Raw genomic sequence first — 72089 nt, forward strand, 5'->3', positions numbered from 1 at the left:
ACAGGTCTCCTACATCAGCTCTTGTTGATAAAACGCCTATGGAAGCATGGTCAGGTCACAAGCCTTCATTGAGACATCTTAGAGTTTTTGGTTGCGAGGCATATGCACATGTGCCAAAGGAGAAGCGAACAAAGTTGGAGAACAAGGCTGTGAAATGTATCTTCATCGGGTATAGTTATGGTGTGAAAGGATACAAGCTTTGGGACCCTGTTGCACAAAAGGTAATTCACAGTAGAAGTGTTATTTTTAGAGAAATTAAGTCTCCTTTTGTTACATTGCAGCCAGAACAGACTAAAAAAGAAGATGTGATTCAACTTCCTTCTACACCTGAAAGAGTTGAATCGAGACCCCTAGATAGGCAAGAATTTGAGGAGAGCTCATCTAGCTCTGAATCTTCAGAAGAGGAGGAAGAACCTCCAACTCAGCTTGTTCGAAGGTCTACAAGACATAGACAACCACCTGAAAGGTATTCACCTGATGATTGGAGATGTATTTTTGCTCTGAATACTAGTGTGGATGAACCGAAATCTGTAGAAGAGGCATTAGGTATGAATGATGCAGAATCCTGGAAGATTGCTATGGAGGAAGAAATGGCAGCTTTGGAAAAGAATGATACATGGGATCTTGTACCATTGCCTGAAGGACAAAAACCTGTTGGTTGTAAATGGGTGTTCAAGAAAAAGATTGGTTCAGATGGAAGCATTGAGAAGTATAAAGCAAGGTTGGTTGCAAAAGGCTACTCTCAGGTTGAGGGTGTTGATTACGGTGAGATATTTTCTCCTGTTGCAAAAATGACGTCCATTAGATTTTTGCTTTCTATTGCTACTGCTTATGATTTAGAGGTTGAGCAAATGGATGTGAAAACTGCTTTCCTTCATGGTGATTTGGAGGAAGATATTTATATGACACAGCCAAAGCACTATGTGGTGAAAGGCAAAATTAATTTGGTCTGTAAATTGAAGAAATCTTTATATGGCCTCAAACAAAGTCCTAGGATGTGGTACCAGAAATTTGATACATATGTGTTGAGTTTGGGATTTGAACGTTCTAAATCAGATCACTGTGTTTATTATAAATCTTATGGTGATCATTTCTTATTCATTGCATTGTATGTTGATGATATGTTACTCATTGGTAAAGGGAAAGGTATGATTTTAGAACTGAAGTCCCAGCTCGCTGCTAAATTTGAAATGAAAGATCTTGGTGCAGCAAAGCACATTCTTGGGATGGAAATTAGAAGAGATAGGGTGAACAGAAAGCTATGGCTAGGCCAGAGTAAGTATGTGAATTCAGTGTTACAGAGGTTCAACATGCAGAATTGTAGACCATTGAGTGTTCCTTTTACAGTTGGAATGAAACTATCTGTTTCAGATTGTCCTACATCCCCATTGGAGATGGAAGACATGAGTAGAGTGCCTTACCAGAGTGCAGTTGGAAGCTTGATGTATGCTATGGTCTGTACTAGACCAGACATTGCCCAAGCAGTGGGAGTACTTTCTAGATATATGTCTAATCCTGGTAGAGTTCATTGGGATGCAGTCAAAAGAGTCTTCAGATATTTGAAGGGTACTTCAGAGTATTCTTTGTGTTATCATGGTAATTCAGTTGGAGACATGACTTCCCTTGATATCCATGGTTATGTGGATTCAGATTGGGCAGGTGATATTGATAGCAGAAGATCCACCAGTGCTTATGTGTTTACTTTGTTTGGTGGTGCAATTAGTTGGATGAGTAAGCGACGGGTTGTGGTTGCTTTATCCACTACTGAAGCAGAGTATATGGCAGCTACTCATGCTTGTAAAGAGGCCATTTGGCTTAAGAGACTGTGTTCGGATATTGGAATAAAACAAGGTACAGTGACAGTTTACTGTGACAGTCAGAGTGCAATTAGCCTAGCTAAGAACCCGACATTTCATGCTCGGACCAAACATATTGATGTTCAGTATCATTTTGTTAGAGATATGGTCGAAGATGGTAGGGTGAAGCTGGTTAAGGTGGAAACTTTGATGAATGTTGCAGATGTTTTAACTAAGGCTGTGAGCACAGAGAAGTTTAGATGGTGTTCAGAGTCTATGGGCCTTATGGCCCCTAGCAATTGATTCATTGTGTTCACATTCCCTTCCGCTCTTGCAAGGTGTTCGACAAGTGGGAGATTTGTTGGGAAAAATGGTGTCTCAACCTTGCATTTATGCGAGGTTACTATTTATAGTAAGTTTTCATTTGAGCATGAAATGGTGCGAAACTCTCCCTAAAGCTTCTGGTTGGTTAGATAAGCATTCCGGTAAAGTTGCGTCGCAAGGTCACAGCTAGTTTTGAAGATATTAATGTTTTCGTCTTGGAAGGGTGCAATAAAATATTTAAACTTAATTTTGGGGACTTTAGAGGCTCCGAAATGCCCTAAAAAGTGGCCGTAACCGGTGAAGCGGGTTACGAGGTGATAGAGCACTTCGCGAGCTTTCCGGCGCTTCAAACGGTTCGTCAATCGGACACCCGGTTCTCAAGTTATGGCCTCCGAAAGTTTGTACTCCTGAAATAGGAAAAATAATTTGTATCGAATACATAAATGAGCTGTAAAAGGGAGCGACACGTGTTGATGTGTGCTTTAACATGTCATAGGGCATCTAGAAGGGAGATAAGGTCGGCTACACCTTATTGGGTGGTTTTAGCCCATGGTTTTGTAATACCATTTGACGGTTTCTTGTATTGTATCTCCTATTTATGAGGTGTGAGAGATAGAGGTTGTGTGTAAGAGTCCTATGGCTATTGAGTTGCCTCTGAATCTCTGATTAGTGCTACTCCTGCGAAGAGCTTGCTCTGCAAGTATGTTGTAATCTGTTTTTTGATTGCTGAATAAAATATTGAGCTGCTTTTGGAGGGTGGGGTTTTTCTCCCGAAAGGGTTTTCCCCACGTAAATCATTGTGTTGTGGTATGAATGTTATTATATCTATTTCTATTTTCTATAACTGTTGTAATGATCTGAAAAATTTTTGCATTACCCTCCTCTCAAGGTTAGTGTAGGAAGTTGTTTCCGCTACTTAACTTCCTTACACTCACAAACTTTACTTAACTCACTCAATTTCAGATCTGATAATTAACAATGAAAGCATAAATCAACACCACATCAATAACACACATAACACCAATATTTTTTATGTGGAAAACCCAATTAAGGGAAAACCCATGGTGGGAACCTACCCACAATGAGATGATACCCTATTAGGAGTATATGAAATATTACAATGGTGAATGCACATGCATTTAGACATACTGCCTAGAGCTCACTGCTCAAAACACAAAACAAGAAGGGCTACAACCCTGAGGAGGACTCACTGTCTTACAAGAACATTTGGATTACATCCAAAAGATCATGAACTAATAAAACAGCATCTCCTCATGCCTGGTTATAGTTTCGGTTAAGCACATATCACATACTATGCTCTTTTGCACTTCTTCACACTTCTTCACACTTCTCTGCTACCGAATAATTAATACATTATTTGCACACACACATACCTCTCTCACATGATTATTACATATATTTATATAGATCATCAACCTATCTTTCAAGGTCGGCTCAACACTCATCACAAATTACAAGAATATAACCACACGCTACAACATAACATGCAGACCAAAACAATATCGGCTAATACATAGTATGGACCTAAATCACCACCTCGAACATGAAACACCTTCAAGAATTATGCCTTGACCATCCGCAACACATTACAATCATCCAATCGGCCAAGAACACGACATAACACGAACATACCAAGGAAATCATCAATAACGTGCAGAACGATCAATGTGGACCATTGACATGGATAGAACACGATTTAGAAACATCCACAAGTATCATGAATTACCACATCAACAACCGTGACATCACCACTTACTAGAATCTTCATCATAATTGTACCAAACCTCAAGAACATCAAATATACTGACTGTCAAACTGAAAGATTCACTTGCAGAACTCCAAATCACGAACCATCTAAATTGAGGACACATATGAACATCCCAAACACTCTACCAAATCCGCAAACCAAGATATTCCAACGCAGAGCAAAATCTAGGACACTTATCAACACTAAAAAATTAACTGTAATACTGAATCTCATAACTCGACCAAATCACCATGTGAACCACTGAAACTTTAGCTGAATCAACTAGAGATACTTATCTCAAAACCCTTTAATCTGTAACAACTCATCTACAACACACTGACCAAACCAACTTATCCAATCTAACTGCAACACTGGAACACATAGGAATATGTTGACATCAATAACAACACATCATTCCAACAAACTTCTCAACAATATCCAATAGTTTGGACCTTGCAAGATCTTGAATAAATTTAGTTCTGAAAATGCATATGAAGTGGAGTTACCGGATACTTTGGGTATTTTACCTATATTCAACATTGCAGATCCACATCAATATCATGAGGCAAAATTCAGTGAAGACAATGCAACAGACTTGGAGAAGAAAATACCTCGGAGGGTACCAAACTAGATTGAAGACATTTTCGATAGTAGAGTTAGGCACAACACTTAAGGCAAACAATACAGAGAGTATCTTGTGAAGTGGAAGGGCAGACCAGTTGAAGACTCATCATGGATTTCTCAGGCAGAGGTCGGTCATCTTGGTTTTCCTCTTACCCCTACAAAGTGAGGGACTCACTTTTTCCATCAACCCCAGATGTCTGATGCAAGAGCATCATTGGATCTTGGAAATCTTGCATCAACCAAAAATATTTTGTTTTTGTTTTGCTTTATGTTTTGCAAATTCAGCTTTTATTTATGTGTTTCTTTGTATTTGTTCACTGAATCTTGTGGACCTAGATTTTTGTTTGCGGACATGTTAATCTACCCTATCCTAAGTCCGCAAGACGTTTGGATCTTTTTCCGGCAAGTTATAGCTTTTGGAATATGTGTCATTTTTGCTAACCAAAGCATCGGAGCCGCTTGGACCTATTCTGCTAATGATTGCAGATCATTTTTCATAGCTTGCAGAGCCTAATTCTGTTGCTTCCAACGTTCCTTGGCTTGCGGTCGACCTTCCTTTGGGGTCCCCACATCATTTTATGTTGTTTCTAGAGGGATTCCTTTGGTGAAGGCCGACCTTGTTGTTTTAAACGTTACATCTTCTCCATCGGTAATTGTTCCATCTTAGGCCAACGTGTATCATCTTAGAGCTATGAATATCATATAAATCAATGTAATCAAGCACATAGACACAATTTTTTGGTAAGAGAGAGAGATATAGAAGATCAATCTAAAGATTAGGAGATTCGGAGTTGGCTCGTATTCTTGCTTGAGCCTGAATACTGTGTTTGAGCATGTTTGTAATCAGGCCTGTGCGTCGAATATTGTAAGCCTGCATGTTGTTGGTTAGTTGTATTTGAATTCTTTGATAAATATAAGTTTGAATCTACATTGCCTCCATCGCTTTGAGTTGTTTGTGTTGTGTTTCATTTGCTGCACAGTCTGGATTATTCTCTTAGAGGATTTACTCTTGTCGTGACTGCACCACCAACCATCTCTTCTATCCTATCAGAACCATTCATTTCATTAAGCTAATTGTTCTCCCATCTCTCATCTAACATTCTTCCTCTTTCAAGAGATCATTCATGCTTTTATGCACAACCAGTCTCTCGAGGGGGCATTATACTCTACCATCATTGGGGCATAGATTTTTTCGTTTTGTTTGAAACAACGTTGTTACAACATTGTCTCAAAGAGGGACAAATATAAACACCTAAAATGTCTCATCACTGACACACTAATTATTCGACTTATTAATTAAATAATTATTTAATTGAGCTAATGTTTATTCTTCTAAACTAGTTTAATCATCACCTTTCATCATCACTAATTATTCAATTTTCAAATCTATCGTCATTATTTAATCATTTAACCTCCTCTTTATATTAATTAAATATTTATTATTTAATTAACTGTGATTTAATACCTTTAATTAAATCATCTTTATTATTTAATTAAATTCAATTTCTAAATAATTAAATAGTTTCTTTAAATTATTTAATTAGCTAATTAATTTTATTCTTCTAATTCAAAATTCAATTTCCAAATCTCCAAATTCTAATTTCATCTAAATTCAATATTCTTCTAATTCAAGTTCAAATTCAAATTCCAATTTCTCCAAATTCCAATTTCAATTAATTTCAAATGCATGTGCATTTCAATTTCACTTTTTGAAAATCTAAATGCAAATCAATTTGAATTTCTAAATCAAGTTCAATTTGCATCCAAATGGAATTGAATTTCAATTAAAAAATCCTACAACAAATGTTAAAATTATAACTGATTAATCAATTCAGTTAACTCTTCAATCTCTATTTCTAACTCCCAATCAGTTTTTTCCAGCATGCAATCAAATCAGTCATCTCCCTAATTAATTCAATTAACTTTGTTAACTAATCAATCTACTTGGTCATCTATTCAATCTATTCACTTAACAATTCAATCTATTGAGTTCCACCTCCCAATCAACAGTTCAACTATCAATCAGCTTTTGAGCTCACTTGAGTTCCACCTCTCCATCAATCTTCTCCAAAAATCTATAAATTCAACATCAATTCTCCATTTTCAACAATCACGAACTACGAATCTTTGTGCCATTTTGCAGGTTAGCAGTGCAATATTTGAGAGCCATCATTACTCAAGGAAGAGAAAAACAATGAGAATGATTTGCATCTACAACAAGGGGTTTTGATTGATTTATTTTATAACCTTGTTGTTTTGAATGCTTACTTTCATTGATATTTATTAAAATTTGTTAACTAGATAGGATTTGTGATTTCCTATTGTTCTAGTTAGCTATGGTGAATTTTACTAATAAATACACACCTTTTAGTGTCTTCCCTTTTATCCCTGCCTATGTGTCATCTATTCTAAATATAATTTTAGCCATTTTTCCTTATAGTTGAGTATTTAGTATCAATTAGATAACAATCAATATTTTCTCAACACAACAATGCATCCTTAAATTTTAGAGTATTCTCCTAGATCTACATTTATGTCATTCGATGATTTAATCTACCATTATGTTATCTTATTTGAAATTTCTAATGCAAATTTCTCCCAATGTAAGTGTTGAAACAATGTAGCTTCGGTAAGATAAATGATTGAATGAGAGATAAATGAAGTCTCTCATTCAATCATCTATCCTATCGATAAATATACATGCTAATGGTAGACAACATAATCATCTTTATAAGCATTTCTATCATTGATCGAGATATGATCATATTTGCTATGCAGTGATTTCATTTATATATTGTGATTGTAATCGGTTCTACATATCTAATCTAGTTGTCATATGACAACACTAATTATTGTGATCGTTTCTACATATCTATTCTAGTTGTGATTATAATTAGTTTTGTCATATGTTAACTACAATAGTTATCGTAATAACATATTTTTGGTCTTATACTGATCCATAATCGGGTTGCATTTACCATCGATTACCATGAAATATGCATTAAGAATAAATTGATTAGTGATCGGTTAATGATAACTAAAATTGCATTAGAAACTAACTGATTCATTATCGGTTACAATGATAATCAAACCGCATTAAATCACAAACCAATTGGCATCGATTATCATTTGTTATGTATTGGCATTTATATTAACCGATATTTATTGGTTTGCATTATGAAGAGGCACCACTCTTGATCAAGACATGTCTTGATCGGACATGTCATGAGACATGTCTGGTCAAGGCATGCCTTGATCTTACAAGGCAATGCCTGTGTGTGTGTGTGTGTGTGTGTGTGTGTGTGTGTGTGTGTGTGTGTGTGTGTGTGTGTGTGTGTGCGTGTGTGCTATGAATAATGCTGGAGAAATATTGAAATCAATAAATATTATCTATAGCCACCTGCAAACAAAGAAGTTTCAATTCAAATTCAGAAATAACTAGAGAGCATACATTAATAGCATTGAATATTGTCTAAGGAATTAAAAGAAAGACAAAATCCTTAACATTCCACTTTTGAACATAAATTTGAATACTTTTACATGGTATTAGAGCAAGGTTGATCGAACCTAATGCATTCAAATTTGAGAAATTCAAATTGAGGATATAGACATCACATTTCCATGGCTAACGCTATCAGATTTGAGGATAGACTTGAAGGAGGCGACAATTTCTCAGCATGGAAATTCAGAATTAAGATGATTCTAAAAGAGAATAAAGTTGAATCATTTGTAAGAGTTGAATCTAAAGAACCTGAGAATGAACCTGACAAATCGACATGGATCGAGGGAAATGAAAAAGCCATGAAGATCATAGTCGATGGAGTGAGAAATCACATTATGCCAATAATAACAAAATATGAGACTGCCTACCATATGCTCAAAGCACTCGAAAGTGCATTCGAGATAAACAACTCAAGTAGAACCCTGGCTCTAAAAAGAGAAATAAATCATATAAGCATGAACAAAGGACAATCAATCAGTGCATACTTTATGCGGATATCAGCCCTAAGGGATGAACTGGCAATGCTTGGATAAGAGATCCATAGCAAAGAGCTAACGCTCATTGCTCTAGATGGGTTGCCTAGTACATGGGAAACATTCGTCCAAGGCATTAGTGCAAGGGCTAAATATCCCAAATTTGATAGGCTAAGAGAAGATTGTGTTCAAGAGGAGTCAAGGTCAAATAAGAAGGGGATCAAGCAAAAGAACATAGATGAAGATCTCCATGTTCTAAATACCAACTCCAACAAGAAAAGCAACAAGAAACATTTCAAGAAGAGAAAGAACTGACATGAGAAAAGGTCATCTAAGAAAGACAACACTCACATTCAGTGCTTTAGGTGTGATCAATATGGACACTATGCGGCAAGATGTCCGGATAGAATCAAACAACAAGCTACATTTTCAAAAGTGAAAAGGGAAGAATATGACTCCGAGAAGCATGTATTCTACTCTGCCCTCTCTAGCCAAGTAACCAATAAATCTAACTCCTGGATCATTGACAGTGGGTCTTCAAGACACATCATTGGGTATAGAGAATTATTTGATTCCATGTTAGAAGAAACTGATGAAGAAGTAACCATTGGTGATGACTTTGCACATCCAGTAAAAGGCGTCGATACCTGCACCATTAAGTTGAAGACAGGCATGTGTCTCCAACTCACTAGAGTCCTATTCGTTCCTGGCATCAAGAGGAACTTAATCTCCTTATCTGCACTTGAAGATGATGGGTTCAGAATAACCTTCATGAATGGTAAAGTTTTAATATGGCCACAAAACTTTTCCATCAAGAAGGTTATAACCCTAGGACATAGAAAAGGCTATTTGTACGAGGTATGTACTGAATCTAACCTAGCCCTACTTCATGAGATTGCAGATTCTAATGAAATTTAGCATAGAAGATTAGGTCATTTAAACTTTCATGCTTTATGTTCAATGGAAAAATTAGTAATTGGTTTGCCTACGTTAAAACAATACCATTCTAGTACATGTAAGGGTTGTGCCCTAGGAAAAAATACTAAGAGTTCCTTTCAGAATAGTTCTAGGAAAACGAGCAATGTTTTGGAACTAGTTCATTCTGACCTATGTGGGCCAATGTCTATACCATCATTAGGAGGGTTCCTTTACTATTTAATATTCATTGATGACTTCTCTAGGAAGACTTGGATCTACTTCCTTAAACGTAAAGAATCTAAAGAGATTCTCAAGAGATTTAAGGAATTCAAATCCCTCTCTGAAAACTCTTCTGGAAAGAAAATAAAAGTCCTAAGAACTGATAATGGGAGGGAATATACCTCAGACATCTTTAGGGAATTTTGTAATGAAGCTGGGATTAAGAGGGAGTTCACTGTTCCTTACAACCCCCAACAAAATGGGGTTGCTGAAAGGAAAAATAGAACTTAGAAACTCACCTTTGGGCATAAGCCTCCAACACTGTTGTTTACATACAAAATAGATGTCCTCATTACCACATTGAAGACAAGACCCCTGAAGAAGTCTTCACCGGGATAAAGCCAGATATCACCCACTTTAGAATATTTGGCTGCCCTGTTTACTTTCACATACCTAAAGAGAAAGGGACAAAACTAGAACCCTCTGGAAGAAAAGGAATCTTTGTTGGATATAGTGAAACCTCTAAAGCTTACAGAATTTTTGTACCTGGACATAGCAATATTGAACTTAGTGGAGATGTTATATTTGAAGAAGACATAGCCTTCAAAAGGGCTAAATACTCCATTGAGTCTGAAATCTATGCTCCATCTTCAGACCTAGAAGAGGATCCCACTCCTGAGATTCAGAGGGAGTGTTTAGAAGAAAATGAAGTACAAATTCATCCCCAAGAAATCCCTAAGAAAAGACCTTTATGGGCTCACAAAACAATAGAGGATGCAAGGGACTTTGCAGCTCCTGTTGTCTTCAACATTTGATTCACTTCAACATCCTTATAATAATATGATAACTCTATGCAGAAGAGATATTAAAGGGAAGGAAACTTCCTTGACAACATATGACAAGGTTTGATTTAACCTTCTACACTTCGGACCTACTTTAAGTCCAGGCGGGTATACCCTTGTCAACTAAATTCACACCTTTTAAAAGATAAATCCACAGCAAACCAGTCCAGAAAACTAGTGGATCTAATCACCTTAAAACTTACTGAAACAAAGGAATGAAAATTGTACTCATATTCAGTATTTGACCTACAAAACATGTAATAAACAACCTTGATCTATACCAGTGCCTTATCCAAGGTCACAGAGTCATCTAAATTCAAATAACACTCCCCCAATCAAAATATCTCTACACATCCCATTAGCTTGGCTTCTGAAGATCCCTATATATGCCTAACACACATAAGAATTTATTCATACTTCATCAAACTATGTTCATCAAGATTCAAAGTATCCTATAGAGAATTTACTGGTAGAAATAATTCCTGCATATTATCTTCAAGAAAGTATTACAAAAACTTTCAAATATTCTCCATTAAAACTTGGAAAAGCTCAGATAAATTTCTACAGCGTTTTCTTACAATTCTTTGCAATCCTTTTTCTACTAGTCCTGGTATCCATTTATAACAATGTGGATGCACATAGCTTCGGACTTTCCTAGGAGAATTTGTTACAATTATTTCCTCTCAAGAAGAAGTTACAAAGATCTTTTACAAAAACGGTTACAAGTCCTTTTCAACCTCTGCAGCTTCTTCTACTTGTTGTCCCATTGCAACCTCTTCTAACTGTTTTGCATCCTGAATGGCATATTTTCTTGTCCACTCATTGTACACATCATCGGTTGGCCACGCGAAGTTAATTACTTTTGCCTTTGCCTTGGTTAACCTCTTCCAGGAATTTCTCATCTCGTTGACTTCTGAATTGAGAAAACCATAATGAGATTTGATTCTCTCTATCTCCTGAATTGTTACAACAAAAAAGGAAGCATCATCTAAGTCAACAATTCCTTTTATTCTAGCTGACAGTTTGGCCTCTAATTCCTTAAGCCACACTTGTTTGTCCTTTAATTGATTTGGGCTGACAAAAACTCTTGGAATCAATTCAAAAACCTGATCACTGTACTCCTTTTTGTACAAGTTGATCTTCCTGTCAGCATTGTCTATCCCTTCTGCTAATTTTATTAGATCCTTTGTGGTGTCACAAGTGGATTTGATGATAGGATCAGCCCCTGCTTCATCATAAGATACACAAATAAGCTCCAAATCCTGCTCTCTAGGCTTCCACTTGTCAAAAATAGGCATCAAAATGGCCTTATCTCCATTAAGCTCATTCCACATATCTAAAATCTTGCTTATGTTGTTATATAATAGTGAGGCCCCCATGGTGTCTGCAAAACTTGAAATGGTAGCCCTTACTCTTTCTTCATACTTCCTTGCATACAAGGCCTGAGCCTGTTTTAAATTCTCCAATTCTTGGGGAGTAATCTCAACCATTTGAGAACTAGAAGGTGTTAGAGATGGTGGGAACTCAATGATGGGGCTGGTAGGTGGAGGTCTTGCAAGAGAAAAGGAGATCATCAGTGTTGAAGACTCACCTTGATGGTAATGTCCTGTCAACTGGCTTTGCAGCTTAGTAATGATGCTATCTTTACCCCTTACCTCTTCCTTAGCACTGTTATAGGCTTTCAAAATTGTCTTCAGCTTAACTTGGAGGTCTGTCTTTTCCTTAGCCTCCTTTTCTGCTACTACAACACTAAACTTTGCAGTCTCTAGCACAGTGCTAGTAGCTTCCACCACCCCTGTGTTCTGCACTCTTTTCACTATCATTCCACCAAGGTATCTTGACCCTGGGGTGTCCTTATTTCTCTTATTCTCATCTCTCTTAAGAGACCACATGACTAGTGCAGCATTACCTTTGCTAAAAGTGATTCCCTCCATGGGTTTGGTTTCTTTTCTCACTGCCTCCAATACCAAGGCATCTGCTATGTCCCACTCAGGGAGAATGAGTACTCCATCTTGTGCCACCATATCTCTTCCTTGCTCAGGAGTGATGGTCTTAAACTCATCTATCATTTCTTGCTTTATTTCCTTCTCAACCACAGCTGGATCTTTAAGAGGTTGCTCACCTTTTCTCTTTTCACACCGTGCATTGTATTTGTCAATATTTTGCTTCCATACAAATTGTAGGAATGCTCCTGATGTAACAAAGTTGTTGTCAGCCAGGAAGTTCTCAGTAGCCTATTTGATCTCAGGATCCCACTCCTGGCCCTTAAACTCATTGGTAGTGATGTTCATCTCAGCAGCAAGGGGCTCTTCTGGCATTCCCTCTTCTACTTCATCATATGTGTAAGCTATTTCTCCCAGATTGCCTAACTGTATCAGTTGTTCAGCTGCTGCCTGTTCATCTCCTATGTGAATAGGGGATTGAAATGGAGAGTACAAGGGTGTATCAGATTGTATTTCTTTTCCTACTCTCTGCTTCTTTGGGCTATCTTAGATGTCAGTGGCATCTTGTATCTCCCTCTTTCCTTTAGAGGTAGAGGGCTCCCCTGTTGTAGGCATCAACACACTATAATTAGACTTCTTGTGCAACGTATAGTCACGAGGAGAGATTTCTCTAGTGGAGGCAGACCTACTTAGAACCATTCTTGCCTTTTTAGGGTTGTTTTTAATTACAACCTCCCTCTTTTCTTTCAAAATCTGCATTACATCCTCAAAACAAAGAATTAGGAACTTTATTTTTTCCTCAAAAGGGTGAAAGCTAGATAATGGGTCATAGCTGGTATCAAACTGATGTACAATGTCTAAGGCCTTTTTATAAGCCACCCAATTTTCCTTCCTCAGCTCCTGCTCATCTAGATCAAACTCATTTCTAATGAGGTCTTCAGGAAACTGGAATTGATGGGGTCTACCTCTGCATATTGCTCTCTTTCTAAACATGCCATTGAAGAAATCTTCAAGATCGGCACACCTGGATACTGCAGTTGACAAATGATAAGGTTTAAGAAAATCCTCAAAACAATTCCAACCTCCCTTGGTTATTACAAATTGGTGGGCTATAGTAACCGTAGGGAAAATAGTCCCTTTACCCCTGCCTGTTAGCTTTGCCTCTTGCACACTACCAATTTGTCTGAGGACTTTTGCAATTCCCACTTTGAGAGGGACCTGATAGGGCAATAAAAATGGAGTGCCTCTGAAACCAAATACTCTGAAAACTGTGGAGACAGGGTATAAGTAAATATCACCCCAATTATGGACAATTTTTATATTTTCTGCAAATTCTTTTGGTCTAATAAATTCCAAAAGAACCTTGGGGATTCTTGTATTTTTTGAACAGAGGAGAGTCATAATCTTTGATGCAAAACATTTATCAAATTTTAAGAAACTAGCATCATCTTTGTCCCATGACAGCACTGTACTCCATAACTACACCGGCATCTTTTCTCCATCTTTCTCTTTTATAAGATCCATTCCACTTGCAAAATAATCACCACCTTTGAATAAAAATAGATGCATGAGGAGGGAATACCATCCAAAAGGCCTATCAACCTTCCCATTCTTTATTCCTATCAACCCTTCATGGATAGCATCAGTAATAAAGGAAGCATAATCAAAAGTTATTGCAAGAGAGGGATTCAAAATCTGAGCAATCATTAGCATGTAATGATTGGGCATATTTGCCTCAGCATCCTCTCCTAAAATCTGGCAAAGTGACCAATACAATCCCTTAGCCCTAAGGGTGAATAGATTCAATGAGAAAGGATCTTCAGTGTTGGGTCCTACAATTGTCAACCCGCCTATCTTCACAAAGAATTCCTTAAGAGGCCCATTTCTAAGGTGATTCCTCTGTGCACTGTATACTTGAGCTAATGATTTGAAATTAATAGGTTCTAGAAAATTAGTAAACTCATTAAGCCCAAAAACACTTTTGAATTCCTCATTATTTATTTCAATGAGGGATTTCCCATTTATATCCCTAATGCTCCTTGTGACTGGATCATAATTATGTGCAATCTGAGTCAGGAGATCCATATCCATGAATACTCCTAGAACTACCAATTTTCCCACATCTAACTCTCAGATGCTATTCTGCGGGGCTGGGGAATTTCTCATGCCAAATCCAACTTTGAACAACCCCAACCTAGACAACCCGACCTGTGGGTCTCTCAACCAGTTACCCTTATCATATAACCCTTCTCCTATTTTCAAGTGAGGAGCTCTTGGCACTAGTTCTTTCACCTTTGATGTCTGATTAGTTGACAATGTCAATTGTTTGAGAAAATCATCACAAATGGCCCTTTCCTGGTAATTAACTTTCCCTGAGAATTCTCTCTTAGGTGCCATCTTAAAATATGGAAGCAATTTAACTATTACCCCCAATTGGTTCTGTGACAAATCAAGACCTCAATTTAAACACACTGCTAAGAAATTGCCAAACAAGAGTACAAGAAAACTTGTTTTTAGCTTGAAGGAATCCGCTTTGCAACTAAATGAATTTGCTCTGTATTTGAAGAACTTAGCTCTGCAACCGCTTCTCTACAACAATTCTTTAGAATGATACCTTCATCCGATTGATATGAGATCATATATGGTACTCAGGCTCTTAACTGCGACATTGATACCGCATGCTTCGGTCGTCCCTTCAGAATTGAATTCATGAGAGAATTCGAATTTTTCGCTCCAACGGGTCACAACACGCCTGCACATTTTCCTTTTCGCTCTTTCGTTGTTTCGCAGAGCATAACCTTTGAGCAATTTCATCAAATGAAATCACACCATCCGTCCGATCAAATGAAACTTGATCGGTCTTTACACTGACTTAACAGCTTTGCCTTAGCACCGGGCCCTACCTCCTTTTCACCATTTCGCGGGCTTTATCCTTCGAGCACTTTTCCTTCACGAAGTTGCGCCAGGCGTTAGATGGAACTTTAACTGCTCGGCGTTTAACTCTTACCGGGACCGTCAGCTTCTTCATTAACCGCGCCTTTATCTTGACGACTAACGGTCTTTCGCTATTTCGCATAGCTTAAACCGCTTTCAACTTAGGGCCACGAAACAACGCGAAGCGTTGGATCAAATCGGAGATGACCATCCTTTAAGGGAGACCTTTATGCGTGCTTCACTTACGCCATTCTTTCACTGGTTAATGAGTACCACGTGACATTCAACCATTAGCTTTGGAAAACTCTTCGAGTTTAGTTCAAAGTCAGCCATGTGTCTTTCCCTTATAACCACTGGTTACACCTTGGCGGGCCCTCAATTTCTTCTGAAACCATATTGTAGCATCCTAAAATTGCGACACTTGCAATTTCGACCGCATTTCGGTCTTCACGATGGCGACGCAACACGCAACCTGAATGGAGACCCCGAAACCTGATTATGACACTAAAAACTGCATTTTTCAAGCACCCTGGCCTGAACCTCCTTGCACCCTGATGTCCCGGGAGGTGGGACCAGAGCGCCCAGCGCCCTGGTCCTTCAGGACCAGGGCGCCCTGGTCCCTGGGCCTATTTTGGGCCCGGTCTCCTAAGGGGTCTCGGGTCTTTTTGTTTGCAATTTGGAAATTAACTTTCCCTGGTCGGCCTAAGGTCGGGAAAATCAGTCTATCAGCCCTAAATGACAAGTATATAAACTACATTTCTCTCTCTCATTTGCAATGAGGAGGATATGTGTACAAAACGTGGAAACTATATTCAAGCATTCAAGCATTCAAGCATTCCTTCTAAGTCTCCATTCAAGGCTAAGTGTTGCATTCAAGACAAGGATTCAACCATTGAAGAGGAGATCACATATTACATACTACTACAACATACAACATACAACATCTATACCTTCGCACATAAGGATACAAACATCCTTACAACAAGGTATTAGTACTTGTTTTACATTACAGACATTTACATTTACAGCATTGCTCATTTCTTGGTTAATTCCAAAACCGGGGTTTGACCTAAAGGCAAACCCCTAATCCCTAACCCCCCAATCGTCTTCGCTTTTCTGTGTGTAGGTTGCAGGTACGCGGCTGAAATTGAAGATCTGGAATCCTTGTGCAGAGACGAACAGATCCCCCTTCGTTTCGCGGATTTTTCGAAGGACCGTGGCGCTCGGGTGCCATCGTCCCGGCAACTTTCGCTCAAATTTGCAGGACAGCGCCGTATCGACATTTTACTGCTAATTCCAGGTCCGCAACTTCATACTATGTCCCTAACTCAATTTATAAGCGAATCTTTATCACTTTCTATGCATTCCTTAGCTTAATTCTTCTATGCACATTCTTTACAAAAGAGGGTAGCCTTGCTGTCATAACCCTTGAAACTCATTTAGCATCCAATCTTGCATTGCGTGGGATTGGATCTTGTGGGTTTCAACCCCTCTTTTGAATGTAAAGTCTCTCCCCTAAGTGAAAACCATCAACCCTAGTGAACCTCCCTTCTCTCTCCTTGGAGTTGGAAGAGGGGAGAGCAACTAGGGTTCGATCGCGATTTTCCGCTTTACACATATGTCAGTTGACACGTCACCATCTAGCATTACACCTGGACGAACCTTCTCTTCCTTTCGCTATTTCGCGAAGCATATCCCTCGGTTGGTTCGCAGCCACGAAACAACACGAGCTGTCAAATTGAATCGAAGTTGATCATCTTTTAACTTCATGCTTTTATCTGTCCTTGCGGCCCCAAAACCTTTTCGTTGTTTCGCTGGTTTTAAAACACGAGCACTTTACCATTGCGAACTCACATGGGCCGTTAGATTATACTTAACTTGCTTGATGCTTAACAACTTAACTAAATTCGGCAGACGTGGGCCCTCTAACTCAACTCCATCCACCTGGCATCTAGTCACTTCCGAACTGACATGTCAACCTTTCATTTGCTGAGAGAGAACATCGGATTCCACCTCATCCTTGCCACCTGTATCTACCAAGTCACTTCTTATCCCGCGAAATGACTCACCTCTGGGACCCACCTTTTAATCCTTAAATCCGACTTGCTGACTATTTTGACCTTCTGCCACATGCCATCATCTTACTCGTCGTCCTGACGAACTGGACTGCCTGCTTGGAGCACCATGTCATTTCACTACTTCGCGAAAGCTAACTGTCGAGCATCTTCCTCCTATGAAGCTGCGCTAACCGTCAAATCAAATGAGACTTGTGCATCTGTTATGCTCTTATTAAAACTCCCTTTTCGTAGGCCCAAAAACCTTTTCGCTATTTCGCAAGGCATAACCTTCGAGCATCTATCAACCACGAAACAGCACGAACCATCGATCTCTCTTGAACCTAATCACCTTTTAGCCATTTGAAAAGTCTTCGCTGCAGGGTCCCGCCAAACCTTTTCGCCATTTCGCGAAAGGTATTTCACTTGCAAGTTTCAGCTGCGAACTAACGCCAGTCATTGGATCTTGAACGAGATGGAGCCCTTTTAAACTGGACCAAATGCGCACCATTGAACATGCTTTTCCCTTTCGCCATTTTGCGAGTCTTAAACCACACGCAACTTCGCCTAACGAAATAGCGAAAACCATAGATCCATCTGAGAGTTGCGTACAACTTACTGGGCATAAATTTTTACGATTAATTCAACAACCACCTAGGCAAATGACATGGGGGACACCTCATACGACCCCAAGACCCACTACTTAAGTGGATAAAGTAACGCAAGAATAGAAACCAGAGGGTTTTTTATCAAACATTGAACGATTTAAAATTAAAACCCTAAACCCTTAAGACCTAACACAGACTTGAAGCAGTTGATAGTGTGTCTGACTCAAAATTTCAAAAACTTAGCCAATTATGGGAAAAGAAAACCCATTTCTTAAACAGTGATAACAGCTCCTTCAGGGACTTTTAGAGAAAGTAAGAGGCCTCGAAGATTTTCTAGCTATGTAGCCCTTATGAATGATCTCTCCAAATCAGAACCCTCTAGTGTACCAGAAGCTCTTAAACATCAAGTTTGGAAAGATGCAATGTCTGAAGAATATACATCCATACTTAACAATGATGTGTGGGAAATTCTTCCTAGGCCAAAAGAGAAATCTGTTGTTTCATCCAAGTGGTTGTTCAAAATCAAACATGTCGCAGATTCCCCATTGGTAGATCCCACTCTCTACAGATAGATGATTAGATCGTTAATGTACTTGGTCAATACTAGACCTGATATCTGTTATCCAGTAAATGCCTTGAGCCAGTTTATGTGTGAACCTAAGGAGATACATCTTATGGTTGTGAAACATATTATGAGATACCTTCAAGGTACTCTTAACTATGGACTCAAGTATGAGAAAGTTGATTTGGATCTTCATGGGTTCACTGATTCAGATTGGGCTGGAAGTGTGACTGATAGGAAAAGCACCTTAGGATGTTGCTTCAGTTTGGGTTCAGCCATGATATCTTGGATTAGCAGGAAAGAGTCTGCAATAGCTCAGAGCTCTACAGACGCCGAATATATCGCAGCTTCCATGGTTGCACGAGAAGTTGTATGGCTTAGAAAACTACTTGCGGGATTATTCGGTGAGCCACTGAAGCCTACTATAATTCATTGTGATAACCAGAGTTGTATAAAACTCTTAGTGAACCCTGTATTTCATGATAGATCCAAACACATAGAGATTCCTTACCACTATGTGAGAGATATGGTGGATAGGAATGTGATTCAGTTGCAGTATATCAGTACAGGAGACCAGACAGCAGACATACTGACCAAGCCTCTATCTAGAGTAAAAGTTGAACACTTCAGGAAAGGACTTGGTATGATTGAATTGTAATTTGCTTTATAAATTGTACTAATATATAAGATGTTTAATGTGTAAACTTCTTTTGTCATGTTATGACTTTATGGACTCCTTCCCTTGTGTCCATTTCTAAGAGGTGACGATTTTTTAGATAATGAACACTTGTACTTAACATTACAAGGTGACGATCTTGTAATGTTGATATCATGCTGACTTGATATCATCTTGACTCATGGATGTGCCATGATATGTTATGGCAGACATTATGTGACATAATGTCAGTGCACATACCATAACCTAGATATAAGAGAATTCAATATTCTCAAATTATTTTATATCCAAGGTATCGTGTGTTATGCAATACTGGTATCACGTGCTATGTGATATCTCTATATCACGAGATGATGTGATATATTTATGTATCACGTGTTATGTGATACATCATGTCACGAGCATATGTGACTTGATCTTTTGTATTACGAAATCATGTAGTACATTCTATTATGAGAAATGTGATGCTATATAATTAGATGATTATTTCAATGTTTACATAGATCTCCATTTATCTTCCCTAGCTAAGAGGGAGTGTTGAAACAATGTAGCTTCGGTAAGATAAATGATTGAATGAGAGATAAATGAAATCTCTCATTCAATCATCTATCCTATCAATAAATCTACATGCTAATGGTAGACATCATAATCATATTTATAAGCATTTATATCATCAATCGAGATATGATCGTATTTGCTATGCAGTGATTTCATTTATATGTTGTGATTGTAATAGGTTCTGCATATCTATTCTAGTTGTGATTGTAATTAGTGTTATCATATGATAACTACAATAGTTATCGTAATAACATATTTTTGCTCTTATACCGATCCATAATCGGGTTGCATTTACCATCGATTACCGTGAAATAGCATTAAGAATAAACCAATTAGTGATCAATTAATGATAACTAAAATTGTATGAGAAACTAACCGATTCATTATCGATTACAATGATAATCAAACTGCATTAAATCACAAACCGATTGGCATCGATTATCATTTGTTATGTATTGACATTTATATTAACCGATAGTTATCGGTTTGCATTATGAAGAGGCACCACCCTTGATCAAGACATGTCTTGATCGAACATGTCATGAGACATGTCCGGTCAAGGCATGCCTTGATCTTACAAGGCAATGCCTATATATATGTGTCGTGAAGAATGTTGGAGAAATATTGAAATCAATAAATATTATCTACAGCCACCTGCAAACAAAGAAGTTTCAATTCATAATCAGAAATAACTAGAGAGCATACATTAATAGCATTGAATATTGTCTAAGGAATTAAAAGAAAGACAAAATCCTTAACATTCCACTTTTGAACATAAATTTGAATACTTTTACAGTAAGCATAATTTAGAAGTTTTGATTGAGCATCTTGCCAAGTATTTACTTCTATAAATTATATTTAAAAAAGAAAAGAAAGCTTGGGACCAACTTTTGCCACTTTTGGTAGATCTTGTTCTACTCATATCTTCAAGTTGATCATTCTAAAAATAATTTAACTAACCTTTTTATGGGATGAGTTCCTCTTTTTCATCCTTCAAGCACATCCATGGTTGTGCACTCGTCTCTTCTACTTATTGACCATTTTCCTATAATCCTTGATCAATTTGTTTATTACCTTAAACTCTTATGGCAATAAGTTACCATTCTTAGGCCCAATCACATCCATTGGATCCCACTATGAAATGTCTCAATAGTTGCCTTGATTATATACATGAAGAAATCTAAGCAAGATTCAATAATCTTGAAAATGTTATATCTTAACTCTCAAAACAAATGAACAGGCTTCTCTCTAGTCCACAGAAAGGCCAACCTTTCTAATCCTATAGGAGGTTCACACCCCCCACAATTTGGGTGGCCCCCTATGCTCTCCTAAGCTAGACTTTCCAAAATTTGATCTTACAAACCTTTCTAGTTATTTGTACAAGGTTGATCAATATTTTACAATACATCAAATACCATAGGATCAAAAGATCTATATTGTCTATTTCCACTAGGAAAAGAAACAATTTAGTAGTTTCAATGGTTGGATAGGACTCTCCCATATCTCACTTGGTTAGAACTTTACAAGAATTCCTAATTTAGTTTGGCCCTAGTACCTATGAAAACTTTGTTGTTGCCCAATACTTTGTTATTGCCCTTACTAAATTATGCTTGGGATCATTTAGCCAAGGAATATTAAAGTGTTCTTGAGAAACTAACCAACTAAGCATATTGCTTGGAGTACTCATTTTGTGTTGTTTCATCCATGATATCAAAGAGGATCTATGAGTAGAGGTTATCATTTTCAAACTAGATTCCTATCGCGATGTTGTAGCCTTGGCATGGCTTGTGAAGAACAAATTTGTAGCCTAGCAAAAACTAGCCATCTCCTCTTTCAAAACTAGAAAGAAACATCAGATAGAGGAACTAAACCAACAACAATTCGTAGACTCGGTTAAGAAGAGAACACAAATAAAAAGGCCATGAGATTGTGTTATAATTAAGCTTAAATTTTAGAAAAGGGTCACAAATATAGTGAGTAATGCTTGTATCTCATTGACTCTTATGATAATGCCTAGTGAATCCAAGGAATTTTCAAATATAAAAGAAGAGTCGGTTCCCCTATATCAACAATTTACTCCTAATGCTCATATTTCTATTCATGTTTTTGTTGGATTCTATTCCCCACAAACACTTAAGGTCCTTCGATATATTGAAAGACAAAAGATAATGGTCTTGATAGATGGTGGTAGCATTCATGACTTTATCAATGGTAAATTAGCCCCCCAACTGTATTACTGCGTCCACGCCTGCAATAATAATTCAAGCCTATTGGTACCCTTTTGACAATATGAATGAAATTGAGAAGATGACAGAGCTCTAAGAGCTAGGTATCATCCACCCTATACTCATCCTTACTCCTATTTAATAGTTATAGTTCCTAAGAAAGATGGGGGATAGCATATTTGCTTTATGCTTCATTAACTCAATAAATTAACCATTAGAGATATATTTCTTATCCTTATTATTGATGATTTGTTGGATGAACTTTTACGGGCTAATTTTTTCCTAAGTTGATATTTTTTCATATTATCACCTCATCTTAGGCTTAAAAAGCTAAAATTCCTTAAATTGCCTTTGGGGACCATGAAGGCCATTATGAATTTGTATTCATGCCCTTTGGATTATCCAATGTCCCATGTACTTTTTAGAGCCTCATGAACACTATGTTTTGTTGATACTTACAAAAAGTCATCTTGGTTTTATTTAAAGGCATCATAATCTACATTCAAACATGGATTGATCATCTTTATCATGTGGAGATTACCCTTAAGATTATAAAAGAACATTCTCTTTTTGGCGAGCACTTTAAGTGTGCCTTGGATTCAATAGGTGGAGCACTTGAGCCATATTGTTTCACAAGCCAATGTCTATTTTGACCCTAAAATTATTACCACAATGCAAGAGTTGTCATGACCTCCGTCGAACAAAAGCTTGCAAGGAATCTTAGGCTTGATAGGGTACTTTTTTAAGTTTTTGTGTAATTATGCTAAAATTATTAGGCCCTTCCTAACTTTTCTTAAAAAGTAGTTCAATTCGAAAAAATCAATAGAGATGGCAAATGCACTAAAAACTACCATGTTTTCTACCCCAATGTTGACCTTACCCAATTTTAAAAAACCTTCATTCTAGAATGCAATCATGGGCATAGATACGGTGTTGCTGCAAGAAAGATGACTCTAGCCTTCACTAGTAAACAGATCATTAGATGCAATCTCACTAAATCAACATATAAAAAGAAATGTTGGCTATCCTCCATGTTGTCCAACAATGGCGAGATACTAGAAATTTTAGATAAAAAAGATCATCATAGCTTGAAATCATTTTTTGCAACGAAGGGTGTTCTTCCCTAAACAGCAAAAATGAATGACAAAAATTCAAGGATATGACAGATTATCTACAAGAAGAGTAAGGAAAATGTTGTAGCAAATGTCCTCTCCCAACAATAGGAATGGGAAGGCTACGTCTTTCATCTTTCTACTTTGGTTCCAAATTAGACTGATAACATTTAAAATTAATAGTCTACTAACCCTACAATACAAAGTATCATTTGATAGTTGGAATAGAATCCATAATCTACACCAAGATTTCATTGGATAAGCCAAGTTCTCATTTATCTAAGCTATGGACTTTTTTACTTCCCAACTTGCAACTCAAGTCTTAGTTATTAATGGAATTGTACTCCTCCCCTCCTTTATGTAACTTGGGTTTTTTAAAGACATGAAGACATGAACATCTGATGAAAGGTTTTCCTTGGGATGTCCTTAAGGAGGATGTTAAAACATGTCATTGAATGTGACGTGTTGAAGGAATAAGGAAGAAACTCTCAAAGCTTTAGGATTTTGTAGCCATTTCCTATTCTTGATCAAGCTTGGACTAACATTTCTATGGATTCGTTGTGGGGCTTTAACTCTTAGGTGGTAAACAAGTCATTTTGATAGTGGACCACTTGATCAAATATACCCATTTTGATGCACGACACCAACCTTACACCATTATTATGGTTGCTCAACACTTATTGGATTCTACCTTCAGACTCCATGGCATTCCCACTCTATTGTCAGTGATCATGGTCAAACTTTTACAAGAAAATTATGGCGAGTTATCAAAGTTGTAGGGCACTATCTTAAACATAAGTTTAGTTTATCTATCATCCTTAAACTGATGGTCCAATTAATATTGTCAACAAATGCCTTGAAACTTAAATGCATCATCTTGCGTTTAAGAAATAGCAACGGTGGGTTAAAAGGCTACCTCTAGCTAACTGGTGGTGCTTCCAGAATGACCACTTCTCATAGTCTCTATGGTACTCGCCTACCTGTATGTATATTTATGTTTCAGGTTCTTCTAAGGTCGAAACAATCGAAGGCACTTGCATAATTTTATATAAGAAGGCGATGACAATGTGAGGATATAAATAATTTCTCCACAACAAAGGCAAACATAACTCAATTATCAGAGCTTTCCCTTGCAAACAAAAGTGTAGGATCGTGTTCTTCATTTCAAACATCAATAAGCATATAATTTTAGGCGCCAAAATCATCTATAACCCCACAATGCTATCACCATTGGCATCATCATCAATGATCATCATAACAAAATGGTACCAATCGTCTTTTGAATCCAAATTGGCCAGGGTTCTATCACGTGATTATATATAAGTTGACATAGAATTAATCTCAGTTGAATAACAGGAATTTCAGTGAGCTTGAGATCTTAAATGTCTGGGTTCATTTATGTCGATCAAAAGTAAGAAAACAGGTTTTTTTATGTTCAGAAAACATTGTATATAGAATCTAGATGATTAATCCTCTATTATAAAGTAGTATCAAATAATTAGTGAAGAAAACGAAGATTTAAATATAATCAAATTTTCTTATGGCGTGTGTTTGGATATCTCTCTTAAAAAATAGAAGAGAACAATATTTAGTATGATCCATTTATGTGATAAGTTAAAAAAAAATACGCCTTCAGCAGCATTATTTAGTATGATCCAACAAAATTGAAAGCAAACCCAATTACCTTGTAATGCACTCGGAGTATTATCAAGGTTTTATAGAAAGGGAATAAGAACAAAGCACAAACACAAAGTTTCAGTGAAATTCAAGGTTGCTCCAGAAGATAAGACCACTTTCCAGGAAGATGCCATTGAATTTATGTTCAGAGTTCCACCAAACTTTCTATAAGATAACATTCAAACGGTGAAATTTCAGTAACCAGATTATGAAGATACTTCTTAATGCCACCACAGAAATTCCATTGCAATCATTGCAAAGGGGAATATTTTCAGTTCTAATGAATCCTTTAACAATAGTCACTGTAAAGAACCCAGCTGCAATAACTGGCCTGCATAATCAAGTTCTGACATGTAGCCATCCTCTTCCTTGCTCACCATATTTCAAGAGATGGAACAATGTTAAGTGTACCGAAACTTCACATATTAGTTTAACCTTGCCTGTTTTTCAATTTGTGAAACACTTTGCATAAAAAATTTAGCAGCAATAGGTCCTGAAACAATGACAAATTGCTTCACTTTACATAAGCCAATCCCACTAGCATACAATGTCCAAAAAGTTTTCTGCCATGCTTTTTCGCAATAATCCAATGGATTCCAACAAATGAATTTGGGACCTCTAGTTACAAAAATTGAAAAATGCAACGGGAAATTGCAACAGAAATTTCTATGCAATCCATTTCCCTCAAAATTCAACACCTACATAAATCATACAGAGGAAGGAAATGGATGTTCATGCAGGGTTACTAACAATTAGGTTCATGGGTAATCCTTGAACCAAACAAGCATATCTAACTATTAATGTGTGCCCTACACAGTCTGCAACAGCAGAGATTATAAATGATACATACCAATAATTCTACAAAAAAAAAAAAAAATAAGCCTTCTGCACAAACAACAGGGCTTGCAAAGTTCAACGCTTTGGTGCATCCTTTTCTTCTTAGCATAACCAGTAGTCTAACTAATCTCTGGCAAACAACCTTTTTGCAGCCCGCAACAATTAAAACTTTTGATTGGTGAGCACCCACACTTAGTTATTGCATGGGCAGTGCATAGGAAGATACAAGGGAAAGTCTAGTTTGATGATTGGAATTATGAAACTCACGACCGACAGGATGAAAGAGTTATACCACCACAAAACAATGCAATTATGATATAGAGGATCACAACAATCAAACAAGTCAATGAAGCCCTGGAAACAAGGAAAAACAAATCAATCAATGTAGGAAATAGATGCGGAGTTAGCCTCTGGGCAAGATCATGGAGCATTACAGGCAAGTATAAAGCTTAAAATAATAGTACTTACAGAAGCTTTGCATTCTTCATCCAAAGTGCTTGCCGAAGTCGTCTTGATTGCTTCTTGAAATGAAATGAGTTGTCCTGAATAGTTGCAGTTTTATCAACAAGAAGTTCAATTCTGTCCCCTCTCTCTAGAATTTTTTCTATGTTTTCAACCATAACAGTGCGTACCTGTATTTATCACATGAAACCAATTATCTCCCTTGAATATAAAACGGCTAAATTAAAATCATGACAATTTCAGTCCATCAATTATAATGAACTCTATATCCTCTTTAATCAGAGATTACCATTTATATATTGATAATAGGCAAAGCTAATGTTGTCTCTCCCATTATTATAGCATTTTTTAAGCTTTTGTTTTCATCAACCTATGTTCAAAAACAACTTGAAAGATATGTTCAAAAACTATGTTGCCAGGAGACACATCTGTGACCCCCTGGGATGCATCTCCAGTACTGGAGACCTTGCCTAAGACATCTCTTGTCACAAAAGACTTTCAGCCGCAGTCTCCAGAAGACTCACACCATCTCCCATGCAAAAGGCATTGTCTCCCACACAAATAAAACAAAAAACCTAAAACTTAAAATTTAAATGCATTGGGAAGCTGGAAAATAAACATGTCGTGGAAGGGTAAACACCAAACAGGAGCCGGTGCAGGGCAAGAGACAATATGAGCTGAGAAGATCACAAGTATTTGCCATTTGGCTATTTGCAATTCGATGCAAAACTCAAAAGATATTCATATTTTCTATATTCTTGCCGCTGTTCTTTTAATTCATTTATGCAAACTTTGCGGTATACACAATGGAGGTTAATTCTACTATATCCTTGGGAGTCAAGAATCTGGTTGTGATAATACATTTTCTCTCTTCATCTTGTGAATATGTTTATATTCATATTCTCATATATATAATCACACAGAATAGCAAAAGAAATTGCAGTGTGCAAAGATTCAACTTGTTGGTTTGGACCCTTGCCTTTAAATTTCTTAAAATTTCTTATACACTTGTCGAATTTGATTGCTTCCTATGATGCTTCACTTGCTTTTGATGGATGTTTTGATTCTAGATGAATTCTTTGCTCCTTTTTGTTGATGTATTATTAGCGGCAGGAGACTTAATTGTTTATGATCACCGACCAAGGATTATTTATGGCCCGAATTATTTAAGTCGCCTCCTTGAGAAGGAGGACGACTCATGTGGAGGGGCACAATACACATATAAAGGCATAAGGCAACCTCACTCTTGGACATCAAATATATTCACATTCAAATCGCTCTCCTTCAGCAGTTCATTCATCTTCAGCAGTTCGATACTTGTCTCAAGGAAGTCGATATATGATGTTAAGCGGTGCCATTATTATAGTTGCAGATCGGCCTTGTGAGTGGCCTCATAATTGGCTGTGTATTGACCTTATTGTATTCAATCACTTCAATATATATAAGAGATTTTTATATCTGGGTTTTTCTCCCTCATGTTGGAGTGTTTTCCCAAGGTATCTTGTTGTGTTCATTGTTCATTGTTCATTGTGTTGCCTTTTCTAATTGCTCTTAATCTGATCATAAAAACAACATGGTATCAGAGCGGGGTCAGAAAATCCGATCAGATTTGTTTAAGCAACATTGCAGGTTGAGAGGATAACAGTGATCCTCACAGTGGCAGCGATTCATATAATATTGATCCATGCGATTGTGATAGGAGCTGTGATGAGTTTATGAAGAACGATTCTGATTTTAAGATCTGCGACTTGTGTCCAGCCTGAGTTCCAATCTCACATAATCACAACGAATCAGAAGAGTGTGATTATTTGTTTGGGTTACACCAAGATTGCAAACCAACAGCGAATATAGCTTCCTTAACAGTGAGTCATCCCCTGAGATCTGCTATACAAAGTTCGTTTCTATATTGTTATATTTGCCATTGAACATCATAGCGAATCACCTTATGAAGGAATCGATCTGGGCCCAACAATATTGGCAGGTGTATTGATGCGAGTATCAAACTACATCAGATTAACAAAGTTCAGCAATTAATCAGTGGCATATTCATTCAAAGGACATCAGATTTCGTCAAAGGAATCACCATTTTTTGAGCATATGGAATGTGCAGGATCATGCCGCCAAAGTCGTGGAAGCTGCCATTCGCACTGGACATGCAGAAGATGGCCTCTCCAACAAAAATACAGGCGCTGCATCACCTGAGTCAGCAGCCCTCCACCTGCGATGCAGACAAAATAGAGACAGAACCCACAGAGCATGGGATAAGGTCCCATATACTCTACTTATTGTGGCTAATATTTCATACGGAGAGATTCGTTTCAGCGAATATAAGATAAGCTTCCTCAAGTGGAGATGTTAGTTGGATTGACAAAATAGCGATTGTATAAGTTCATCTACAGATTGTTATCATTTTGTTATGCAATTCAGAACAGCTTGGTGACAATCAGATTACCTTATCTTCATAGACTTCAGGTCAGAGGACATTGTACCCCTAGAGATTTTCCTCTCTTGTCAGCTGGAAAAGGAGTGCATCGATAAATTTGAATGGTCAAATACCACATTCAAATTTACCCAGCCATCACTTCAAATCTCAGTGTTGATGTATTCTGAGTCGCTCTTAATACTGGGACATGGGCCTGTGATCATGCCATGAACCTGTAGAAGGAAGGTTGTGGACTGATCTGAGCGCAAGAGCAGCAAGTTATATTCAGTGCAGTGATTGGTATTTATCAGGATCAATAAAGAGATAAGTATCTCATATTCATTCATACAATAACATTAGGATAGTGACTCATGTATGCTTCTGGCATTGGTATTTCTCTTCGAGATAATTTAGTTCTATGAACTATTATTAAACTCTCTAAAATGCTTTCAAGGCGGACCAAGGAGCATAAGGATGATAAGAGATTGCATTCAAGGGAGGAAGAGCTTGATGCATCCTGCGAGGGAGTCACGCAGGCTGAAGAATAGAGACACAACTTGCTGTCATGGGGCTGAGTTGAGACATCTCTCGAGGAAGAACTTATTGTCATTATGATCAGTTTCTTCGAAGAGAAGGAAATAACATTCAGAGGGAGTCTGACAAACCAATAGACGCAACCTTAGACAAGGAGGTTAGGAGGTTGATGAAAGAACTTGAAACTTCAGAGGGAGCCTCATCATCATGAGGATTTGTGTTAATGCATTCTTCTCTGTGAGAGAGAAGTTTGAGGTGCAATCCGTTGTTAACACATTCTTCTCTGTGAGAGAGAAGTTTGAGGTGCAAACCCTTGTTAATGCATTCTTCTCTGTGAGAGAGAAGTTTGAGGTGAAAGCCCTTGTTCCACCCTCTGGGAGTAGCCATGGTGGATGTCATGTTGAGAGACTCCATGACTTAGCACTTGTGTTTATTCACCCTCTAGGAATAGCCATGGTGAACATCATGATGAGACGATGACATCACATTGAGTGACTCCGTGATGAACACTTTTGTACATTTCCATAGCCATACATGGGAGTAGCCATGATGGATGTCATCGCATTGACACTCCGTGATGAACTCTCTATACTTGTGTTTTACCACATAGGAGTAGCCATAGTGGACATCATGTTGAGAGACTCCATGATGACATCACGTTGAGTGACTCCGTGATGGGCACTTGTACACAAGTTCTTTCCACATGGGAGCAGCCAAGATGGACATCATTGATATCACGTTGAGAGACTCCGTGATAAACTCTTCTCACTCATAGGTGTAGCCATTATGAGTGTCATGTTGAGAGACTCCATGACATCTGTATCTGAGAAAATGTCTCTCTAGCTAATGAGGGAGTGTTGATGTATTATTAACGGCAGGAGACTTAATTGTTTATGGTCGCCGACCAAGGATTATTTATGGCCCGACTTATTTAAGTTGCCACTCTTCTAATTGAAGGAGGACGACTCATGTGGAGGGGCACAATACAAATATAAAGGCATAAGGCAACTGTAAATGATGTTCAATTTACATTCAATATGCAAGTTATATTCTATTTAATATTATCTTGTTCTATATATTACTGAATTAAAATATGAATCTGACTATCTTCTTTTGTGTGGCAGGTGAGAGGAGCATTTGTTATTTTCTATGTCCTTTCTCACAAATGCCATTTGATATATATGTAGCAAGCGGGGTACGATCAAGCAATGCCTTGATCGGTCATGACCGATCAAGACATTACTTCATCGTGCCCCTTTGCTAATTATATAAATAACAAACAGTGCATATTAATAATCAATGCCAACCGGTATATGTTTTATCTTAACAACCGATAACTATCGGTGTATGCTTAAACTTAACAGCCCAAAGGTAATCAGGGCTTCTTTACCATGCCACCCGATATCAATCGGTGCACATATAACCCGATATCAATCGGTGTTAATTTATATTAACACCCGATACTGAGCGGTGTTTGGTTAATTTCGGTTTATCATTTGTTTACTATTAATTATGTTAACCGATATAAATCAGAATGCAATAGCATGATTTAGTAATCGGTGAACATAAATAATGATGTAGGATGATTATCGATATTAAGCATTTGATCGAACTGAATAGATTAATTATATGCAAATGAAGAATGGTTATCAAATGAATGATTAATTGCTTGAAGGTTTTCATCATAATTATCGATAGGATAAATGATTGAATGAGAGACTTCATTTATCTCTCATTCAATCATTTATCTTACCGAAGCTATCATGCATTAACACTCCCTCTTAGCTAGGTAAGATAAATGCAAACAATATATTCAAGCATTACAATTCAAATGATAGTTAGCATTCTTCACTCAATCTGACACTATAGAAGATCATATCACCTAATCACATGATATGAAGTATCACCTAAACACGTGATACAAATGTCCATCACATCAATCTTGTGATGACGGGATATCACTTAAGCATGTGATATCAGTATTGCCTAAACATGCAATACTTAAGGATAATCATATGAGAAGGATTAACTTCTCATCTTATCCAAGTTGTGATATGTGCACTAACACTTTATACAAGTGTTTTATCACAACACAATCATGGCACATCCATGACACACCAGAGATCCAACATGATAACTAGTCCAGACATCATAAGATCGTCACCTTATAATGTCTACATACAAGTGTTCATTATCTTGAGAGATTGTCACCTCTTAGATATGAACCCAGGGGATAAAATCCAAAATGTCCTATCATGACAAAGAAGTTTACACATTAAACATCTTATCGATATGCAAATACAAATTACAAAGCAAATTACCTTTCTATCATACCTAAACCTTTTCTGAAGTGATCAACCTTCACTCTGAAAAGAGGTTTGGTCAGAATATCTGCAGTTTGATCTCCTGTACAAACATATTCTAATTGGATCACATTCTTGTCTACCATATCTCGCACATAGTGGTATGGAATCTCAATATGCTTGGATCTGTCATGGAACACTGGATTTACTGAAAGTTTTATGTAGCTCTGATTGTCACAATGTATAACAGTGGGTTTCATAGGCTCTTCAAACAACCCCACAAGCAGCTTCCTAAGCCATACTGCCTCTCGGGCAGCCATAGAAGCTGCAATGTATTCTACCTCGGTGGAGCTTTGAGCTACAAAAGACTGCTTCCTACTGATCCAAGATATCATGGTTGAACCTAGACTGAAGCAGCACCCTGAAGTGCTTTTTCTGTCAGTTACACTTCCAGCCCAATCTGAATTTGTAAATCCATGAAGGTTTATGTCAACTTTCTCATATTTGAGACCAAGGTTTAGAATACCTTGTAGGTGTCTCATGATGTGCTTTACTGCAACCAAGTGTATCTCCTTAGGTTCACACATGAACTGACTTAAGGCATAAACTGCATAACAGATATCTGACCTTGTATTCACAAGGTACATCAAAGACCCAATTATCTATCTGTATTGAGTAGAGTCAGTGGGTTGTGACTCTACTGCTGCTTCTTTAAGTTTATGTAAATTGGCTTCCATAGGAGAGGTCATGGGCCTACAGTTCAGCATTCTGAATCTCCTCAATATATCCAAGGTATACTTTCCTTGGTTTAGTATAATGCTGTCAGAATTCTGCCATACTTCCAATCCTAGGAAGTAATGAAGGAGTCCCAAGTCCTTCACGTCAAATTCTTTGGATAGATCTTTCTTGCATTGATCTATAAGATGATCATTTCCTGTGATTAATAAGTCATCAACATATAAAATCAACATTAGCATATCACCTTTATTTCTTTTGTAGTAGAGATTAGGATCTGCATCATTCTTAGAGAAACCTAGTCCTGAGAGATAGGTGTCAATTCTTTCATACCAGGCCCTAGGAACCTGTTTAAGCCCATAGAGAGCTTTCTTGAGTCTGCACACATGAGGCTCTACATCATAGATTTCAAACCCTTCAGGTTGCTCTACGTAGACTTCTTTTGAGATCTCACCATTTAGAAATGTTGTCTTAACATCCATCTGGTGTACCTTCCACCCCTTAGTTGTTGCAATGGCTAATACAGCTCTTACTGATGTATATCTGGCAACTGGTGCAAAAGTTTCTTCATAATCTATCCCTTCCCTTTGAGAGAAACCTCTAATTACAAATCTAGCCTTGTGTTTTTCAATACTACCGTCTGCAGCATGTTTAATCTTAAAAAGCCATTTAGATGAAACAACAGATTTCTTAGTTGGCCTAGGAACAATCTCCCAAACATCATTTTTAATAATAGACTGATACTCTTTAGACATGGCATCCTTCCATACTTGATGTTCAAGAGCCTCTGATACATTGTTTGGTTCGGCTTTAGAGAGATTATTCATAAGGGCAACATAGCTAGTGAATCTGTTAGGCCTTTTGCTTTCCCTGAAGGTCTCTGAAGAAGCAACAAACTTCTGAGCTTCTGCTACAGTTTTGGTGGCCCATAGTGGTCTTTTCTTGAGGTTTTCTCTAGGTGGACTTTGAGTTTCACTTATAGTTTCCTCAGGATTCTCCCTCTGAACCTCAGGAGTGGGATCTCTATCTATGCTAGTGGTGGGGATATAAATTTCAGGGTCTAGAGAGCTTTGGGCTCTTTTGAAAGCTAAGTCTTCTTCAAAGATCACATCCTTGCTTAGTTCAATATTCTTTTGACCAGGTATATAGATCCTGTAAGCCTTGGAGGTTCACTATATCCTACAAAGATTCTCCTTTTTCCAGAAGGTTCTAATTTTAATCTCTTCTCTTTAGGTACATGAATATAGACAGGGCATCCAAAAATCCTAAGATGGCTAATATCTGGTTTTGATTTAGTAAAGACTTCCTCAAGGGTCTTATCTTCAAGATGAGAGTGAGGACATCTGTTTTGAATATATACAGCAATGCTAGTTGCTTCTGCCCAAAGATTGATATTTAGATTCTGATCAAGAATCATAGCTTTGGCAGCTTCAACGATTGTCCTATTTTTTTCCTTTCTGCTATCCCATTTTGTTGAGGGTTATAAGGTATTGTTAACTCCCTCTTAATCCCTGAATTTTTACAAAACTCTTTAAATAATTCTAATGTGTATTCCCCCCCATTATCAGTTCTTAGGGTTTTAATTTTATTTCCTAAGTAGTTCTCTATTAGTGATTTGAATTCTTTAAACCTATTAAGGATCTCTTCTGATTCTTTACATTTCAGAAAGTAGATCCAAGTTTTCCTAAAGTAGTCATCAACAAATATTACATAATACAGAAATCCCCCCAATGAAGGTACAAACATAGGTCCACATACATCAGAATGAACTAACTATAAAATTTTACTTGTTTTCCTAGTACTATTCTGAAAAGCACCCTTAGTATTTTTACTTAGGGCACATCCTGTGCATGCCCCTGAATGATATTGCTTTAACTTAGGTAGACCTATGACAAGGTCTCCCATTGATAATAAAGCTCTAAAATTTGGTGGCCTAGTCTTCTATGCCAGATTTCATTGGCATCTGTAATCTCATGAATTAGGGCTAAGTTGGGCTCTGTACATAGCTCATACAAATAGCCTTGTCGTTGACCAATTGTTTTGGCTTTCTTGAAGGAAGAGTTCTTTGGCCAGGCCAATACTTTGTTGTCCATGAAGGTTACTATGTATCCATTGTCCTCCAGTGCTGATATTGAGACTAGATTTCTCTTGATGCCTGGAACATATAGTACTCCTCTAAGTTGTAATGATACACCCGACTTTAGTTTGATTGTGCAGGTTCCAACTCCTTTGACAAGGTGTGTAGAATCATCTCCGATAGTTACTTCCTCATCATTCTCCTCTTTCATGGAGTATAGTACTTCTCTGAATCCCGTGATGTGTCTGGATGAGCCACTATTCATCACCCATGAGTTCACTTTGTTTGACGCTTGGTTTGTGAGTGTTGAATAGAGTACATACTTCTCAGAGTCCTCTTCCCTTTTTCATTTTCATGTTTTGGCAAATGTGGCTTGTTTAGCTCTTTCTAGACATTTTGCAACATAGTGCCCAAATTTGTCACATTTGTAACACTGAATCTGAGAGAGGTCCTTCTTGAAGGAGTTCTTGCCGAGACGACCTTTTCTCTTCCTAAACTGCTTCTGCTTGCCTTTCTTGTTTGAGTTCGTATTTAGAACTTGAAAATCTTCATCTATATTCTTTTGTTTGATTCCTTTCTTATTTTGCCTTGATTCCTCTTGGAGACAGTCAGCCTTTAGCCTATTGAATTTTGGGAAGTTGTCCCTTGCACTGATGCCTTGAACGAATGTTTCCCATATGCTAGGCAACCCATCTAGAGCAATGAGGGTTAATTCTTTGCTTTGGATCTCATATCCAAGGGTTGCCAGTTCATCCCTTACGACAGATATTCGCATGAAGTAGGCATTGATCGATTCTCCTTTTATCATGGCTATGTGGTTTATTTCTCTTTTTAGAGCCAAGGTTCTACTGGCATTAGATATCTCAAAAGCATCTTCAAGTGCTTTGAACATGTTGAAGGTTGTTTCATGTTTCCTTATAATGGGCATAATATTGTTCCTTACCCCATCAACTATGATTTTAATAGCCTTATCGTTTCCTTCTTTCCAAATTCCTTTGTCAAGTTCAATCTCAGGTTCTGTAGTTTCAGTCTTTACAAATGACTCGACTTTATTTTCTTTTAAAATCATTTGAATTCTAAATTTTCATGCGGAGAATCTGTCTTCAAATCTGATAGCACTAGCCATTGAGAGAATTGTGATGTTGAATATATGCTTGATTTGAATTTTTCGTAAAATTGAACAGCCTTAGGTTCGATTTAACTATAGCTCTGATGCCATGTAAATGATGTTCAATTTACATTCAATATGCAAGTTATATTCTATTTAATATTATCTTGTTCTATATATTACTGAATTAAAATATGAATATGACTATCTTCTTTTGTGTGGCAGGTGAGAGGAGCATTTGTTATTTTCTATGTCCTTTCTCACAAATGCCATTCAATATATATATAGCAAGCGGGTTACGATCAAGCAATGCCTTGACATTACTTGATCATGCCCCTTTGCTAATTATATAAATAACAAACGGTGCATATTAATAATCAATGCCAACAGGTATATGTTTTATCTTAACAACCGATAACTATCGGTGTATGCTTAACCTTAACAGCCCCAAGGTAATCGGGGCTTCTTTACCATGCCACCCGATATTAATCGGTGCACATATAACCCGATATCAATTGGTGTTAATTTATATTAACACCCGATACTAATTGGTGTTTGGTTAATTTCGGTTTATCATTTGTTTACTATTAATTATGTTAACCGATATAAATCGGAATGCATTAGCATGATTTAGTAATCAGTGAACATAAATAATGATGTAGGATGATTATCGATCTTAAGCATTTGATCGAACTGAATAGATTAATTATATGCAAATGAAGAATGGTTATCAAATGAATGATTAATTGCTTGAAGGTTTTCATCATAATTATCAATCGGATAAATGATTGAATGAGAGACTTCATTTATCTCTCATTCAATCATTTATCTTACCGAAGCTATCATGCATTAACAGCAACCTCACTCTTGGACATCGAATATACTCACATTCAGATCGCTCTACTTCAGCAGTTTGATACTTGTCTCAAGGAAGTCGATATATGATGTTAAGTGGTGCCGTTATTATAGTTGCAGATCGGCCTTGTGAGTGGCCTCATAATTGGCTGTGTGTTGGCCTTATTGTATTCAATTACTTCAATATATATAAGAGATTTTATAGCTGGGTTTTTCTCCCTAATGTTGGAGGGTTTTCCCAAGGTATCTTCTTGTGTTCATTGTTCATTGTTCATTGTGTTGCCTTTTCTTATTGCTCTTAATCTGATTATAAAAACAACACTTTTATCCCATAGATCTTGATTGTTGTAGAGTGTTTGATACTTGCTTTTTCTCCCGAATGTTTTCCATTGCCTATTTATTATTTGGGCATACCCTTGCCAAAGGATTTGTAGTGTTGAAAGTTCAATGTCGTGATATTTTCAATAAATTATCAAATTATATGAAGTAAAAAATGGCATCTCCAAGAATCCCCATCTCCTATTTTCAAAAATAGATGTACCAGTACCAATACTGGTCTCCTGGCAACATAGAAGAAAAAGTACATAAGTTGGCATTGGGAATTGCTCTTTGGGCTCTCAAAGGAAAATGTAAATTTATAAAATTGATTGTGCTTTCTGCTATGGAATTGCATCTCTTTTTGCGCTAAGCCATGAGCACATACTTTACCATTAATTTTTTTTGGCTATTATCTAATAGAAACTTCAAATGGCTTCCTACATCATCATATTGAATAACTCTTATTAGTAGTATTCAGTTGTATGCCAAAGCCTAGCACCAAATAACAAGGATACAAGGCCTTTAATGTGATGTCCAGACTCCATACAAACAAAACACTTCTTTAATCTCTTAATTTCTTTTGTCAATTAAATGCAGGATCTGCTGTGCATTGACTTATTATCATTTTCAATGTTTCAGTTCCACTTTCAAAACTAAAGCTTCAAGCAAAAATGTTAACCAAAAACAAGAACACTTCGTAAAGGCAAATTTCACACTTACAGAAAACTCCAATCAATTTCTGGCAAGTATGCATGTCAAAGCCTATACAACAAATGCCTTCAAAATTGCATCCATACACACATCACACTTCTGGTATCGCTTGAATCTTATTGTCAGCTGAATGTTGGATCCACTGATCTGTTAAATGATCACAATATTTCATAGTGAAGAGTAAGAAAGTTCACAGGACACATTTGCAGGATGCAGGCACACCAACACACCTAATCATCTTTTCATTGTTTGTGCTATAAAAAGTAATTCTAGGTTCATTGTGTATTGAATTGTCATTTCAATATTTCAAGAACCACCTTCATGAAAGAATTATTATGTGCAAAAACAAAGAATCTTATTGATACTGAATATATGATAATTCAATATTAAACGCTCAAAAGTCAAATACGATCATAGGTAGCCCTTGCATATACAGATATTAAATGCTTGAGGTATCCACATCACTTGTCAATTTTAAAAACAGCTTTGGGATTCAATGCATTGAGCGAGGATTTCTTATCTCTGAAGTCCAGCATCAGGACCCATCCTCAAGAAATAGTGATCATGCACAAAAGAGGAATACGCTGATATTCAAAACATACTATTCTGAACATTAACCTCTCAAAGAGGAATCTTTCATTAAAGGATATCCTTCAATGAGGGATATCACTAAATGCTTGATGTTTCAACAATGTTTATCAATTAAAATAAAGTTTTATGGGTTTGTTGTGCATTCAGTTATCATTTGTGACATTAAGCTTCAAAACCCATCTTCAGAAAAGAGTAATTATGTCCCAAAGAAAGCATCCTACTGATATTCAGTATAAAGTAATTTGAATACTGAACTTTCAAAGAGGCAAATTTCATCATAGTTTTCCCTTCAAAAGCAAAAGTAGTTGAGATTCGAATACTTCACAAATGTTAACGTGTACTGTTTACTAGTCCAGCAGACAAGTTGAATCCTACTTCTCAATCACATTAACATAAAGGTTGTTTTTTATTAATAATACTTGAGCCATACTTTCAGATCCTCTTCCAGTGTCCTATTGACAATGCACTTTTTTAAGCTTTGGGGCCTGGCAATCTTTCACAGAAACTTGGCAAGTTTTTCTTACAAGTCCAACTGAAAAAATTGCCAGACAAAGCGTAAATAAATACTGAGGCCAGAAAAGCATCAAAACGCTACATTTTTCCACATTTTTTCTTCCACCTCTCATTTTGTCATTAACAACATTCAATGCATTTAAAATTGATCTTCGACTGCAATTTCGCAGCATTTGCAAGGTAAGTGTAAAATTGTAACCTAGCAAATTGACAATATCCCTGTTCTATTCTTTATTTTCAAATTTACATTTTGTTTCTTCCTCTCATTCTTGGGTCGTATTATTCTTTTTTTTTTCATATTATTTATGAACTAGCTAGGCACTATTTAAAATTTATAATCTTTATTTTTTTAAGATAACTTTAGGATCGAATAGCAAATATGAACTTAAGATTGGATAGCTGTGTCCCCACCAAATTTCAAACTTTGTAGCTGTACATCAAAAGAATATTAAACACTTGCTAGCTAGACTCCCCCTTATGATCCATAGATTCTCAACAACGAATCTTGGAAATCCTTCGTTAGAATGCAAACTCATGGTGGTCCCAGCTAGAAAGCAATTGCACATGGCTCAGTAACTGTCCATGAGAGGGATTATTGTGGCAGAGGTAAAGGACATGGACTGAAGGTGAACAAGGTCATTTCTGACAGAGAAGGGATTGGCTATCCGGCTGTGCTGACAGGCAGTCAGCAAGGCCGTGGTTTGACTTAAAAAGTGGACATTGTCGACCCTTAAAGGGGATAGGCCCAAGTGTCAGTTATTGGGCTTCTCTGGGTCTCTTTTCAGATTGTCAGCCTGTGTGCTCAAGCTCAGTATATATGACCGTAGTCAGTTGATACCTTTCTGGCTATAGTAAAATTGTGTGGCTCGTAGGGGCATATTTTGTATTGTATTTGTATAGTCTCTAATAAAATACATCATTAACTACCCAAAAATAAGACATGCATACTACACAGCTATTTAGTTAAATAATTGCTTATGCTTCTCTTTTACAATTCAGGTTACACCTTATTCAATAAGGAATAGTTATTCTCTGATCCAAAAAATTGCAGCAGAATGAGGTAAGAAAGCAATATTTAAAATGTTCGGGCAAGTTACACATATGTGCACACTCTTATATTCAATTACTTGCATGCAATCCTCAAAACAGACATTTATGAGGACATTTAGGTGAAACTGTCAGTACCCAAAATGACAACAGCAGCAGAAACAACTCAGCTTCCTTACATAGTTGAACAGTGCTGTGTTATAGTGTGAGTGAAGCAATTTCTATGCTAAAAAGTCAGGTTCACAATATGGTGGACATGCTCCAAATTAATTGAGCCCAAGTTCCAGTCCTGGTTAATTCCGAAAGAATCAATAACGCTCTTGCAGCATTTATTCAAAAGGATGCAACCCTTTTGATGAGAGTGCTTTTGTACCACTATTTGCTTTATGTCAAGTTGAAAATTTACCAATTAAATAAGAAAGTTCAATTTCCTGAAATGAAACGAGGAATGTTAAAAATGAAAGAAAAGAAACAACAACATGCTGCACCCCAACCCCAAACTAACCTGTAAAGCAACAATAAACTATCTTTCAATTAATATGATCTTAAATAAGCAATTCTGTTGTTAAAAAATTTCAAAAGCAAAAGCACCACAGTTGTAAAAAATGCAACATACTAAAACCAATTTCAGTGACAAAGCCAATTTGTTCCCGACATAATTTATTTTCTAGTGTAGATGTCTACCTATACAGTTGCAAATGTGCATTCAAAAAACATTGCTTCATCAAATAGATCATGCCAGAGAAACTACTGAAGATCCGCAATACTGGGATACTTACCTCACTCATTTCTCCCCTTACACGGTTTAAGGTATCTGCATTAGGGTTGCTAGAGAAATACTCCATCTGCTGGTGCAAAACTCTAGAGAACTCATCATTCATTGCATAAGCAAGGGCGGTATGAGCCACACGGCCATATGTTTTCATGAATCTCATTTGAATGTCTTCTAAATATGCAAATGGAACTCGTCCTGCACATCAGTCACCACAAATCAAGCAGAGCCAATGAAAGAAAGACAAATACGAAAAAACATTAAGAGTTTTGCAAAATAGGTATATACATACAAATAGAAGAATCACAAATACAAACAACTGCAAACTGAGAGATTTGCACAAAGTGCACATCTTGCAAATATTTTTTTACTCTTTTGTATACTCCTCTATGATTCCCAGAAAAATGGCCCAACAAGAGACAAGGCGGTTAAATATCCTATTCAATATCTCCAAACACAGAAGCTAAGAAGGTTGTTATCCTGTTTCACAACTGTTTTCTATAGACCTTTCACATTGAAAATATTGCACACAATTTGATGATAAAGCATATGTAAAGAACAAATGTAAAGTGTTACACTTTTTAGGATAATTAACCCATTCATGTGTCTTCATGTTCCTTTGAAAGTGTTCCATAGGACATGTGAGAAAAATATTAAATATTTGTATTTTATGGCTATTTGTAATTGCAATTTCAAGAGATGAACATGAAGAGGTGATAAATCAAAATGGACAAAATATGCTATTTCCCATGCCCATATTGAGGCATGAAGGATCATGCATAAGGAGACCAAGTTTGGGAGGAGAAAAGATGTCCATTTGGGGATTTGAACAATCACCGAGAGTGACGGAGCACTCGGAATGTCTTAAGTCTAAGTGGCTTTGGCTTTGGGTTTGGCGTCCAAAGAGGAGTCACTTGAATAATTTAATTATTTTATTATGTCTATTGGCTATTCATTCTCCAAGGCATGGTTTTTTGCAAGTGGTTTTGGCCCCTTGTTTTAGGAAAAGAACAGTGGTTTTTCCTCTCGCATTTGGCTATAAATCGGATATTGGATTACATTGGTGAAAAACGTCTTAGGAACAATCTAAATAAAAAGCTGGTTGACAATCTTTCTAATTATTTTGTTGACAAAAATGATTTATGTGAGCATTGTGTGTTTGGTAAACAGAATAGATCATCAATTCCTAAAGGAATCTATAAGGCAAAGGGATCATTAGAAATTATTCATTTGGATGTGCGTGGTCCAGTGGATGTTGTTTCTTAGGGTAAAACTCGATATTATGTTTTCTTCATTGGTGATTTCTCGAGATAGACTTGGATTTATTTTATGCATTCTAAATCTAAAGTTCACAAAGTTTAAGGAATTTAAGGCCTTAGTGGAAAAGCAATCAGATTATAAGATAAAAGTGTTGTGGACTGAAACTGGGGGTGAATATTATTCCAGGGAATTTAATGAGTTCTAAGCAAGCAAGTATTGTTCAGTAGAAGACTACTCCTTACACTCCCCAACAAAATGGGGTAGCAGAAAGAATGAACCGAACCATAATGGAAAGAGCTAGGAGCATGTTGAGTGGTGCTAAACTTAGTAGATGCTTTTGGGCAAAAGTAGTTGGTACTGCTTGTTATTTGATTAATAGATCTCCTTGTTCAGCTCTAATAGACAAAACTCCTTATGAAGTGTGGACAAGTAGAAAGACTTCGATTGCATGCTTAAAGGTCTTTGGTTGTGAGGCTTTTGTTCATGTGCCTCGCCAAAAGCAATCTAAATTGGATCCAAAATCTCATAAATGCATCTTTGTTGGTTATGTTGAGAATGTAAAAGGTCATAAACTTTGGAATCCTCTAACCCAAAAAATGATATTTTCTAGAGATGTTACTTTTAGAGAGTTTAGAGCTTACTCAGGTGAACAACCAAAGAAGACAAAGACAGTGCATTTCAAAACAAAGATTTAGAAGCAGGAAGATGCACATGTGGAAGAATAGTTAGATGAATCTGAGGGTGAAGAAGAAGAAGAGAGTTCAGAGAGTTCGGATGATGTGCAGGATGAGCACACAAAGGAAGATGAACAGGTTGAGCCCATTACTCCTACCTTGAGGAGGTCCACAAAACAACGGAATCAAATTGACAGGTATAGCCCACCAAATTGTTGTTGTATATTTTCTTTGTTGAAAACTGACGATGAACCTAGATCTTTCACAAAGGCTCTCTCTTTAAAGGAAAGTGAGTCTTGGATGCAGGCCATGCAAGAGAAGATGATGATGGCTTTGGAGTTTGGACAATTGAGACACCTAGGATCTTGTAAGTTTACCTAAAGGAAGGAGGCCCACTAGATGCAAGTGGGTATTTAAAAAGAAGTTTGGAGCAGACAGTCAATTAAAACAGTACAAGGCCAGATTGGTGGCCAAGGGCTACTCCCAGAGAGAGGAAGTTGGTTTTGGTGAAATTTTCTCTCCTATTGCAAAATTGACTTCTATTAGATTCCTTGTCTATTACTAATACTTGTGATTTTGAGATAGAGAAAATGGATATTAAAACTGCTTTCTTGCACGGGAATCATGGGAAGGATGTTTATATTGGACAACATGATGGTTTTGTTGTGAAAGGGAAAGAACAATTAGTTTGTAGGTTAAAGAGATCATTGAATGGTTTGAAATAGTCACCAAGGATGTGGTACCAAAAGTTCGATACTTTTGTATAGAAGTTGGGTTATATGAGGAGTGAGGAAGATCATTATGTTTATATTAAGGTGATTCATGATCAAATACTAATCTTTGTCTTTTGTGTTGATGACATGTTTATTGGTAACAGCAAGGTGATGATTAGAGAACTCAAGGCTTAGCTTTCTAGCACATTTGATATGAAGGGCTTGGGGGTTGCAAAATAGATTCTTGGTATGGAAATCCGTGGAGATTGGGTTCACAAAAAGCTTTGGTTAAGCCAAAGTAAGTATGTTGATATAATTTTGCAAAGATTTAATATGCATGACTATAAGCCAGTTAGTATTCCATTTTCAGTTGGTACTAAGTTGAATTTAGACGTGTTCGAGTTTTGATGATGATTATGAGGATATGTCTAAGGTTCCTCAAGCTAGTGTTGCTGGGAGTTTGAATCCCAAGCAGTGGGAGTTCTAAGCAGGTTTGTGTCTAATCCTAGTATAGAGCATCAGACTTTTGTTAAGCGGGTGTTTAGATTTTGCGAGGTACTTCTAATTAATGTTTGGTTTATCATAGTATTGATGATGTGGTTAAGTTATTGTAAATACAGGGATTTGTTGATGCAGATTGGAGGAATAGTGAGTTGGATGAGTAAGAGGAAGTCCACAATTGCTTTGTCCAACACTAAAGCAAAGTATATGGATGCTACTCATGCCTCTAAGGAGGCAATATGGTTACAAAGGCTTGGTATTGGCAGTGAATTTGATTGCAGGACTGTGCAGATCAGATGTGACAATCAGAGTGCTATATGTTTGGCCAAGAATACCATGTATCATGCTCATACTATGCATGTTGATGTTCAATATCACTTTGTCCAACAAATAGTTGAGAATGGTAAGGTCTTGATAGAAAAAGTTAACACTTTATATAATGTTGCAGATTCTCTCTTGGTTCAGGAAGGCCATGGGCCTTGATTACTGTAATTGATTTTATTTTTACGTATCTCTTGGATGTAATTGCGATGTATAATTTCAAGTCGGAGAATGTTAGGATAAAGTAACATTAACCTTTCAATCCTAAGTCATTCATATGTCTCCATGTTCATAGGAAAGTGTTCCATAGGAAGTGAGAAAAATATAATATATTTGTACTTAATAGCTATTTGTACTTGCATTTTCAAGAGGTGAACATGAAGAAGAGATAAAGACAAATCAAAATGGACAAAATACACGCTTTCCCACGTCCATGTTGAGACATGAACGGTCATGCAAAAGGATACCGAGTTTGGGAAGTGAAAAGATGTCCATTTAGGGATCTTAATAGTCATCGGGAGTTACAGAGCACTCAAAATGTTTAAAGTCTAAGTGGCTTTGGGTTTGGCACCCAAAGAGGAGTCACTTGAATAATTTTATTATGTCTATTGGCTATTCATTCTCCAAGGCATGGGTTTTTGCCAATGGCTTTGGCCTCTTGTTTTGAGAGAACAATAGTGGTTTTCTCTCCCATTTGGCTATAAATTGGAGCCAAGGCATAGTTGTTTCATCATAGTTTCTTTGAGGTTTCCAAGTGGGTCCAAGATCATTTGAAGAAATGAAGTGAAGCGTATTATTGTTGTAGTCTCTCTTTTGAAGATTAATAATATACTTGCCCTCATTCTCTGGTGGAATTTTTTCCTAAAAGGGTTTCTCCACATAAATCTGGTCTCTTTTGGAAGGAATGATTTTACATTTATGTTGAGTGGCACAATCACATATTCATTTCAGATTTAATTTCAAATTTGTAATCACATAAGAAAGTTAATATTGCAAGCTTTCTTCACCTTGTTTCTCAACAACACTAATAAATGAAACAACAATGAGGAATGGATATTTCAATATAAAATTCTTGAATACTCCAGAACAGTAAAAGATAAAAGGTAAAGGTAAAGATAATTTTTTAGGGCACTGTTGAGAAAGCCACCAAACCAATTGGTATACAAGACACCCATTGTACAAGCAGTCCACAAGGGGACTTTTTTCATTTTTCTTATATTGCATATGATATGAACAAGCAATTTATTGTTTTCTAATGTCCCTCCCGTTCAGAGCACTTAAGGGCTTCTTCCGGCCATTGAAACAGTGTTTGTTAACACTAATTTTATTTAATAACAATATTGATTATATATATATTATCATAATTAATATATTATTATTTTTTTAAATTAGGTCAGCGCCAAAATTCCTTTTTCTGGTTAGCCAATTTGTTAATTAGATTGTGTGGTAATTTAGTGCCTCATTTCGCCTTTGTGAGGTATGGATGTTTTGGAGAAGTCAATTCTACTATCTCTCAGTGCAACTGACTGGGACGAAAACCTCATCCAGCTAGCACCAAGTGGAACAAAAACCCTGCCTGAAGCTTAATTTTTTTGTCATGAGTCTGAGCAATGATTCCATTAGCTGACATCCATGCCATCGCAAGTCCTGTAGCAGCTAAACGCTATTTTTTGCTCGCAACACTGATAGTACGCAGGGGAGTTGCAGAGAATGGAAAGATCAGTTTAGATCATATATTGAGGTCAATCACATTGTGCCAGCACCATCAATCAGCAAACCAGCATCAGATATCTATAGACTATTTCTAATGAGTTGATCACTAATCAAAGGGTGGTTGAAAGTAGCATTAGCACCACTTGCAAGGCGCACATATCGTCGACTCATTACCCACCATAGTTGCCAAGCAAAGTAGATCCGCCATCATATTCTTGAGATCTATGACTACTTTTGGAAAGATATGATCTCAGTCTAAGTGACCAGGTTCACTGAATTTCAATGCTATAATCATTAAATCACAATTGTGAACTTGTTGCTCTTGTAATAAGATGGTTGTTGAAAATAATTGTTACTTCTGTTATATCACTGTGTGTTTCTTGTGGGTAAACTACTCTATTTACCTTTTTACTGCAATCTGTAACTTCTCGCGTATGTACATTGTTTGGATTATCACTTTTAGACTGGGCATTACATACTCTATTTTCCTGTGATACTGTGATCAGTAACATCTGAAATTTATATTGTTTGGACAATCACATTCTTTGGTGGCTAGAACATTGCATTGGTATCAAAGTAATGGAATCCTGCCAGCCTGTTTTTGTAATGCAGATTCATGAGCTTGAGTGACAGATAAATAAGGTATCAATGAAGGCAGAAGAAGAGAAAGGCACCCATGGTGGATAGAGATGAGGTCAACTCTGAAGGATTCATCAAGGAAAGAAAAGAGTTTCAAACTAATGAGGAACACTATGGCTGAGATGGTCCAACTCCTAAGAGGCCTAAATCAGAAACTGAATGTTGGTAGGCCTATCCAGAATGGTATCAAAAAGTAGCTTTGGTGGCGACGCAGTTTTAGCTAACCTGAACCCAAGGACCTTTAAAGCCAAATTCCTAGAAAGAGAAGGGACAACACCCATGAAAGAAGAGCAACCCACTCAAAGAGATGAAATGACAAGACTTCACAATGAATACAATGCCCTAAGTGCTGCCATACGACAAGATATATATTTTACAGAGTACTATGAGATGAAGACAATGAATGGGCATAGGAGGAGAAGGTATGAGAAGCAGCCCCGAAAGCATATACAACACCATTTAGGGAAGATCACTGTCCCTACTTTTGATGAGTCAAGAAGTTGTTCAGCAAGAGCGTGGTTGGAGAAATTGGACACACTTCTTTTTGAATCTAATGTTTGAAGAGGAGGCCATCAAGTTTGCCACCTTGCACCTAGAGGGAGTGGCCCACAAAAGGTGGCACAATGGCATGCTGACCCAAGGACACGATTCAATCACTACCTTAAAGGAATTCAGCAAAAGATTGAAGGAAAGGTTCAATAGGAAGGACCCTAAGGTTCATTTCAAAGAGCTAGCATAGTTGAAGCAAGAGAGCACAATGGAACACTATGTAGCAAAATTCCAGAGGTTGTCAATGATGATTCAAAATGTGACAGAGAGGAGACTCATAGTCCTTTTGGTAGAGGGCCTATCCAAACCCCTCAAAGGGTTGGTAAGGGCATTTGATCCAAATTCTTTGCAAGAAGCTATCGAGAGGGCTCTAAATTTGGAGGATTTCATGGCTAAGGACAGATTCAATTTTAAAAAGACACCTCTGATTCTGCAAAAAAGGCCTCCTCAAAAGAACATACCTCCACCCAAGGCATAACCTCCCAAACCAAACCAAATTGAGGCATCCAATAATAAACTCCAAAGGAAAAAGGTATATTTCACATGCAGAGAGTAATGGCAGCTAGGCCATAGGTGCTTGGGGAAGAGGCAAATACACTGTATAGAGGTGGTCTCTGCTGAGGATTCTGGGGCAAAAGAGGTTGAACCTGAGATCGTTGCGGATGAGATTGGGCATGAGGACCAAGAAAGAGAGCTCTTAGGTCGCACCCAAATATCATTCTTTCCAAGTTAGAGGAGAATTGCAAGGACAAAGAGTCACAATATTGATAATTTCATTGGGGATGACCCCACAACGAAGCGGTTAGCTGCAAGCCTCCTACATGAGAGGTCTTGGGTTCAAGTCTACTCAACTGGTTCTTAGCTCTAGGGAAAAACTAAAAAATACCGCTTCGGCTGCGACTTATCAAAAAAAATATATTGATAATTTCATTAATGAGGGGTTGGTGGCTAAGATGTTAGAAAAATGGTGTCTCAACCTTGCAATTACATGATGTTACTATTTATAGTAAGTTTACATTTAAACATAGATTGGTCCAAAATTTTCCCCAAAGCTATGGATTGACTAAATAGTCATGCTCGTAAATTTTTGTTGCAATATCATGTTTGCATTTAAAGATATTAAATTTTTTGTTTTCAAAAGTTTCAAAGTCAATTTTGAAGGCCTTAGAGGTGTTTTTAGGTCCTGAGAGTGGTCCTAATTGGCATAGGCGGTTATAACTTGATAGAGCACTTCACAAGCTTTTTGGTGCTTCAAACGATTCGTTAAATGGACTCGTAGATCAAAAGTTATGGCCTCTGAAAGTTGGGTCTCCCAAAATGGAAAATATGAAAAACATGTTGGATGCATAAATGAGTTGTAAAGGGGAGTTACACATGTTGTTGCATGTTTTGACACATCATAGGCTATCTTGGATTAGAAATAAGTTGAGTGCCACTTTTTGGGTGGTTTTAGCTCATTATTTTGTAATACCATTTGATAGTTTCATGTATTGTATCTCCTATATATTAGGTAAATGAGATGGTGGTTGTCTATAAGAGTCTTATTACCATTGAGTTACCTCCAGAACTCTGATTGATGATACTCCTATGAAAAGATTGCTCTGCATATATATTGTATTTTGTTGTTGATTTCTAAATGATGTATTGGGCGGCTTTTGGAAGTGGTATGCATACTATTTATGTTTACTTTTGTTAAGTTTCTATAATTGTTACAAAGAGCTGAAAAAAATTTGCATTACCCTCCTCTCAAGATTAGTGTAGGAAGTTGTTATGCTACCTTAACTTCCTTTCAAGTGGTATCAAAGCTTAATCACCTTTGATTTCAATTGTAGGCTGTTGGATTTTTTTTTAAACTAATCCAGATTTGAGGGGGAGTTTGTGTAGAAGATACTTTGTGATCTTGTTGCAAGATAGCAAGTTCATTAGGAAGAATAGAGGGGGAGAAATTTTTTGGAAATAGTTTTGAGATGTGAAAGCAAAAGATGGAGGATCAGTTAAAAGATTGAGATCTATGAGATGCTATTGATAAGAATGTCTTTAAACCTACAGATCCAACTTTAGTTGCTCAGTATGCTGTTATGGACCATAAAGCCAAGAGTATAATCATATTGTGTTTAGCAAACTTTGTTTTAATCAATGTTCATGAAGAGTCCTCTGTTTTGGAAGAAACTTGGTGAGATGTATCAAGCCAAATTTTTAGCAAACAAAATTTTCTTGAAGAAGAAATTGTATTCCTTGAAAATGGATGAGGGTGGACGAATTACAAACCATTTGGAAGCATTCAATATGTTGGCGGCTCAATTAGCATCTGATTTTGCTTTGTTCTTCGTTTGATTCATGGGATTCTCTTATTATGGCTATCAACAGTAATTTTGCTATTTTGAAGACTAAAGATGTGGTGGGTTTTTTACTTTCTAAAGAGATGAGAAACGTATCCATCAATGCCAAGGAGTCCCTAGATGTTCGTGAAATACCTAAGGCAAAAGACAAGAAAAATGAGAAGTGTAACAATTCCAAGTCTAAAGGGAGATCCAAATCTCCTGAAAAGTCCAAAGTTATTTGTTCATTGCAGTTTTGGCCACTCATGCAAGTAATGATGCATGGTTATTTGACTTGGGTGCATCTTTTCATATGACCTCTTATAGACATTGATTTTCTACATATGAAGAATTTGATATAGGCAAGTTGTACTTGGTGGTTGATTCTCACTTAAATATTGTTGGTCATCATAAAATTAAAATCAGATTACTTGATAGTAGAATAAAAAAGATTACTAGTGTGTTGCATATCCCTAGACTAGCACGAAATTTGTTGTCTATGAACAAACTAATATATGTGGGTGTGTTTGTAGTCTTTTCTTATGTAGGATGCGAAATGCTCAGAGGTGTTATAGAGATTGTTAGAAGTGTCAAATTTAGTACATTGTATAAGTCGAATGCATACACTTTAAGTGTAATAATACTTTTGTGAAAAGTAAATATGCGAATACTTCGTTGGAAGAGGTGAGGGTTTCACCTTTAACAGATGGTCATGGCTTTTGGGTACCTAAGGGCGCTCTTTATTCTGAATCAAAGTTACCTACAAATAAGACTATGTTATAGCACCAAAGACTTGCCCACATTGGAGAAAATGGTCTAAGGACCTTCCAAAATAAAAACCTTGCTGAAGGTTTGAATGGTTGTAATCTTGATTTTGATTTATGTGAGCATTGCATTTATGGAAAACAAAACTATGTTCAGTTTTACTTGAGTTCTCATAAATCTTATGGTGTGTTGGATCTTATTCTGATATATTTGGTCTTGTAGATGTTCCTTCCATTGAAAAATCCACATAATATGTTTAATTTATTGATGATTATTGATGTTTTTAGTCTATTTAAAGAATTTAAAGCAATGGTTGAGTTGCAAACTAGAAAGAAAATAATATGTTTGAGAATTGATAATGGTGGTGAATTTTTATCTAATGATTTTGATAGATTTTGTAAAGATTGTGGCATTCGTAGATAGAAAACAACTCCATATTCTCCATAACAAAATGGAGTTGTGAAAAGAAAGAATAGGGTATTGATGGAGAATGCTAAGAGCATACTAAGTGGTGTTGGTATAGAACAAAAGTTTTGGGCTGAAAATGATGCCATTACTTACTACCTAATTAATAGGTATCCTACATCAGCTCTTCTATAAAACACCTATGTAGGCATGGTCAAGTCATAAGCCTTCATTGAAACATCTTAAGAGTTTTTTATTGTGAGGGAATATGCACATGTGTCAAAGGAGAAGCGAACAAAGTTGGAGAACAACATTGTGAAATGTATCTTCATCGAGTACAGTTATGGTGTGAAAGGATACAACTTTTGGATTTTGTTGAAAAAAAGGTCAATATAGTAGAAATGTTATTTTTTGAGAAACTAAGGCTCCTTCAATCACATTGTAGCCAAAACAAGCTAAATAGGAAGATGTAATTCAATTTTCTTCTACGCTTAAGAAAGTTGATTTGAGACCCCTAGATAGACAAGAAGTTGAAGAGAACTCATCTAGCTCTGAATATTCAGAAGAGCAAGAAGAACCTCCAACTCAATTTTTTGAAGGTCTACAAGGCATAGACAACCACCTAAAAGGTATTAACTTGATGATTGAAGATGTATTTTTGCTTTGACTACTAACATGGATGAATCTAGATTTGTAGAAGAGGCATTAGGTATGAATGATGCAAAATCTTGGAAGATTGCTATGGATGCATTTTAAAAGAATGATACATGGGATATTGAACCATTGCCTAAAGGACGAAAACTTGTTGGTTGCAAATGGGTGTTCACGAAAAAGATTGGTTTAGATGAGGTATTGAGAAGCATTAGCGAGGTTGGTTTTTTTCTCTTGCAAAAATGACATCCATTAAATTTTTGTTTTCTATTGTTGTTGCTTATGATTTAGAGGTTGAGCAAATGGATGGGAAAACTACTTTCCCTCATGGCGATTTGGAGGATGCTATTTATATGACACAGGCAAAGCGCTGTGGTAAAAAGTAAAAGTAAATTGGTTTGTAAATTGAAAAGAATTTTGTATGGCCTCAAACAAAGTCCTAGGATGTGGTACCAAAAATTTGATACATATGTGTTGAGTTTGGGATTTGAGCATTCTAAATCAGATCATTGTGTTTATTATAAATCTAATGGTGATCATCCCTTATATATTGCATTATATGTTGATGATATATCGTTTGGTAAAGAGAAAGGATTAGGAATAATTTTAGAACTAAAGTCTCAACTTACAGCTAAATTTGAAATGAAAGATCTTGATGCAACTAAACACATTCTTGGGATGGAAATTAGAAGAGATAGAGTGAACAAAAAGCTATGGCTAGGCCAAAGTAAAAATGTGAATTCAATTTTATAGAGATTTAACATGCATGATTGTAGACCATTATGTGTTACTTTTGTACTTGGAAAAAAGTTATCTGCTTTAGATTGTCCTACATCCCTATCAGAGATGGATGACTTAAGTAGAGTGTTTTACTAGAGTGCAATTGGAAGTTTGATGTATGCTATGGTCTACACTAGATTAGACGTTGCCCAAGCAATGGAAGTTCTTTCCAAATATGTATCTAATCTTGGTAGAGTTCATTGGGATGCAATTAAAAGAGTTTTCAGATATTTGAAGGGTACCTTAATGTATTCTTTGTGTTATCATGGTAATATGTTAGGAGACAAGATTTCCCTTGATATTCATGGTTATGTGGATTCAAACTGAGTAGGTGATGTTGATAGCAAAAGATCCACGAGTGCTCATGTGTTTACTTTATTTGGTGGTGCAATCAATTTGATGAGTAAGCAACAAGTTGTGATTGCTTGTCCACTATTGAAGCTAAGTATATGGCATCTAGTCATACTTACAAAGAAGGCATTTGGCTTAAGAGACTTTGTTCAGATATTGGAATAAAACAAGGTGCAATGACGATTTATTGCGACAGTTTGAGTGTGATTTGCCTAGCTAAGAACTCGACATTTCCTATTTGATATCATTTTGTAAGAGATATGGTCGAGGATGGCAGGGTAAAGATTTTGATGAATGGTGTGGATTCTTTAACTAAGGTTGTGAGCTCAACAAAGTTTAGATGATGTTCGGAGTCTATAAATAGGCCTCATGGCCTTGGCCTCATGGTGCAAATACTCCATTTGCTCTTACAAGGTGTTTAACAAGTGAGAGAATGTTAGGAAAATGGTGTCTCAACCTTGCAATTACATAAGGTTACTAGTTATAGTAAGTTTACATTTGAGCACAGATTGGTCCGAATTTTTCCCCAAAGCTATGGATTGGCTAAATAGGCAAGCCGGTAAATTTTGGTTGCAAGATCATGTCTGCATTTGAAGATATTAAAGTTTTTGTTTTTAAAAGTTTCAAAGTCAATTTTGACGGCCCTAGAGGTGTTTTTTGGGCCCGAAAGTGGCCATAACTGGCCTACCTGATTATAACTTGATAAAGCACTTCACGAGCTTTTCGACACTTTAAACAATTCATCAATCGGACTTCCGGGTCAAAAGTTATGGCCTTCGAAAGTTGGGTCTCCCGAAATGGGAAATACAAAAACGTGTTGGACACATAAATGAGTTGTAAAGGGGAGTTGCATGTGTTGGTGTGTCTTTTGACACATCATAGGGCATCTTGGATTGGAGATAAATTGGGAGCCACTTTTTGGGTGGTTTTAGCTCATGATTTTGTAATACCATTTGACGATTTCATGTGTTGTATCCCCTATATATTAAGTGTGTGAGAAGGAGGTTATGAGTGAGTGTCTTATGGCTGTTGAGTTACCTCCAGATTTATGGTTGGTGATACTCTTGTGAAAAGCTTGCTTTGCAAGTATATTGTATTTTGTTGTTGACTTCTACATAATATATTGGGCCACTTTTGGAGTGGGAATTTTCTCCTGAAAAGATTTTCCCCACGTAAATCACTGTGTTGCAGTATGCATGCTATTTATGTTAAGTTTTCGTAGTTGTTATAAAGATCTGCAAAATGTTTTCGCATTACCATCCTTTCAAGCTTAGTGTAGGAAGTTGGTCCACTACCTTAACTTCCTTTCATAAGATGGGTTTCAGGACCCCAAAGATTTTGAAGGATTCTATGCTATAGTAGTCAATGGGTATACTCTTTCGTTCAACCAAAGGATTCGACAGATGGAGTTGACTCTGGATGGGCATAAGATGCAGGATGAATTCCATGTGATTGGCATTAGGGACATAGTGTTAGTTTTGGGAGTGCAAGGGTTGCACTCACTTGGAAAATATACACAGAACAACCAAACCATGGAGTTTAAGTTCAAATTTAATGGGAAGGAAGTAGTTCTTCGTGGCCTTTCCAATAAGGGCCCTATGATGGTTTCAACCAAGAGGATGGAGACAGCCTTTCGTAGAGATCTAGTGATGTGGGCAGCTAAATGCTTGATTACAGATATAAGTTCATCGAAGGATGGGAGATCCTACAATGTTGATATCCAATCCATCTTGGATAAGCATAGCAAGGTATTTGGTGATAATCCTCCTAGTTTACCGCCAAATAGGGGCTTTTAGCATGTGATTGAGCTTAAGGAAAGAGCAAAACATGTCATCAGTACTCCTTATCAACATCCTAAGAAGTACAAGGAAGAGATTGAGAAGGCAATTAAGGAATTTATTGGGCTTGGGGCACATACAACCTAGTTGCAGCCCATTTGCCTCATCCATCGTGTTAGTGAAGAAAAAAGATGGGACTACGAAGATGTGCATTGATTATAGAGCCCTCAACAAAAGGACAATCAAAAACCACTACCCCATACCCACGATCGATGAGTTGAATGATGAGCTTCATTATGCAACGTATTTCTCCAAGATAGACCTACGATCAAGGTATCATCAAATTAGGGTAGATGAGGATGTGCACCAAACAACTTTAAGGCATCACTATGGGCATTTTGAGTTCTTGTCATGCCCTTTGCATTGACCAATGCACAACCCAAGTTTCAATCTTGCATGAATCGAATATTTATTTTGCAATTGAGAAAATGTGCTAGTATTCTTTTATGACATCTTAATCTTTAGTAAAAACCTGGAATGATTTAAGGCACATAGATGAGGTACTTAGCATATTGGAGCAGCATTCATTATGTGCCAAGGTATCCAAATGTGAATTTGGCTTGACTGAAATACTATATTTGGGATTCAAGATTAGTGCCCAAGGGATTAGCCTAGACAAAGGAATTTGACACATTTGTGAGGACTTGTGGGACTTTCAGCTACTATAGGAGATTTGTTAAGGGGTTCTCACAATTTGCAGCCCCAACAGATTTAAAGAAGAGAGGAGCCTTCTAACGGAGCCCTTCAGCACAAAGAGCTTTTGACAAGTTCATGTCTTGTTTCGGCTATTCCTGATTTCTCACTTTCTTTTGTCCTAGAATGTGATGCTTCAAGAGGGGATTGGAGTAGTATTGATGTAGAATAGGCTCCCCATAGCATTTGATAGTAGGAAACATAAGGACATAGGGAGGAGTTTCTCCATCTATGACAATGAGATGTTGACCATCATGCACACACTAGCCAAATTCAGACGGTACTTGATTTGTGGGAAGTTCATGGTAAAAACAGTTCATATAACTTGAAATTTTTCCTCAATCAAAAGGATTTGAATGATAGGCAGCAAAAATGGGTGAGAAAGTTACATGCCTATGATTTTGACATGGAGTACAGTATGGGGAAGAACAATGTGGTGGTCAACGCACTCTCTAGGAAACCTTATTCTATCCAATGACTGATATATCTGCTGATTAGAAGGCTTCCATTATGGCTGAATATGCTAAGAATACAAGTGCTAATGACATTTTGGATGTGAAGGTGCAAGATGATAGGTACAAGGTGGTTGATGAGCTCATCCTCTACAAAGATCGAGTGTATCTTGTTCCCGAATCCAAGGTGAAGAAAATAATTTTAAGGCCATATCATGACACCACTTGTTGGACCTCCAAGTTTCTACCAGTCATACAAGCAAGGAAGGGAGCGTTTTTCATGGAAGGGGCTCAAGGGGGATGTGTTGAGGCATGTCAGGGAGTGTATGAGTCGTTAACAAAACAAAACAAAGCATGTTCTCCCAGCTAGTTTGTTGCAGTCCTTACCCATTTCAAGTCATAAATGGGAGAGTATCTCCATGGATTTCATTGCAGGACTTCCAGAAGTGCAAGGTAAGGATTGTATCTATGTGGTGGTTGATAGCTCACTAAATATGCTCATTTCCATGCTATTTCTTCAAAATACAAGACTTCACAAGTTGCTAATCTATTCTTTAGAGAAACTTTTAGACTTCATCTGTTGCCTAGGAACATTGTGAGTGATAGGGACAGCGGGTTCATCGGTTTGTTTTGGCGGGAGCTATTTAGTTTGACATGTACAGAATTGACCCCAAGTACTAGTTATCATCCCAAACTGAGGGAAAACAAAAATTGTGAACAAATGGATGGAGGGATACTTGAGAAATTATGCTATGGGGCAACAAACAACATGGGTCAAATGGCTGCACCTTGGGGAGTATTGCTACAATTCATGGACTTTATTCTTTCAAACGGTAGAGTTCCTAGGGCAAGAGATGTGGTGCAGCAGAGCATGGACATTTTTTATGCTCTCAAAGACAACTTAAAACAGGCCCAAAACCAGAAAAAGACATGTTGATTGCCACCATATAGAGAGGGCTTTTGAAGAGGGAGACATGGTTTTCTTGAGGCTACAACCATTAAGGGGAGTGGTGCAACGAAGTTGAAGCCATGATCATATGGACCTTATAAGGTCATAACGAGGATTAGTGAGGTTGCGTACGATCTGGAATTTCCATTACCACCAAGTAGGGCAAAAACCTTGCCTGAATCTTAATCTTTCTGTCATCAACATGAGCGATAATTCAATTACCTTACATCCATGCCATCGCAAGTCCTGTAGCAGCTTAAGCCTAATTTTTGCTTGCAAAACTGACAGTACACAGGAGTTGCAGTGAACAGGTCAAAGATCAAGTTGGATCATATATTGAGGTCAATCACACCACACCAGCACCATCAATCAGCAAACCAGCATCACATATCTACAAACTATTTCTAGCAAATTGATCACTAATCAATGGGCGGTTGCAAGTAGGAGTGGCGCCACTTACAAGGGCACATATCGTCAATTCATCAACCACCATAGTCGCCAGGCAGAGTAGATCTGACATCATATTCTTGATGTCTACGACTACATTTGGAATTATACAATCTCAATCTAAGAGATTAGGTTCAGTGAATTTCAATGATATAATAAGTAAATCGCAGTTGTAAACTTGCTGCTCTTGTAATAAGGTTGCTATTGAAAATAACTGTTACTTCTATTGAATCACTGTGTGTTTCCTGCACATAAACTACTCTATTTTCCTGTTCACTGGAATCTGAAATATCTAGTGTATGTACATTATTTGGATTATCACTTTTAGACTAGGGATTACATATATTTTCCTGTGATATAGTGATCTGTAACATCTGAAATTTATATTTTTTGGGCGATCATTGTTTTTGGTGCTGGAACATTACATGTCTACAATAGGATTCATTTTTAAATGCCTTGTATATTGTTCAAATTTTGATCTTATCACCAAACTCAGTAGTCAGCTCATACTCAAGCCAATTAGTCAGCTCATACTCAAACCAATTACCCTCAAAATACCTTGGACAGTCATTGTCTTCTACAAGCAAAACTTCTTGAGTTGAACAATAAACAAAGATTCAAACCATAAAGCATCACAAATTTGCAATGCAATGTAACAATAATGCTACATGACATGCAATCTGAATAAAATATTAAAATCATTTGCACAATGATTTTTCAATTTTTACATCAGAAAACAAAAATTCACTATTTCTTAGGCATGCAAGCTTTCTGAGAAAAGCTTCTGCAATAGCCAAACCCCTTGTTTTTCTCATATCTTTATTTGCAATTTTTAGTGATATTGTTGTACTCCTTGGTCACACCCTTTATCTCGACATCTTATTTTAGCAGTGCACACCCTTATCTTCAAAAGGTGAGTTCCAACTCTCCAACATGACTTTGCTATCTTGTGATTCTAGCACAGCCATAAGCACAATTACCACACATGCTAGTCTATTCTCATCCAGCTAATACTAACTTTCATTTGCATTTGCCCTCAGCTAGTAATTAACTTTACAGCATGCAACTGCTGTCCCTGAAAGCACAATAAGGCTATAATATGGTTTAATTCAATAACTTTGCACTAAAGTGGTTCTTGTCTCTCAACACACCTAATGCGTGCCATTGTATTTTTTTAAGTTGAATAAGGATGATAACTGAAATATAGTTACCATGGGAACTCAAAATCCAATACCTTTGATTCAACTCCTCTGAATAAATTAACAAAATTAAAGCAATAAAATATAGCAAGAGAAATGATACAGCTCCTTTACTTGGGCAGTTACACCAAGTATCCTGGTTCAAATATTGGATTAATGATTATATTGAATCTGGATAAGAACAAAACAATAAAATAACTATTAATATCTCTATAGATTAAATTGAAAGCTCTTCGATGATGCCAATTATGTGCATACAACTAAAATACAATTTGTAAGTTCTTCAAAGCTTTGCTTCAGCTAATGAAAAAATTGGTCAAAACAAAGGCTACCACCAATTCTGTTTCAAATTGGACAAAACTTGAAAAATACACATAAATAATGCATTCATTGATTTCAATGAGATATTGATCATCTGAAGTTCCCAATCTTGAATCCTTATAGACTATTTTGCTTTTAATACAATTAAAGAATTTGAGAGGATTTTCTCTTCAGGAAATTGAAATTATACTAACATAGTAACATCCATACACAAGCAAATAGAATCAAGGAAGTAACGACATTAGTCAGGAACAACAGCCAACAGAAGCACATAAAAGGAGCATCTACCTAAAGAAAAAAAACAAAGGCTAAAAAGAATTGCACTAGATACAAAGATGCAATCTATGTGTTATGGTTTAGCAATAAGATGGAGAAACTGTAGAACTAGAAACAATGATACGTGTTAAAACCTGCTCAGATTGTTCCCTGTTGTGCCATGTTACACTAAGAATCAGAAACAATGTACTTGTAAACTTCCAAAAGCAGGTCTCAGAAATGGCAAGAACATCTTAAAACTCTTAGAAACGTTATTAGAAATATTGGAAACTCCTAGATTCGGCATTAGAAACTTGGAATGCTCCAGAAAGCTAGAGTCCAACATAGGGAAATCCTGATAAATGAATAAATTGTAACAAATGTTTTGAAATTTGCTGGATAAAAGTTAACAATGTGTAGGAAAAATTCGATGCTTGTAACATACTGTTGGCCATACGTATGAGTGAGATGACAAAGATGCTTAGCTATGTCAATTCAATTTGATAACATAGGAAATGGCCTCCAACTAGCTAGAGCAAAAGGAGACTACTTTCACAGCGTGCCATGTCTCTTCATTGATGAGGGGTAGTGTTTGGCTAGTATCTCAGAGAAAAAAGGAAAGTTGGAGTTATGCAGTTATTCTGTAAAAATCCTCCTTTCTGGGTGTGACATAACCCAATGAACCAGGCCAGGTGCATCCCTAGCGTATCCGAAGGAAGAGATCAGTCTGTCTCACAAAAGTTACCTTGTAAGGGAAATTTACTTAATTCTTAAGTCTTGTCTTAGGACCATGGAGGGAATCGAAACAATCACAAAAATAAAAGCATGTAGTAAACAAGAAGCCAAATTATTAAAGTTTAAATCCTATGTTCAATGAAAATTATAGGACTTTTACGAAACGAACCTAAAAAGTTAAAAATATGAGCTGATTAAGATAAGTTGCCGTGAATCACTACGTATCACAGTTCACGAGAGATGCCTCGTGGTGAATGACATGGGATATTAAACATCCCAAGCAGTTAATTCAATAAATATCCAATAACGTTAGAATACCGAAACCCTAGATATGACAATGCAAATTAAGAATGAATAAATCAAACAATTGAATCTTGTACTGAATGGGAACTAATTGGAAAAGAACATAAAACTCACTGCCGAAGGTGTCGTTGGCCATACAGAGGAAGGTGATTCCATCGGCCCTGAGAATGTGGAAGATATGGCGATCCTGCGAAAAACAGAGGCGACTCTCTCCCTGCGAAGGAGGAAGCGGCAGCTTCTCCATTATTCGCCTCGCCACCGCGCCGACATTTCCTCCCACTGCACTGAACTCCGCCAGCACAACAGTTCCCCTCGCCACCACCGCATATACAATCGCCATTTCCCTCTATAAAACCCCAATCAAAAGCACACAATGGCGATTCATGAAGTAAACGTTTCAATTCATTTTTCTAATATTCAATCGAATTGGTATTCGATTTGATTCAAATAGGAATACGAAACCTTTGATTTCCTGGATCGAACAGGATTTGATAAAGATTGTTTCTTCCGATTCAGCTGCACGGATAAGTTGAGTTTCCGATGAATTGAGGATTTTTATTTTTATTTTTATTCTTATTTTTTAATTGTAAACAACGAAGAGAACGCGACAAATATGTCTGCCATCCCAAAAATTATTTGGCAAAACCGAGAAGAATTCGGTTTGAGAAGGAAAAGATTTATATTTTTTAAATAAATTAAATCTGGCATGTTTGTTGGCATTTATATTTTTTCAGTGAGTTTGAGTTGGTACCCACGTGGCTGGTGCGGTCAGTCGAAGTTCAAACCAAGCACTCCAGCTTATCGTCTACCTAATACTCAGCATTCAAATTTGTATTTATTAATTAACTGAAATTTAGAATATAACTGGCATGCACATTTTATTGTATTTATTTACTAGTACTCATATCAAAAAGGATGTGTAATGTAAGTTACTTAAAATATTGGAAAGTGTTTTGTATAGATGATCCACTTTATATTGATATTAATATCGTACAATCTAACTATAATTATAATTAGTATATTTAGTACATAGAAAGATATCATATTTGTTTATTATTTTACATAAAAAATAATTATATTATTATATTATAATTAATATTAATTTATTATTATATTATGATATTGTAATCAATATTATATTATTATTAAGATATTATTATATTTTAATGTTTTTTATATTTATTATTATAGTATGATGAAGATAAATAGAATTGATTAATAATTAAATTCGGGAGAAAATAAATAAAATATTTTTTTAGTTGTTCATGCATTTATTTTAATTTAGGTTATTTAAAGTTATTTAAGTTATTTTTATTTAAGTAATGGTAAAACTAGTATACCTATCTTTAGAGAAATAAAGGTAAAGTACACCTAAAGATATTATATTTGTTTATTATTCCATGTAAAAAATAATTATATTGTTATATTATAATTAATATTAATTTATTATTATATTATGATATTGTAATCAATATTATATTATTATCAAGATATTACTATTTTTTTATATTTATATTAAACTCTTCACCAAAGCAAAAAAATCTAGTAAGACTAATTATTATTATTATTATATTATCATATATTTCTATTATTATTATTATTATTTTATTTTGACGAAGTTAACTATTAATATGATGGAGATAGATAAAATTGATTAATAGTTAAACTCAGAGTGAGTGGTAGTTGAGAGGAGAAAATAAATAAAATATTTTTTTTGTTTTTTTATTCATTTATCTTAATTTAGGTTATTTAAAGTTATTTAAATTATTTTTATTTAAGTAATAATAAAACTATTTGTAATTATGATGGGTGTCAATTTTAATCACACATATCTATTAATACGTCTTTCGGCATAACTAGTTGTAATTATGATGGGTGTCAAATTTAATCACAAGGGGGTTTTAACCTCACATATCTATCAATCCATTATGTGAGTATTAATATGCCTTTTGGCGTAAATATTTATTATATTAATATAATAATTATATTGAAATAATGTTTTCAAATGTGTAGTGTCACAGTTAAAACATTTTGTTGGTGAAGTGACCACCGAGGTTTCAATTCTTGTTTGGGTCACCTCACCGATTCATAGCTTCGGATTATAATACAATAGTAATATTAAATCATTATATATTATTATATTGTATTTTTATTTTTTTGATTGGTAATAATAGTATATTTTATTTATTTAAAATATTGACATTACAAAGTTTACACCATCAACTAAAATTGGTTGGCCATTAAACCAAAAGCCAGTACACCCCTCGCCCTTCCCAAACCCAACCCCCCACTCCCCCACAACCTTCAACTACCATGAAACCCTTACCCACCAAAACACTACCATGCAAAAAGCATTACAAGCCAATAACCATTACAGAGATTCATCCACATGTGAACCCTAGAAACTACTCAGCACCATCACCCTACCACCTTGGGGGACAAAGACACAAAAACCCCCATTACATCAAATTCAAAATGTAAGGACCCGCTAGTCCTGACCTTTATTAAATTGTCACAATTAAATCCTAATTAAATCTAACATATATTTATACAAATGAATACAAATTAGCATTAACACAAGTGCAAGATTTTAACGTAAGATAATTAACATGCATGTGTAAGAAAGATAATGATGAAGTAAAGATAAAATAGATGTCAACATGCATGTAGAAACTAAGAAATAACCTGAAATTTTGATGATTATTGCAAACCCATTGTTAGTGTGCATATGATTACAATAAATTTATCAAACTTAAGTTAACATCATGAAACCATCCACCCTAAGCATTAAGCATTCACAAATGAAACAATAGAAAACAAACCCAAAGAAAACACATAAGCAATGACTCACACACATGATGTTAGTAGGTTAGTGGGTTAGTGGTTTTTCCTTTCTTTTTTGTTAGTACATTTACATGGTGACTTCATGTCGCATTTATGACACTAGACCTCATAGGTCCTTTGCATAGCTTACGTAGCTCATATAACTTACTCATGAGACCACGTGGATCATTACATCATAAGTGCAGTCATAAATTATTACAATGATATGATAGTCCATAGGACTTTACAATGCCATAATTATGAATCTATTGGGTGAAAATTTTGTAAACTTGTAAAGGGTTACAAAAAGAGTGTTTCATGACAACACTCGGGATAATATCTCTCAGAAGGCAAGATACGCTCCCTCCTAATTATAAGGGAAGGCTCCCCCTTTCTATTGTAATTATTCTACTTTCTTTTACCTGCTAACTTTACACTAATCAAAGGTACAACAACAAGTTAGTTCTCTTTTTTCAGAACCAGTTCCATCTAATTCTCTTTTAAGAATAGACTTTTCCCTTAATTTAAATAACTTGAAAACTTGCAATAATACTTAAACTAATTATTTTGGAAAGTAAAGTGTCCATGAAAGAACAAAGTCTCCCGTTACTTTCTTTTTTTCTAAAAATGACCTAGGGACGAGAACTCACACACTTAAAAACTCAAAGATTCTCTTTGTGTGTTATAACTCCTATCAACCATTGTAACCCAAATATATTGTTATCTCAAAGACTGACAGATATATTGAAAGATATTCTACTCTAACTAGATAGTATGTGCAGCACAAAGACTTCACTTTCTATCTTTTCAAATTTAACTCGAGGGATAATTTGCAAAAGCATAAAGACTTGAAACAATATTATCTTAACCAGATTCCAATTATTAAATCTTCAAAGTAACTCAAAGATTTCTTGTAAAAATATAAAGTTTTTCAATATATATCACTAATAACTTTCACCAACTTTAATCAGATGAGATAATATGATACTAAATGACATAAGAACATCATTATCACACAAAGATTGAATTCAAAACAAAGTTTGAATGCCAAGCTTCAATCCTTCTTGATTCAATTGTAAATTCACAAAAAGAACACAAGGTCTCAATTTGTTCTTCACTTGGGCAGAGTTTTGTTGCATAAAACAAAGATGCAAAAATATCCTTATTACAATAAAAAAAAAACCCTCATATATATAGAAGAGGGGTGTTGCATGAAAATAGGAAAATATAACTAATTCTATGACTAAGTCAAAAGAAGAGTTTGATTTGACTTAGGACTTGTGCAATTGACAGGTGTACAAGAGCAATTACAAAAAGACACTTGAAGTGTCGCTGGATAAAACGAAAAGCCATTGGAGAATCATGAAAATGACCAAGTGTCACTTTCCTTAGGTAGAATTCTTCTCTTGAAATTATTCAAATTTATGGAAAGCATGCTTCAACTGAAATCCATTAGGTCCCTGAGTATTACTGGTGATGATCTTGACTCTAGTAATGGAATCCTCTAAATCAATACACCATTTCTTATGCTTTCTCATAATAGTATCTAAGAAATCCATGACAAATTGAAGGTCAACCAATTTATCAATCGAGGATAAAGAGAAATCCTCTCTGTCAACTTAAGTAGTTACAAGTAAACTGAATTCTTTAATGATCTCATCTACTAGTAGAACTTTCCCATCCTGATCAAGGAACATAAATGGGATTTCTGAAACCTTTGTAGCAATCTCTTCCTTCTTGTCAACACATTCCTTCAAAGCCTTCCTCATATCTTTGACTAGACGTTCAATAATGTTCATTGTGTGTTCTAAGGCTTCTCGCTAATCCACATACAAGTGTCGTGAAGGAATAACATTATTCTGTATGAGTTCATAAGGATCATAATCTTCAAATTTCAACCAAGCCTCAAAGTCTCTTTCTTGTGTTTCAAGCTCCTGGGAGAAGACCTCTATAGTGTTATCTATCTTTTTCCTAACGGTATCAAGGTTATTGATGATGGTACTAGTTGAACCTATGACTCGTGTGCCTTGAATCAAAATACACTCCATCCATTATGCCACATCTCTACTACGAGATGCCACTTGCTCAACTCTTTTAACTGTTAGGATTCCCAAAGATATTGAGAGGGGGGGTGAATCAGTATATAACCGGTTAATGAATTTACTTGATTTAAAACATGTAAAGCATATCAATATTGTGTACCGGTAAATCAAAATTAATGCAGTAAACAAGAAAAATAATAACCACATGAAGAGCACACCATAACACAGCAGTTTAACGAGGAAACCCGGTGTGAGAAAAACCTCGATGGGATTTGTGACCCACAATATTCACTTACTGGCCAATAAGGGAATATTATTGCTACAATAGGGGCCTGCACATGCAGGAAGGCTAAGTGCCTAGAGCTCACTGCTCAATTACAAAAGGAAGTCATACTGACTTACAAAAATGGATTATAATAATCCAATGTCTTGTACTGCTTCAAAATAGCATCTGCTATGCCAGATCCAGTACCGGTTTTAGCTCTGCTTCATACATAAACCATTAACTTATAATTCGCATATTAGGTCTGCCTAATTTCACCTCTTCATTCATTTTCAAATGTTCTATAATGATCTCATACATATATGAGTCATCTTACAACTCGCCATGTCAGCTTACAATGATTTTACAATTAATTACAAAATATATTACAAATAAAATTCATGTCGGCCTGGGTGCCGGTATCCTTTCTTTCACTGTCGGTGTTCTGTGTGCCGGTGTAGAGTTTGTCAGTGTCGGTGCCGGTATAATTGTCTTGCTGGTATCATATGATTGCAAGGTTGCCATCAATGACAAAACCTTCAATCACCTACAATTTCTCATTAGAGTGTGCATTTGCCAACAATCTCCCCCTTTGGCATTGATGGCAACACTCATGAGAAAAATCCAAAAAGTGTCGTCCAAAAAGAATTTGCCAAAATTGTCTTTACCAAAAACTATCTTACCCAAAACTATGTGCCAAATCATATGTGCTCCCCCTGAGTGATGGTGTCTTTTGCTAATCGTTTTTCTCATTTCCACTACTCCCCCTTTGGCATCACTGACAAAGGTTGTCAAAGTGTCAACTAAGTGTGGTTTCCAGCTTCGTCTCTGTAACTGGTTGGTTACAATCTAAAAAAGGTCTGCCAATACCAGATTCAGGCTCTCAGTGAACCGTTCGCTGTCCTTTAATGTGGCCTCTGTCCTCTGAATTGTATCGGTGAGGTGTTGCATTTGTTGTTCCAGTGTCTTCTGTCCTTGAACCAATGCCTCAGATATCTCTTTTCTCAAGGAGGCGAGGTAGTCCAATTTTGGACTAAGTCTCCATTTCAAATCTTTTGCCTTTTCTTTTATTCTTTCCTTCTCTCTTTCAGATTTTTGAATTTCCTCCTCAAAACTTGTTATTTTTTGCTCAAAAACTGATAATGGTTCAGATGAATTAATGAAATTGTTAGCTAATTTATTTATTTCTTCCTATACCATACTGATCTTCTTGTCTATATCTACTGTCAAAAAGTTTGTTTTACATGTATCTCTGTACAACTTTTTAAATTCTTTTAGTGTTTTACATAGTGCCGGTAAAAGAGTGTCAAATTGTCTCATGCACTTCTTTATTTCCTCTTCAGAGAATTTATGTTTTTCTTTCTCAATTTTCTCTTTGAATGCTTCCTCATTTATTTGTTCGACTGTCACAATGTTGTCAGTAATATACTTAGACAATGTGTCAAGTTGATTTAAAGAATCTTTATTATCCACATTACACTTGGGTGCTATCATTTTCAAAATTGGGATTGTATCATCAATAGCTTTGTATGCTTGTGCACTGCACTCTGTTATTTTCTTGATTGAATCCAATAGAACTTTTGTCACATTTGTTGGTCTGAACTCTACCATGGAAGAACCAACAATCTGTATTCTATCAGTGTGAGTAACTTCTTTGCTTGTAGTAACCTCTGGTAGGTCAGTTTGTGTTTGCATTTCTCTAAGCAAAGGTTTGGGTTTCTCAGCTATTGTCGGTGGCATTGTCTCTGCATAAACCTGTTCCTGTGAGGGAGCCTATTGCTTTGTCTGTTTCTCAGTGTTGTCCACTGTTGGTTTTTCTTTTGTGTTGCCTGTTGTCGGTGGCTCAGTAGATGAATCATTATGTACATCTGTGGTCTTTTCCTTTCCAGTGTCCGGGGTCACTGTAATGTTTTCTACCAGTGGCTCTGTTGCCACATTTGATTTCCCAGTTGATTCTTTATCCATCACAATATTGAATTTCTGAGTGTCAATGTTCATTGTATATAACACCTCAAAATCAGGATTTGGATCCTCATGTGGTGTGTCCATACTCTCAGTAGCCGGTTGATTGTCAGTAGTAACTACCGGTGGAGTATCTAGAGGCAGTGGGGATAAGTTGTTTGTTATTTTTATACTGGGTGGTCCACCAACCTTACCTTTTCCCTTATCCTTTTGATATACCTTGATGGGTTTAGGTTTTTGATACTCTTCCTGTTTCTCTTTTTCTACCAAGAATATGTCCCATGCATCAGCTATTTCTTTTGTTACCTCATTCACTCTTCCTGCCATCAGTGCTACATGTCAGTGAGCAGTTGAAAATATTGACCGGTTAACCTCGAAGGTTAATTGATCTATCTCCTTAGGTGAGTTAACAAGATGCACAGCAAGTAGTTTTTCAATCTTTATTTTCTTATCAAGCTCAATAATAGCTACTCTTCTAGCTTATAGTCTATTATATAGATCTATCGGTATTTCATCAACAACTTGCATCAAAAAATTCTTGTAAATATCTAAGTGTAAGATTACACTGTTCTCTACTTTCTCCTTGTCGTCAGCTGATAGTGTGTCATATAATTTGTTAATGTTTTTCAGTTTTCCATGCTCTGTTATTTCATTGAGAAGTTTATCAATGGGAGCAATAGTTTGTTGAGTCTTCTTCTTAGGGATCATCTTCTTTTTCTTTGGAGTCAGTTTCATTGTTGGGGGCCTCACTGCTTGTTGCTTTTGTCTTGTTTTTCTATGAGAAGGTGAGGTTACCAGTGAAGTTTTTCTCTTTCTTTCAACTCTTTTGAATTTAGCTGGTATGTCACTCTCAGAGGAAGTTGCAATCGGTGACAAATGAACTTCCGGTTGAAGTTCTTCCAGTTCACTCTCCTTAATATCGGTTTGTCTTAATACATCTTCCTTGATAGCTTTTTCCTGTTGGGTTCCTTTTCTAACAGTTGCCTCAACCTTCTTAACCCTTTTTCTTGATTGAATTTGGCTTTCTATTGTTTCAACACTGCCAAAAACTTTTTCTTCAAGTTCCTTTGGAGCTTCTAGGAGGGGTTTTGCATAAGTTTCTATTATGTTGTCATCAGTTTCATACCCCATTTTAGTTACCCAGATGGTTCTAGGAATAACTGCCTCCATCCAAATTTCATCCTTCTTTATCATAAAACAGATTTCATCCTTATATTTGTCCACAATTGCTTGTAACAATCTAACTCTAGTTTTCATTCGGGCCTTTAATGCCTGAAAATACTCATTTATGTTCTTTTCCCCATTCTCTCCCATGTTGTTCAGTAAATCTAACAATTGTTTGCCTACCGGTATATCAAAACCAAAAAATTTAATACCAATACCGGGTACTTGTTTGGTTATGTACAACATCAGACAAACAAGTAGGTTTCCAAATCTGAATGTTCCCTTTTTGTCTTTCTTTATCTTTCCCAAATTATCGATCAGTTCATCTTTAAGCCATTCACACACATCTATTCTTGCATTATCTTTTACCATATCATAGGCACTTTTAATGCATAGGCTAGAGACTGAGTTTAACTTATTTGCATGTGTAGTTTTGTAGCCTAAGATCATACTGATAAATTTGACATTGATATTCGTTACATCATTTGCCCTAAGTGATCTCTTATCAAATGTTGCACCAGTTAGGTCTATTAGTGTGTCATTTGAGACTCTCTTGGTTTTGTCAGGTCTGTTACCGATGGAAGGTAACCCTGTTACAGCTTTGACAGCTTCTTTAGTAATCTTGTGAATAGAGTCCAACCAAAAGAATTCACCATGAGCCCTGCTTAGCATAATTCTTATGATATTCTTGGGAAAATTTGGGATACTAAGAATTTCCGTAAAACCTAGGGTTTCTATTATCTTGTGTTCAGTTTTCACATTTCCGGATTCATCACAAATTTCATATTTATACATGTTTTTTATTTCATCATCACCCAATTCCTCTATATGACAATGTATATACATTCTAGGTTTTTCAGCATAAACTACTCCCTTAGGGATTTTAGAGAATGCACCAATGTTATCATCTATCTTAGCAATTTCGAGAACCAGTTTGAAGACGGGTCTAGGGCGCTTAACTACCTCAACAATGGTAGGGTTTGGAATGAATTCAGGAGTAGATGAAGAAGCCATGGTTATAAATACCTTTATCTACCTTAAGGAATGATTGCTTGATGAATTGCTTCACTAAGGGTGCCTTCGCTGGGAAATTTTTGCACTCTCAAAGATTTGAATGCTCGGTGAATGAAAAATGGAGCCAAAATACTTGCTTTATAATGTTATTTCCGCCATCTATCACATTTAATGCTTGTCGGTTAAGTAATGACTTAACTTATCTGTCGGTATAGAAGTAATTTCAACTTCTTACCATCAACCGAGGGAATAATAGCATGTTTTTCACTTAGTTGCTAAACCCTCAAAGGATTTTCCTTCAGTTAGATGAAGAGTCTCCTGTCGGTGGAGTGTTACTCTATTTTGCCGGTGGAGGAGTATTCACATCAACATTTTGATCTGACTTTCTGATCCATTGTTTTGAGAATTCTTGCTTTACCTCTTCAACATTTTCTTTACCTTTCAAACTAGGACCTTTGTTATTTGTCAGTGAGGACTTGCTTCTACAAAATTTAGCAATATGTCCAATCTTGTTACAGGCATAACAAGTCACATTGTTTTTTCTGAATAGCTTTCCCATATCCTATGTCGGTATGTGTTCTGCATTGATTAGATAAATGTCCAAATCTTCCACAAACATAACATCTTACATTCATTCTGCAATTTTCTAAATTATGACCAACTTTGTTGCATTTGGAACATTGACCGGTGGGTGTATTAGTGCTTTGATAATTTTTAGATCTACACTGATTTGCTATATGACCATACTTGTTACAATTAAAGCATTTGCCATTAAATTTATAAGCATTTGGTTGCCTTACCGATTTGCTATGATCATGTGTGTTTGCAGTACCGGAGCTTTCACCAACTTCAAAGCTAAGGCCATTAGTGTCACCATTAGGTTTCTGATTCTTTAGCATGTCACCAAGTTCTTCTGAGCTTTTCTTGAATTTCTCCTTGTGTTGATTTGCAGTAGCTAGTTCTCTTTCCAAGATTCCTTTATGTCTCATGAGTTCATTTGAGTCATTTTGTGTATGCATCAGATCTGTCTTCAACATATCATTTTCATGACTAAGTCTTGTGTTTTGATTTGCAACATCATTCAGTCTTCTAGTCAAGTCTTCTTCATTTTTCTTCCTATCTTCAATTTCTTTATAAAATCTCACGGTCATATCCTGCATCTCATTCTGTGTGGTACTGTTTTCTTGTCTTAGCTTGTTTACCAGATCATTAAGAGTTTCCTTTTCATCATTCTCATTCTGCATTTTTTCACAAAGTTCTCTTCTCTTATTTCTTGCAATGGTAAGATTTTCTTGAAGTGCTTGAATATTGTCCTGAGCAGCCTTCAGATCATCTTCAAGTTTGATATTCTTCAACTTTTCTGCATCATAGTCTGAAAGAGTTGTTTCCAATTGTTTCTTCAAGTTTTCCATCTCTACCAGTGTCAAGGTCTTCCTCAAGCTGTTAGACTTCTGAAAATAGAGGACCAAGCTTTGATACAAATTGTTAGGATTCTCAAAGATACTGAGAGGGGGGGGGGTGAATCAGTATCTAACCGGTTAATGAATTTACTTTATTTAAAACATATAAAGCATATCAATATTATGTACCGATAAATCAAAATTAATGCAGTAAACAAGAAAAACAATAACCACATGAAGAGCACACTATAACACAGTAGTTTAACAAGGAAACCCGGTGTGAGAAAAACCTTGGTGGGATTTGTGACCCACAATATTCACTTACTGGCCAATAAGGGAATATTACTGCTACAATAGGGGCCTGCACATGCAGGAAGGCCAAGTGCATAGAGCTCACTGCTCAATTACAAAAGGAAGTCATACTAACTTACAAAAATGGACTATAATAATCCGGTCTTGTACTGCTTCAAAATAGCATCTGCTATGCTAGATCCAGTACCGATTTTAGCTCTGCTTCATACATAAACCCTTAACCTATAATTCGCATATTAGGTCTGCCTAATTTCACCTCTTCATTCATTTTCAAATGTTCTATAATGATCTCATACATATATGAGTCATCTTACAACTCGCCATGTCGGCTTACAATGGTTTTAAAATTAATTACAAAATATATTACAAATAAAATTCTTGTCGGCCTGGGTACCGGTATCCTTTCTTTCACTGTCGGTGTTCTGTGTGCCGGTGTAGAGTTTGTTGGTGCCAGTGTCGGTATAATTGTCTTGTCGGTATCATATGATTGCAAGGTTGCCATCAATGACAAAACCTTCAATCACCTACAATTTCTCATTGGAGTGTGCATTTGCCAACATTAACAACCTACTCATTCAAGGAAGAAGTTATCAGTTCAATAGTCTCATAAGACTTATTTACCTTGATCAAGATCGAAGTGAGTTGCTTGATCCTTGCTTTGAGTTGATCTTTCTTAACCTTGTCTTCATCATATCTGGCAACAAGAGCTTCCAAAGCCGATACTGCATCTCTTGAAGCAGAATCATGAGTCTATTTTTCCAGCTCAACCCTCTGAATAGTATAATCAGTAGCATGTACTTGACCATTAATTGCACATTGGGGAGGAACAACAATCTCAAGATATTTGTTCTTATCCTTATCGACCTGAACTCTTGATAGAGTCTTAGCTTTCTTGGTAGTTTTAGATTTGACAGGAACAAGTTGACTGAAATTAAAATCTTTGGGGGAAATAGCTTACTTCTTCCTTTTGAGGGCATTAGAAAATAACCAAGGTGGCAAGGTAGAATCATCTTCCCCACCAACCACCACATACTGGGAATGATTGATAGAATCCTGAACAGTTATTGTCACAAAAGGAGAAGCTATGGTGATCACATTGGTGGGATTTTCTAATGAAGATTCATTTGACCTAGGAGTTGGCTCATTGATGAACTTATCAAAATCATCTAATATAGATATACACTCCGGACAATGTGGGAAAAGCCGATAAAACATTCTCAATATTATCACGGGGTGTCTCTAGGGCTGACTCACTAGCACTTGTGGAAGATAGATGACTAATACTTGATGAAACAACACTTCCAAATATCAGAGGCTCGGGATCAGAAGTAGACACAAGAACTTGCAATGTAGATGAAGGAGAAGATACCTAGAGTAAAGGTTCATCTGTTTGTGGCAACTCTTCTACATTCAACTCATCTTGTTCCTAATCACCCTCTTGTTCATCAACCAACTCTTCATCGATAAGTTCACCCTCCTCCTAATCATTTGCTGCATCCAATTTTGATATCTCCTGAACATTAGAACTTGAAGGCTCTCCCTAAGATTTACATTTCTTGGATCCAACTGTGAATTTTAATTTAGGAGCTTTTGCTAGAATCACAACATCTTGTTTGTTCTTTGTTCTTATCTCATATCTCTTTCCCATTGGGCCAGCAGTGTCATCATCAGAAACATAGGAGAAAGGTTTTAGGAGAATACCATGCAAACATAACCAAATATTAGTATTTGTGAGAATACTCTGAAAAACATGCTCTAATGGAAATACACTCCTTTTGCAACCATTGAATAAGAGGGAAGGGAGTAGAATAAACCCTGTTCTTTTCATATAAATGATCCAAGATATCACCATCCTCTTCCAAATCATTAGGAACATCAACAATACCAAAGTTCTTAATTTTCCCAATTGTCAAGTGGTAATAATCAAGTTTCCTTATATTATGCTTGGATCTACAATTAGCCCAAACATCTTCTATCCGATGAACATGAACATAGACCTTCTTCAGTTTGTTTCTCATACCCCTATAGTCAAAATCCTTCCTAGCTTTGAAGAATCTCACAGTGACTCTTCTCATCTCATCCTCCATAGCTCTGGCCTTGAAAATAGAATTGATAGAATATCTCCCAATAGAGATAGAGAATTTCAAACCTGTCTTATGAGTACCAGATTGGGACTCG

At 36.5% G+C, this 72089-nt stretch overlaps 1 protein-coding gene across 3 annotated transcripts; it reads right to left on the reverse strand.

The window, feature by feature from the left end:
• Positions 1-24710: 24710 nt before the first annotated feature.
• Positions 24711-59624, reverse strand: LOC131043462 (vesicle-associated membrane protein 714). Of its 3 annotated transcripts, XM_057976661.2 has the most exons (5): positions 59395-59577; positions 59047-59278; positions 40108-40298; positions 26121-26284; positions 24711-26006 (listed from the first exon to the last, which is right to left on the reverse strand). In XM_057976661.2, exons 2-5 carry the CDS (start codon positions 59270-59272, stop codon positions 25916-25918), a joined length of 672 nt encoding a protein of 223 aa, XP_057832644.2. In that variant the 5' UTR covers positions 59273-59278; positions 59395-59577; the 3' UTR covers positions 24711-25915. The 3 variants fall into 3 exon arrangements, with proteins under 3 accessions (XP_057832644.2, XP_057832645.2, XP_057832643.2); XM_057976662.2 differs by having other exon boundaries at positions 24711-25308; positions 59047-59624; XM_057976660.2 differs by having other exon boundaries at positions 59047-59624.
• Positions 59625-72089: the final 12465 nt, after the last annotated feature.

This window comes from Cryptomeria japonica, chromosome 11 (genome assembly GCF_030272615.1).
Source record: "Cryptomeria japonica chromosome 11, Sugi_1.0, whole genome shotgun sequence".
Lineage (NCBI taxonomy): Eukaryota > Viridiplantae > Streptophyta > Pinopsida > Cupressales > Cupressaceae > Cryptomeria > Cryptomeria japonica.

What these genes read in the sequence shown, in the direction of transcription:
- LOC131043462 (XM_057976660.2), bottom strand. Translation starts at nt 59,272, where the DNA reads ATGGCGATTGTATATGCGGTGGTGGCGAGGGGAACTGTTGTGCTGGCG. An exon ending in GGCCAACGACACCTTCGGCA is followed by an intron (nt 40,299 to 59,046) that starts GTGAGTTTTATG and finishes ACTGATGTGCAG; the next exon opens with GACGAGTTCCATTTGCATAT. An exon ending in ATGAAGAATGCAAAGCTTCT is followed by an intron (nt 26,007 to 26,120) that starts GTAAGTACTATT and finishes CCTTGTTTCCAG; the next exon opens with GGCTTCATTGACTTGTTTGA.